At 36.6% G+C, this 71291-nt stretch overlaps 6 protein-coding genes and 1 pseudogene across 10 annotated transcripts; 5 read left to right on the forward strand and 2 right to left on the reverse strand.

The window, feature by feature from the left end:
- Positions 1–6090: 6090 nt before the first annotated feature.
- On the reverse strand, positions 6091–9220 carry LOC117622326. The gene is made up of 6 exons (XM_034352975.1): positions 9053–9220; positions 8264–8374; positions 7948–8167; positions 7531–7645; positions 7269–7433; positions 6091–6441 (listed from the first exon to the last, which is right to left on the reverse strand). The coding sequence occupies exons 1-6, from the start codon at positions 9143–9145 to the stop codon at positions 6405–6407; spliced, it is 741 nt and encodes a 246-aa protein (XP_034208866.1). The 5' UTR covers positions 9146–9220; the 3' UTR covers positions 6091–6404.
- A 3280-nt stretch (positions 9221–12500) lies between these two features.
- Positions 12501–16522, forward strand: LOC117621505 (heat stress transcription factor A-4c-like). Of its 2 annotated transcripts, none has more exons than XM_034352030.1 (2): positions 12501–13516; positions 15169–16522. In XM_034352030.1, exons 1-2 carry the CDS (start codon positions 13301–13303, stop codon positions 16264–16266), a joined length of 1314 nt encoding a protein of 437 aa, XP_034207921.1. In that variant the 5' UTR covers positions 12501–13300; the 3' UTR covers positions 16267–16522. The 2 variants fall into 2 exon arrangements, with proteins under 2 accessions (XP_034207921.1, XP_034207922.1); XM_034352031.1 differs by lacking the exon at positions 12501–13516 and adding an exon at positions 13553–14500.
- Positions 16523–24641: 8119 nt separating this feature from the next.
- LOC117621674 lies at positions 24642–25195 on the forward strand (annotated as a pseudogene).
- A 2104-nt stretch (positions 25196–27299) lies between these two features.
- On the forward strand, positions 27300–36699 carry LOC117621413 (probable sugar phosphate/phosphate translocator At1g06470). 4 transcript variants are annotated; one of them, XM_034351867.1, is made up of 13 exons: positions 27300–27596; positions 28039–28838; positions 28955–29124; positions 30027–30112; positions 30200–30249; positions 30591–30658; positions 31404–31504; positions 31639–31651; positions 33253–33437; positions 33827–33913; positions 34972–35066; positions 35425–35553; positions 36149–36699. In XM_034351867.1, exons 2-12 carry the CDS (start codon positions 28318–28320, stop codon positions 35543–35545), a joined length of 1497 nt encoding a protein of 498 aa, XP_034207758.1. In that variant the 5' UTR covers positions 27300–27596; positions 28039–28317; the 3' UTR covers positions 35546–35553; positions 36149–36699. The 4 variants fall into 4 exon arrangements, with proteins under 4 accessions (XP_034207758.1, XP_034207757.1, XP_034207759.1 ...); XM_034351866.1 differs by having other exon boundaries at positions 27300–27572; XM_034351868.1 differs by having other exon boundaries at positions 27300–27534.
- Positions 36700–47721: 11022 nt separating this feature from the next.
- Positions 47722–49051, reverse strand: LOC117622657 (exopolygalacturonase-like). Its single transcript, XM_034353410.1, has one exon. The coding sequence runs from the start codon at positions 49008–49010 to the stop codon at positions 47796–47798; it is 1215 nt and encodes a 404-aa protein (XP_034209301.1). The 5' UTR covers positions 49011–49051; the 3' UTR covers positions 47722–47795.
- A 16247-nt stretch (positions 49052–65298) lies between these two features.
- LOC117621675 (probable leucine-rich repeat receptor-like protein kinase At1g35710) lies at positions 65299–66303 on the forward strand. Its single transcript, XM_034352235.1, has one exon. The coding sequence runs from the start codon at positions 65299–65301 to the stop codon at positions 66301–66303; it is 1005 nt and encodes a 334-aa protein (XP_034208126.1).
- A 203-nt stretch (positions 66304–66506) lies between these two features.
- Positions 66507–68712, forward strand: LOC117621676 (MDIS1-interacting receptor like kinase 2-like). Its single transcript, XM_034352236.1, has 3 exons — positions 66507–66682; positions 66768–67897; positions 68318–68712. Exons 1-3 carry the CDS (start codon positions 66507–66509, stop codon positions 68710–68712), a joined length of 1701 nt encoding a protein of 566 aa, XP_034208127.1.
- The last annotated feature ends 2579 nt before the right edge of the window (positions 68713–71291 follow it).

Here is a 71291-nt window from a genome sequence, read left to right on the forward strand (position 1 = left end):
CATCACTTTTTATTTCGAACCGTCGAAAAGTTTTACCCCGTTCCTTAATCTCTGAATGTTTTTTTTGGCCGATTTTTCCTGTCCAAGATCTCGAAATGAAAAAAAACAATTTTGATGGCTGGATGACTGAAACTAGTTTTGTAGACTGCGCGTGCTATCAAAATCATATATTCACCAAAAACTCAAAATTTTGTTCATACATTTGTCAAAATATAACTTAACGGTTATGTGGTATCCCCTAGTGTAAAAATCTTAAATTGAAGATCAAATTCAGTCATTGTATTCATATAGGGTCAACAAATGTTGCTGCAAAAAATGATCAAAATCGGAATTAAAATAACCGTTAAATCATGACTTTTCATTTATAACCGTCGAAATATTTTGTCCCGTTTTCTGATATATGAATGTTTGGTCGTTTTGATTTTTGGCGTATACGATCTCCAAGTATAAAAAAATAAGTTTGCCGGTTGGATCATTGAAACTATTTTAGGGTTTAGGGTTGAGGCCTTACGGCTTAGGGTTTAGGGTTTACATTTTAGGGTTTAGGTTATGCGCGACGAACAAAACTATATCGTCGCGCAAAGTGAAAGTCGTAATGATTGCGCGACGGATAAGGTTTCTTTCGTCGCGCAATCTAGGACACAAAGTCCACCCCTCCATCCCCTTTCAACACTTAGTGAAAATTTCAACCGAATGAAATTGTAAACTGGCGCGACGAATAGGACAACAACGTCGCGCAATCCCTCGAAAACCCAGACACCAAATTTTTGCAGCCAGAAGTGTTTTGCGCGACGAATTTAGAGCCTCCCGTCGCGCAAAAGGTAGAGACCCTTCAGTTTCAGTCTCCCCCTAAACCCTAAGTCCCAAATTTTTGGCGGCCAGAATGTGTTTTGCGTGACGAATGATTGATTTACCGTCGCCCAAGGGTCATCTGCGCGACGCTTTGGTTATTCGTCGCGCAAAAGGCACACGAATCCCAAAATTTTTGGCGGCCAGATTGTGTTTTGCGCGACAGACAAAATTGTGTTCGTCGCGCAATGTTATGAGTGCGCGACGCTTACTGTCTTCGTCGCGCAAAAGGCGCAGACCCTTCAGTTTCAGTCTCCCGCTAAACCCTAAATCCCAAATTTTTGGCGTCCGGAATGTGTTTTGCGCGACGAATAATTGACTCACCGTCGCTCAAGGGTAATCTGCGCGACGCTTTGGTTATTCGTCGCGCAAAAGTCGCACGAATCCCAAAATTTTTGGCCTTCAGAATGTGTTTTGCGCGACAGACAAATTGGTTTTCGTCGCGCAAGATTCAATAATGCCATTATGCGCGACGGAATTGTCGTCGCGCAAGATTCATTAGAACGATTTGGCGCGACGAATTATGTCCTGTGTCGCGCAAACTGTATTAAATCTGCAGAAACGGCCCGAGCCCTCCTTCTTCCCCATTTCTCTGGTTTTTCCTCCTTCCCTCAGCCCTCTCTCCCCGCCGTCACCTCAGCCACCTCCGGTGCCACCGTAGCCTCCTTGCCACCTTGCCACCTTGCCACCTTGCCACCGTAGCCTCCTTGCCACCTTGCCACCTTGCCACCGTAGCCTCCTNTATGTTTGTTATGATTGATTGGCTGGATGGATATGTTGCTGGTTAGCTGATGGTTGGTTAGGATTTTGTGAATTTTCGCTATAGGAAATAGGAATTAAAACCCTAGGTTTTGGCCGAATTAAAACCCTAGGTTTTGGCCGGTTTAAATTTGGTTGCCGTTTGAGTCTTGATTGGATTTCGCCTATTGTGCGATTTCCAGGTTTGATATGTTCGGACCGTTGGATCGAACTGAAACTTACGTAGTTGTACTTTTGTGTTTCTAGGATCGTTTAGGATTCGACCGATCGGTGATCGGAGTCCCGGATACTCCGAAATTCCAAACCCTAGGTCATGCTATGCTTTTAATTAATTAGTTTAAATTCGGAACGAAATTATATGTGCAGATGTTAGATTTGATTAGGCGTGGTAGGTCGATGACGACTGCACCGAGTTCGGATCCCCCTGCTCAGGCGGCATCTTCTGCCACTGCTCCAGCTTTGCTGGACCACGTGGTGGTTGGTCACGAGGCGTCCCAGGCGCCTGCGTCATCTGCGTCATCCGTGGCGCAGCCACCTAGTGCTAGGCGGCGGCACCGGACCACCGACACCATGGACACGACGACATCGACCGACTGTACTGGTGCCTCGGGATCACAGCCAGGTATAACTACACTTTTGTATTGTTAATTTTATTTTGAAATTTGACAATAAATATTATTTAACATTAATACCTTTTTTCTTTGCAGCGAAGAAGAACACTCGAGGACCGTGTCGTCAGCTGAAGCCGGCGAAGGTCACTCGGGTGACAAACAGTCGTATCAGCATCGGATACGACGAGCGCCATCGGGCTGCACCGACGGCGGAGTTGCATAGCTCCTTGGCCCCCGACATTGGCCACGTCGTGCGGACCCATTGCCCGATGCAATGGAAGTCTTGGAGGGTCATGCCTGACGAGATCAAGGCAGAGGTTCGCGGCCAGTTGTCGGTATGTACCTTACGTTTTCATTATTTGTCTTTAAAATTTTGTATATTTCTATTACTTAACGTATCTAATTAATTGATTGCAGACGAACTATAACTTGGAGGATCTCGACGAAGAGTCGTTGACGTACGTCAACAGACTCTTCGCTGAGAGGTACAAGCAGTGGAAAAGCGACTTGCACCACCATTTTCAGGCATATGATGATCCGCAAGTCGCTCTTCAGGAGGGTTGCACGAAGGAGCTTGAGGGGCGGGAGGATAGTTGGGAGTGGCTCTGCGCTCATTTTCAAGCGCCCGAATTTGCTGTATTTTTTCAACTATATTTGTGTAATTATTACTTATTACTTATTAATGTTTATTTTATTTTTGTATTTCATTATTATTTAATTTTTTATATTTTAACTAATTCGTTTCATTTTTGTATAACAGAATAAAGCCCAAGTGAATAAGGGTAATAGGAAGAAGAAGACCCTTCTCCACCATTACGGCTCCAGACCCTTTTCGTACAGGATGGATGCACGTCGTCGGGTAATAATCACAAAATTTTTATTTCATTTTTAATATCATTTTTATGAATTTATTTTTTTCATACTAATATTTTTTTCTTTTGTTCAATTTAGGAGGGGTCCAAGTTCCCAGAGATCGACGTCTTTGGTGACGTTTATGTTCGACCCGGGAATGAGTTGGCCGAGTCCCTTCATATTTAATTTTAATTCGTATGTTACGCATTCAATTTGTATGCATGTTTTAATTTATATTTTATGTTATGTTCAACGGACGACGATGGTGGAGAGGAGCCAGTTGGTTCTTCAGGAGTCCGCCTCCCAGCTTCCTCCCGAGACTCCGATCGAGTCTGTGGCTCCTCCACAGGATTCTGGATTTCAGATCTTGACGGAGACGTTGGATTAGACTCTCGGGAGGAGGCCGGGGACATATTGTCGAGGGATGGGGATGCCCGGCGGAGGGAACCTAGACCTCGTTCATCGGCGCAGTGAAACAGTCAGGTGACTGCTTTGACAGCACAGGTGGCCACTCTTCGGAGCCAGATGTCGGTCATTCTGCAGTCCCTCGCACAGTCCGGCATTCCAGTCCCGTATTTTGATGCGCCGACCTCCCAGCCCGTCCACCCCGAGCATGCCCACCAGACCACTGCCCCTGTGAACGCCCAGACCTCCGAGCCGCATACTGGCGACGACTCGGTTGATTTTGATTCATTATTTGATTAGTGTATTTATTTTCATCATAAACATTTATTTTATTTGTAATACATTTATCTTATTTTATAACAAAATTTTATTCTAATTTATTTTTATTGCAATTTCATTGTTTAATCAATAAAAAAATAACCAATTTTATTTAAAATAAAAAATAAAAAAATTACCCAAAAAAAAAAAAAATGTCAAATTATTTTTGCGCGACGGCAAATTTTTCGTCGCGCAAACCCAAAAGTAACAAAATTAAAAATTAAAAATTCAACTTTTTTTACTTTTAATTCTTCCGCGACGAATACATGCGTCTCGCAAACACGTTTTACGCGACGAAACGTATCCGTCGCTCAAACATGTTTTGCGCGACGAAGGCTATTCGTCGCGCAAATAGGTTTTGCGCGATGAGAAAGTTTTCGTCGCGCAAACAAATGAGCGACGAAAACCTTTCTCATCGCGCTAATTTTTCTGCGGCGAACAGACGTCTCCGCAACAAGTTTTGCGGGACGAATTTTTTTTTGTCGCGCAAATATAAGTGCGCCGAATAAGTATTCGTCGCGCAAATTTTATTCGACGAACAGTTGTTTCGTCTCCATATCTTTGGTGCAACGAAGGTTTACACGTCGCACATTGTTGCGCGACGAAGTGGTTTTCTTGGTCGCGCAAAGGCTTTCTTCACGATCTTTGCGCGACGGACTATGCGCGACGAATTTTTTGTCGCGGTGAAGTTAGTGCGACTAAATGAGACTTTGCGCGACGTTTTTTTATTCGTCGCGCAAAGGTTAAAATGTAGTAGTGTATACAATTCCTATAATATTAATATATATAATATAAAGAAATTTTTTTCGGGGGGCCCTTAAGAATTGGGGGCCCTGTGCGGTGGCACCACTTGCGCCACCCCAAGGCCGCCCCTGCCTAAAACCCAACCCCGTCTGTAGTATGTTACATCAGTGAACGGAATTGGACTTGATTCCTGCTCAAGGATTGATTCATAGACATTAGTAAGCATCGTGTGACATTTACTCAGCTGTCCATATGCCCTCCTGCTTTTGTAAACTGGGATAACAAGTTCCAGAATGCCTGCACAAAAATGAAACAGCTCACCTTGACACGGCTGAGTCAACAGTAAGTTTTGATGCACCATATCCTTCTACCTCAGCTGCAGAAGTCTCAGAGCAGATCTCATTGCTGACCATTGGAGAAATTTTACGTAGAGCAGTTATGTGATCTTTAGAGAAAAAGTAAACTAGTGGCAACTGTTTTACATCAGCTATACAGATCTCAAGTACTGCAGATAGAGAAAAGATTGGTATAATTATGCATCAAGCTATACACGGAAAGTAATTTCAATTTTACATCAGCTCTTCTCATAACTCAGAATAGCCAAAATCTAGCAATTATTGCTTTAAAGTTTTCAACATAACTGCTGCCACATTGGCAGTTAGCGGGGTTTTGACTACAATTAACCCGGTACACGCCCACCATTTTCAACTTTTTGACTTTTTGACTACAAATTATTGACTTTTTCAACTTTCACGTTCCAATTGACTAAAATCATAAATCTCAATTTAAAATTACCCAACAAAAATGGAAAAAAAAAAAGTCCAAAAATTTGTCCAAATTGCACTAGTGTCAGACCCTAAACACATTTAGTCCTTCACAATCTTTTGAACTACAACTAAGAACAAAGTATGGAGAAGAAGGTAACAACAACCAAGAAAATGAGAGGGGGGAGAGAAAATTAGATTGGTTAGTTACAACCAAGGTCTAAAATATCGATGACATCGGAAATATTGTTAGTCCAAAAATACGGAAATTTCAATGGACATATCGGGAAATTATCAATATCAATAATATGGGTGAGACCAGTTTATATTGAAAATATAATATTAATAAATATACATGTATTATATCATAGGTGAATTAGTAATACAACGTGATGGTGTTCCCGTCATCTGAAGACCTCAAAACAAGTTGCTTTCTTATCTCTTAAAGAAAAAAAATTTCTTTTAATTTCGATCCATCCATACACCTACGTCACCCGAGCTGCTCCAAGAAATTGGGTCTTCATGTTGTTTGGCCCTAGACTGCTACATCGATAAGTTTTTTCTTATTCTACAGTTAGGAATATTTTGTTTAAAAAAAAGTTATGATTCAATGAGAATTGAGAACCAATATGAAATATATTGACTTTTTATTATTATTATCTATAGGTTTGTTAAAGGATTACATGAGTATGTGTAGAATCAAATGATTGTCCAAAAAGTACAGAAACATTCATTATCTGGATTCTTGTTTTGTCATAACGGTATAAAAGTAATGCAGGAAACACCAAAACAAACCCAAAAGTTTTAGAACCCATCATTTATAGACCCACGTGGTATTAGGGAGATCCACTTTATATATACCACAGTAATTACATCAGTGAAATTTTAACTGCCACAGGCACAACTGAGGAACTTGATTGAAACCAAGAAGAATAACTGTAATTCAATCAATCCCTTTTTTATTTTTCTTTCTGTAGGAATGATTACTTAATCACTGTTGATTTTGTATACATAAGTACATGTTCGAGATGATGAACATCGTTTATAGGTATAATGTTATTTGCTGATCTGATAATGAGAATGCCTTGGCCACCAATGCTTCTCAAAGTTTAGGAACAATAATTTGTAGGAAACCATCCCTGCACCAGTAAAACCTATCATAATCAGTTTCTTGTGCATAAAGCTAAAAAAAAAAAAAACATTAGAATAACTACTATATGAATTTACCATTAGTTGAAGACTCCATGATCTGCATGCTAAAATCATGCCAATATACAAGGAAAGCTTCTCGAGGCCATTGATTTGGAAAACATAAAATGCAACAAAAATGTATTGCAGATCCTCAAATGTATTGAACATTTGAAATCATATAAATCTGCACATTGTTTTATTGACTGGAGGGGGGAGTTTTAGATGCATGAGCGGGGCAGTGTTTGATTGTCATATGTAATATCCGAATCTAAAGGTCGTTTTGAGAGCCGTTAAAATGCCTGTGTATTTCAAACTCCATTGCTAGTGTATGAAGTACTAATCCCTTAAAGCCAGAAAAAACATACATAGCAATTCAGATGAATGTGGTCACAACATGGAAATATAAGCATAATATTTCAACATTTGATATCTATCGACAGAAGAAAGACTGAAAGTAAGTTCTTAAAGGCTCCCCAAGGCAGAGAGTTCAATTAGAACTTTCCATATTGAACTACTGGTTGACATATCACTAGCATGTAAGAGGAGGTGCCTCTTGGAGTATGAAATATCGCTGATGCAATACAAAAGTCTACTTGTCTCGAACAGCATTTTATGATTTTTCAAGTAAGCCTAAACTTGTTGTTACAAATCTAATTTAATAGACCAGACTAAAGAAAAAGTGTTCCACTGAGGGATAACCAGTGCAGCACATCGAGAAGCAGAAGCATGAAATAAAGGAAATCAAGGAATACGGTTGAATGAAATTCTGACTTACAAAAAATCAGCAGAGACACTGTCCTTGTTCACATTAGGAGGAAGGGGCCACGCAACCTCATAAGGCCCTTGTGAAATCTCTCTTTTATGGTATGTAGGAACAGAATCATTTGAACAACCTGCCACTTTCCAGAACCAGGTGGAGCGTTTACCTTTTACAGTCAACCTGTCACAAATTGGCACCGAGATCAGGTACAATATTCAATTCAAACTTCTAGTGATATTGTTCATGGAGGATATTAACAATTAAAGGCATATCTTACTTTTGATCATCGATCTCCACTCTAATATCTTTGATATTGACACCTGGAATTTCAACTGTTATAACATAGTTGCATTCTGATTCTGCAATATCCATTCTCGGGGACCACTCAATTCCTGCTCCAAAATCAAGAACAAAAAGTTCAAAAAGACTTCTCTAATTCTTGCTTCTTTTTAAGATATAACTCTCCCCCGTCCCCTAAAATTCACACCAAAGATATTGCAAGACTGGTTCTCTAGAAGCCTCCATACACTGATAAGTGCAAAAATATCTAAAGCTTTAAAAAGATTCTTCCTAGTCTTAGAATCATATTCAATGTCAAGACTTGTTCTTTGATATTTGCATGTTGCTACAGGGTTGTATTAGTGAATTGATCAGTACATCACGAGTTCATTTATTCGGACATCAAACTACTAACCATTTGGTTCGGAAGAGTGTACTTTCTTCTTGGCATATAGATGTTTCTCTCCACTTACTGTTCTGCTTGATCTGGCAAACTTAGGCTCGGGAGCAGTTAATATGCTACCTTGCGCCAGGTTTTGGATCATTTCTGCAGTTGGTAAGTTTGGTCCTATCCTCGAAGGTTGAGAGAACAATGGAGCTTCAGAAGTATTGTAAAAGCTTTCATTTGCAGTAACCTGCCAAAATGTTTTAAAATCAAAGACTGCAACACTGAATCATTGCCTAGGGACCTTTATAGATATATGTAATCGAGTGTAGCAAAATACAAGCACCTCTTTAATCGAAGCCTGCCTCATGAACCTAGCTTGAGAAGCAGATGCTCGCCGAGCAAAATGCATTTTATTGTCCCGCCTAGCCACAGAGTTTAAACTACTGCTGCAGTTCTGAGACAAAGAAGACAAGTGGACTGATCATTCAAGCCAACTGAAATTTGCGGGAGAAAACCAAAGGAAATGAATTTTTCAGGAAAACAAACATGTTCTAGAAAGGGAAAGCGAAAAGGAACATGACACACATAATAAAATGTTACCAAATGGTGGCTAAATACATACTTGAGCATTTGAAAATCCAGATTGATTCTAAACTCTAGGTCTTCCTTCCAAACACAATTCCCTTACACCCTCCTTTTGTCTAGTTGTCCACTAAGTACTGTGTGTACTTATGAAAATCAGCTTTGTTATAAAACCACACATTTTTATATATGATGTTTGATTTCAAATGGTGAATAGAATTTTTGTAATGTTTCTCTTGCTTAATTATGAAATTCATGCTCATTTGAATTTACCCATTGATTTGCTTTACTTTTGATTGCGAATATATAAAATACTATACATGAAAAATAATACTATTCAAACAGTAAGTGTCATAATTAATTTATAAATTTCCCACCAAAAAGGGAACTAACTTCTAAATTTATATACGGACAACGGTACAAGAAACGAAGAAATGCCCATCAACCCAAATCATGAAAAGCCAATTGGTGGAATTCGTTCCTGCCGTTTTCTTATTAGATTTTCCCAGGAACCAAACAGAGGGTTAGCAAAGAAAAGTGGAAAACTTACCATGGGGAGTACGTGAGTAGCAGATACATCATCAATGGGTGCAAAGTGAGCAGCAATCGTGTTGATTCTGCGCCTTGCAGTTTGAGCCTCCATTTTTATGGCCTGAACTCCTGAACTTTGCTAAACTTGTGGCGAATAAATTTGGCCGAGGAGATGAATGAAAATCAAGTGACTGAGTAAGTCGAAGTAAGATATCGTTGGAGGAAGGGATAATAGGTGGGGTCCTTTAACAAGGATTCATTAGATGCCACGTTGCAGAAGATGGAAAAAATATCATATTCTCAGATTTTTTTTATGCATGGTCAGAAACAAACAAGAAGATTTTTCATTTTGTAGGACAAAGGAAGAATTTGATACGACTCAAAAATATATTTCACCCTTTGTAATTTCGATTACTCAAAATTTTTTTTTTTTTTCTAAGGATTTTAGGTACTGAAAAGTTTTTTAAAAAGATGTATATGAAAATTTGGTCTAGTTATGTGCAACGCAGTGAGGCTCCCCTTCGGCACTTGGGTCAGGGGCTGAGGCAATGATTGCTGAATGATCTAAGGTAATGATCTGAATTGTACATTTTTGTAGATGCCAAGTCAAATATTGTTCCTGCAAAAATTCACCCAAATATCAGTAATCTTATAGTCATTTGGTTATTATCCTCAATATTTCTATGGTTTATCAAAAATTATTTTATTCATGTATTTATTCGATAAAATGTAGATACCTAAATGATTTCAGATTTGGGTGAATTTTGGTAGGAAGATATGAGAGCCTAAAAATCAAATAGTTCGATCATGAAGTACATTATATATATTTAGAACATTTTTTATTGAGAAAGGTGATAGCATACTAAACTCACACACACTATAAGGATGTTAGGACTCGAATTCAGAACTTTTCCTTGGGAGAGAATTTGGAAAATAAAAATATATATATATATATATATATATATATCTTGATTGCAAGCAATACAGCTTTATTTTTAAAAGCATATTATATATATCATGTCAAAAGACCCCAAAAAAAGAATTAGACGCATTAAAGTATCTTGTACAAATTGATGTTATGTAGTTGTAGTAGTCTAAGAAACTAGTTAAAGTATCTTGTACAAATTGATCACGATTTACGAACAATGCCTCATCCACTTCCAATCTAGTTGATAACATGAATCATATCAAAAAAGGAAAAAAAAACCCAGCGTTCCTCAATATCTTCCATCTTCCAACTTATGTCTGTCTCTGGCCCAATCTTGGTTCTTGTGTAATTTGACCCACCATCCCTTCACCATATTCTTTTCAGCCTTACTGGTACTGCATACATCACCCAATGATTTCTTCTGTTTGCAAAACATATACATTCATGGGCGGAGAATCCTTTCATTAGATACTCTAATGTTCAACCTAAATTTACTATATTTAAAAGCCTTGGATAGCCAAAATCTCCAATGAATTTTGAGCACATGTTGAGATCCAATGATTGCAAACGTATACTGGATATTATCTTTATCCTTTATGGCTTGCTCTTGTTCTAAACTTAATTTGGTTGATTTCTAGGCCTATTTCTTTGCTTCTTCTCTTTTCACTCCTATGGACCAATGCTGGATATCCTCTATATGTTATCTGATGTTTGGATTATTCAGTTTCTAACAAGACCTACTGGTCATTTTGATTGAATTGGTTTGTTTGCCGGTTTTACTTCCCAACTCACGAGTCTTACAATCCACCCCTTTTGGGGCCAGCGTCCTCACTTACACACTTATGATTGAGGTACAGTTCTGATACCATTCTGTCATGACCAACTCCACTAGCAAGATATTGTCCCCCTCACGGTTTTGTTTTTCGGCTCAAACTAATGCTATCTTGCCCAAAAGGCCTCTCTTTGGTGCCAGCAGTGGTGCATTTTCGTCCGACTTACCATTTTTGCTATTTGTTATCGGTGTGCTGTCTTTAATGTGCTTCGGCTTTTCTCCCATATTGTGTGTAAAGTAGCATGGTTCTTCAAATTTGACTAGCTCCTTAGCCGTTTCAACCGTTTTTGAAACTCCGTACTCCTTCATAAAGTAACGTCCTAAGGCCAACGATCAGTTTATTCTTGTCATGCCTTTCAAGAATGGCAAAATCCTCTTGGTGAATTTTGATGTCAAGCACTCCTCGTTGTTGTTTTTCCAAAGGGATCATATTTTCTTTCATTTTCGTGCCTATGAGGTTAACCAATCACCTATCACCAACAGCTAGATTTCCTTTCATCTTTCTTGGGGCCCAGCGTCCTCACTCGCACATTCATGATCAAGGTACAACTTTGATCCCATTTTATCACGACCCAACTCCACTAACAAGATATTGTCCGCTTTGGGTCTCCCTCTTACGGTTTTGTTTTTCGGCTCAAATTAGTGTTATCTTGCCCAAAATGCCTCTCTTTAGTGCCGGCAGTGGTGCATTTTCGTCTGACTTCCCATTTTTGCTCCTTGTTGTCGGTGGCCCTAACATTATCTTCATCTGTTTAATGTCTTCTTTAATGTGCTTCATCTTTTCTCCAATATTGTGTATAAAGCAGCATGGTTCTTCAAATTTGACTATCTCTTTAGTCGTTGCAACCGTTTTTGAAACTCTGTACTCCTTCATAGAGTAACCGATTCCCCCGACCATGATAGCCACCTCCCAGGCACTAAAAAAAATCCCCATAGTCCTAAGGCCATTGATCAGTTTATTCTTGTTTATGGGCCTTTCAAGAATGGCAAAATCCTTTGGGTAAATTTTGATGTCAAGCATTCCTCGTGGTTATGTTTCTGATTTGTTTTCATGTACATCTTATGTAGGGTTTTCTATTCTTGTATAAATTCCTCTCTTGTATTATTTTTACAATCAATCAAACATACAAAGTTTACATATAATTTCTCAGGACAACGAGCTCTTCCCCTTGTTTTTAAGTTCGAATCTCCTTCCCCGTAGATAAGATTAATTTAGAATAATTTAGATTATCGTTTATATCAAAATAACCAAAACAAATTCAAACAGTACAAAATGAAGAAAGAAAAAGAAAACTCAAACAAAGATCCTATCTTTAATAGGATTGGGTTGTGATGGATTGTAATTGGAGTGGATAAGATATGCTAAAAAAAAAGTGTTGGGTTGTGATGGAGGGACACCCACAGTCCTCATTGACTCATTTGCTCTTAATTTGTAGCAATAATTAAACCAGATAATGTAGTAATAAGTGAAAAGATAAAAAGAAAACAAAAAAGGTGTGGTGTGTGTGGAGAAGAAGTATAAAGAGTTAGACTAAAGACCATTTCTCCTCCACTTGTCTTCTCTAAAGTTGAAAGTTGAATGAAAGGCCATGGCAGTCAACGCTGGTTTGCTTTACAGGCATATACACTAGTTTTCCCTGTAATAATAAAATACCAATATTTTCTCCCATTTTTGTCTCCTTTGTTGTCTATACGACCATTCAAACTTCTAAGTCCGTGTCTTTGGAGACTTTCAAACCAAACAAAGAGAGACACTTTGCGTATATATATAAAAATGAAACAAATCCCACGCATCGACTCAATATATTTCAAACGCGATGCTTAAGACTGCTAGAAAATTCAAAGAAAGTGATCCTTTTCCAACTCTTCTCCTTCTTCTCTCTTGCTTTCTCTCCAAGTTGCGCTTCTAGATTGGGTTAGAAAGTCAAAACTTGTGCACAAACAGAGCCAAAAGTTCCTTCGTCCTCCTCACAATCTCTAGCTGCTTTCCTGTGTTTGCATAATCAATCATATAATTCACAACCCACTTGCTGGATTGGGCTAAATCTTTCATTTTCTTTGTTTCTTTGCTTTTTGGTTTCATTTGAGGCAATCCCAGTTTTGGGTTTAGCAGAGGAGAAGCTCTCTTTGATTGGCTTGGAGTTTTGTTGGGTTTTAAATTCCCCCAAAAGCAGATTTGGATGCCAGTTTTGTTTTAAATGAATTTGAGAGATTTCAAACTACATACTCATATTGATAAATTGTGAAAAATAAAATCCAGCTTTCAGATTCTTTGGAGTTGATGCTCTCAGGGTCTACTAGCTGTTAGTTGATTGAGTTTGAGGTAATTTCATAACTTTGTCAATCTTGGATTGTAGATACTGCCTTCCAAGGTTTCTGGGTTTTGAAATTCAGGTTCAAAGAGTTCAGCTTTTCACTAACTTCAGCCAGATTGAAGTTGAGGATATTTGATCCAATTGCCAATCCATATTGAATCTGTGGTTTAAAGTTTGTGGGACTTGTGAATTATGGAGGGGACTCAAGGTGGTTCTAATGCACCAGCGCCTTTTCTTACAAAAACATATGACTTGGTGGATGACCCCTCATCCAACCACGTTGTGTCTTGGAGTGAAACTGGTTGTAGTTTCGTGGTTTGGGATCCCACAGAGTTCGCCAAAGAAATGCTTCCCATGTATTTCAAACACAACAACTTTTCAAGCTTCGTGAGGCAGCTGAATACATATGTGAGTTCTTTAGTGTTTCTTTACTTTTGGAGCTTATTGATTTATTTTCAATTTTCTGTCTTCGTGTCTTGTTTTTGTTTTTATTTCCTTGGGAAATTATCCATTTAGATATAACATGTCATTTTCTTTTGTGCTTGATTTTTGGTGTCATGGGTTAAACTCAAACAAATGATAGAGTAGTCACATTACAAACTTCAGAAATGATTAGTATTTCTGCAGATTATATGTTTTGTTTGAACTTTCTCGTAAAGTTTTGTGCTTGTACACGCTTTATTGCCGTCCAAGTTCCAACTAGGAATGTTTATTTTGCTTCATAAATCTATCTGTTTATCTGGTCTGTTGGAGTATTTCTGACTTGCAAGCATGCTAGTGTTGTTTTGGTTTGTTTATAACCAAAATTTCTGGATGCTTGTAGTTGTTTGTCTGTCAGAACTAATCTTGATTAGCAGGTGGTCCTAAGAACTTGGTGGAGTTCATAGAATCAAAATGGAAAAGCGTTTAGTTTATGAGAAGACTGGAATATGACCGCTACCATTAGCCCTTCTAGCTCTGAGCCACGAAAACTTTTTCAACATATACCAAACAGGCAAATAATTCTTAGATTGAGAACAAGAGTAAATGGGGTCTGAACTGTGAAGCTGACAAATGGACAAACCTTGTCTTGGAGAAAGGCTCTCTGAAGATGATGGAGAATTCCATAAACACTTCATTTGATTGGCAATCGCAAAGCAGTGGTTTTTTATTCGGTACCTTTTGGATCAACTGTGATAGTTCATGGCTCTTATTATTGAGGATGCTGTTCAACCTGAAAAGGACATGATTTGAAACTTGATCAATGAGGTTATTTAAAAGGCTTGTATAGCAGTGTTTATTTAGCTTGTGCTGAGAGACATTGAGTAGGTTGGTTTGCAGTTGGCATACATGGTTGGGCCTCACTGGAAAGGTTTTCAAGACATGCTACCATGTTGGGGCCGGATTTCTGAGGTAGATTATAGATTAGGTATCTTTGTGGTTTGTAGGTCCTTGTGTTTCCTATGTTGTGTTACTATTAAAAATTCAGGGGTACTGTCTTATTTTAGAGTCGTATGGTCACCGCTGCTAAGAGGAGTTCAATAATTGGGGTTATTGCCCTGGTTTGCTGAGATTTGTTGGAGGGATTTTCAGGGTGATGGAGAAAGTATACTTAAGCTATAGAAAGATTATACGTTCTCTCCCATCCAAAAAGGGAGGTGGGCTGAAGTCAAAGAGTTTGTTGAAATTAGTTTTCCTATACTACCTGAATTTTTCCCTTCAATTCCCAAAACCTGAATTAGATTCTGTCTGAACTTACCTTTATTTTCTATTTAATTAAAGGAAAAAGGGTTTTAGTTGCAATTGATTAGGCTAATGCTACTGTATGGTTGAGAGATTAGAGAGCTTATCCAGGGAGAATTTAAACAATTACTCAAGCGATTTTCGAAGCTTAAAATAGTTTATAATGGTCTTAACCTGTGTGCTTGATTTTATGTAAAAGCCAGCCGTCTAGTATTGTCTAATCTACCACCATCGGTTCATTTTTTTTGTTTTTCTGTGTTTGCACCTGCATTTTGTTTTTCGGTTATTAATGTGTGTATGGTTCTTAATTGTTGAAAGTTTGTGTTCTGTATGAGCAGGGGTTTAGGAAGATTGATCCTGAACAATGGGAGTTTGCAAATGAGGAATTCTTAAGAGGAGGAAGACATCTGCTGAAGAAAATTCACCGCCGCAAGCCAATTCATAGTCATTCGATGCAGAATCATGAGTATTCTTCAGTTCCTTTAAGTGAGACAGAAAGAGAAGAATATGAGAAGAAAATCAATAGACTGAATCATGATAAAAGCTTGCTTGAGTTAGAGCTACAAAGGCATCAAAGAGAGAATCAAGAGTTTGACTATCAAATACAGATATTACAAGAACAACTGCAGAAAATGGAACATCAGCAGAAACAGTATACAACCTTCTTGGCTCAACTACTGCAGAAACCAGGATTAGCTTCTATACTTATGCAAAAATCAGAAATCCATAACAAAAAGAGAAGATTGTTGACATCTAGCCACTTTCCTGATGATTTCAAGATGGAAATTTTGAATTTGAATACTCTGAACGAAAACCTGGGTACAATTTCAACTCCCATAATAAAGTTGGACCAGCTTGAGAAGATGGAGTCTTCCTTCAACTTTTGGGAAGATTTTCTACATGGGATCGGGGAAGCAATGCCTGAAGAAGTAAATGATATTGGCTCGTTATCTCAGGCCTCTCCCATCATTGTTACAGAAATACAAGACCCTGGCATGAATAGCAGGCCTTGCTCACCTAGATCGCGTTTATCTTCGCCAAATTCAATGAATGTTTCATCCCCAGAGGTGGTTGGGTCTGCAAATTTTCTTGACATCCTTGCTATAACATCAACATGCCACAATGTTGATTTCAGGCCAAAATCTTCAGGGATTGATATGAACTCTAAGCCCGATAGTGCTCCTGCGGCTGAGGCCTTGAAAGAAATGGTACAGGAAATGAAAAATGCCGAGCCTGCAGCGGCGAATGATATGTTTTGGGAACAATGCCTGACAGAGACCCCTGGTTTAGATGATGCGCAGGAAGTACAGTCAGAAAGAGGGGATAGTGATGGCGGAGTGAGCGATACCAATCCAGCTATTCAGAAAAAGCTTTGGTGGAACACAGATGTAGATAACTTCACAAACCAAATAGGGCGCCTCACTCCAGCTAGTTGACCGGTGAACACTTGACGTTTCAATGTTCAGATTTATACTATATAAACTTTAAGTTGGAATTACTTAGTCCTGTATTTTCTAGATATTCCAATTTTTCTTTAGCTCATTCTTGTGGTGCATATTTATTCTTTCTGATATAGCTTGGACTTAGAGATACGATAAGCTAGAGACACAAACTTCTTCACTATTGTATGTAAATGATATCAGGTTTCCAGGAGTTTCTATTGCTGATATATATATACCTTTCCTTCTTTTATAATTTGAATGTAACTTCACTATAGTGCTACATTTAACTTATTTAGACCTTGCTAGCTTGGAATTGGTTTCCATTGACAATTTATGAGGAATCAAGAGGCTTTCCTTAAGCTATGGTTCCGATGAAAAAAGACGATAATTTTTCCATGTATATATGTCGTTCAATATGGTCACGTTTGATTTAGAATATTTTTCCTTGTATATATGGTTCAACATAATCGTGTTTAATTTAGAATTTTAGAAGGTTCTTCACTGCATAAGGTTGGTGAGGGTTCTGTGCAGTGCACCATCAGAAGGTAGATGCTCATGACATGCATGCTTACCATAATAAGAACAAAATGAGAGTAGAGTAGCTAGCTCTTCTAATGGAACATTTGTGGTCAATTACATATAGAATAATCACAACAGAATGAAAATTGTGTTGAAGCAATTGAAAAAAACAAAGTTATACATCGTGATACTTGTAATGCAGAGACAGACATGGATCCATACAAACACAAGAACAAAGCATCAGTTCCTGTACTCTCAATCTCATCCCATTGCCATTGGGATCCTCCATCATGCCCAGAAGCACACACCACATCTTATGATCCAGCTCAAAAGATTCTGAAGATCTCCCCGTGACGATTCGACAAACAAGGTAAGGAAAAGTGAGTGCACATGGTCTTGTAGCTTCTGTACAAATAATAGTCGCAGGGTCACTGTTAACATAAATTGATATAAGCTTAACAACATTCTCAGTAACAGCAAGAAACTGGCCTTTATGATAAATTACATCCATTAATAACGTGATCGTCCTCTTATCTATGTGAGTCGAAGTGTTAACCCCTGCCTTAAAATCAATAGAAAACAAACAAGGGTCAGCCGACAGTACAACCTTTTTAATTTGGAAAGCCCATGAATGACCACCACCCACCCGTTCTTCTTTGACTGCAGCTGGCAGAGGAATGGGACGCCTGGTGAAAGGGTTAAATAAGGTAAGGACCAAGTCCTCAGTATCCTTACAAGTCAACCAACCCCCACTAGTAGTGTTTTTACTTTTAATTGGTGCCCGTGAAGATTCAAATAAGTGGTTGGAAAAAAAAAAACTAAAAAAAGAAAAAAAAAAATATCCATGCAGAGACGCCTATTTTATCATTCATCCAAAAAAGTCAAAAAAGTTTAGAACTTTCACATTATTAAATATGAGCATCGTCACATGCTTTAACTTATTCATGTTTTTATATTTATTTATCATAAATTAGTATATTGATATTAAAAAGCTTGTAAGAATTTCATGTCCAGAAAGTACTATTGTGTGTGGCCTGCCCTCTAGTAGAAAGCCTTGGATCCCTAGATTGTGTTACTCATATATTATTCCCTGAAATCCCTTCAACTGCAATGACTTCAAATTATTTCTAAGACTGCAGTCTGCAGTGATAAGAAATTGTTTGTAGGAAATGGCCTGGAGGTAATATCATATGTAACAGATTAGAATCTCCAAATCTTATAACAAGTAAAGAATTCTGAGCCTCTGCATTAATTTGCAATATTGATTAAAATGTGAAATTCTTTGGTAATTCTCCTATTATTTTTATTTTTTTTGGACCCACAACATAACAATACAATAGCTTGAAGCTTAGTAGAACCTACCACTTTTATGTTGAAGAATATGAGTCCCACATCGGAAACTTCATTAAATAAAATACAAAATATAATGAATGGTTCCACTCTAAGGCTTTAAAACCTCACACCTACTGGCAGGGATAGGCCCATGATTTCAAACTTGACTGGGCTAAATTTACCTTACATATAAACATACTAAGTAGATAGAAAACTTGACCAGTACGATGTAATTTCATGGCTATAATTTCTTTTTGGGTTGGAAAAAAACCGCCACCTGGGATGTAGCTGAGGCTAGCCATGCTTATGGTCTGTCTCTGCCTACTGGGCTTTGTAGGTGGTTAAATTGGGGACAATACCGGTGTTGCTAGTAGTGGGCCGATAGCTCGTCTCTCTGAAATTTAACATGGTATCAAAATGGGGTTATTGTTTGGGCTTGAATTACTAGGTTTTTACCCTTACCCAACATGTGGTGTTCACATGTTGGGCTTGAATATTTACCTTTACCCCTTACCCAATACATAGTATTCACTTGTTGGGCTTGAATGTCTGACTTCGATGTGGTGGTCCCACATTAGGGGGCGTGTTGAAGAATATGAGTCCCACAACAGAAACTTTACTGAATAAAATACAAAATATAATGAATGGTTCCACTATTAATATCCTCAAGGCCTTTTTGTGATAAAACCCCACATTTATTGAGCTTTATAGGTGGTTAAGTTGGGGATAATATCGATGTTGCTATTAGTGGGTCATTAGGCCATCTCTCTGCAGGCTTTTGTGCACTTTTTTTAAGTATCTTCAGTAGCAATATGAATATCAACGCCACCAAACCCAATCCAACTCTACGCTTCAACATTGCCCATCTCCCCTGAAGAGCAGAGTTGGATACAGGTTCATGAAAATACAGTTCCATCTTCACAAAATTCACATCCATAGTAACCAAAAACTGTTTAGTGGGAGGATGATAGCAACAATACCCTTTTGATGAGGAGAGTAGCCATTGAAAATGCACCGCAAAGCAATCGGGTCAAGTTTATCCTTTTTATTTTTATGGAGATGCATAAACGCCACACAACCAAAGACACGTGGCGGCAAGGTTTAGATGGAAGACAGTGAAGTATGCTTCTCCAACTCATCTAATGTGGCCTGAAACGCAAGGACAAGAGAATGCATATGGTTCAAGAGATAAACAATTGCAGAAATTGCATTATCCCAATAACTACAAGAAACACATCCACCATTGTCAGATCTCAGAATCTTAATTTTAGTAAAAAACTGATTCTACACCATCTTAAGAAAGTTATGGAACATGACAGAAACTTCACCCTTTGTTCTCATTAATATAGCCAGGTCATGCGAGTACAGTCATTGGTAAAGGTAACAAACCATTTGAGGCCAGTAAAAGTTGTAATGAGAGAAGGGCCCCATACATCGAAATGGATTAATTCAACAGGAAAACCACATTTATTGAAACTCAAAGGAAAAATAACTCTATGACTCTTGACCAGAATGTAAGTATTACACTGAAAATCCTTATCACTAAAACCATAAAATAAATACAACATCAAACGCCGCAAATACCCAAAAGAGGGATGACCCAATCTAGAATGCCATAACCAAATATGCCTTTTTTGTCGTCAACAAAGCCCTTGGTAAAATTCTTTCGGCCTTGGCTGATGTTGCCATCTCTCCTCCTTTGTGAGGATATCTTAAAGAATGAAGAAACATGGATACATTAGCACCAAATAGTTAAGTTGTTCCATTACTTGCTCGACGTGCAATAAATTATTAGAGAGAGACAGCACAAGCAATGGTGTAAGGAGAGAGACAGAGTGAGTTCTTTTGTGCCAACCCCTATGACTGGACTAGAAACACCATTTTCATTGGCCACACTGCTTAAATGTGGTATGATAGTTAAAATCTTCTTGATCAAATGTCATATGATCTATGGCCCCTGAATCAATGATCCATTCATAATCGGTATGTAAACTAGAAGATTGAAATGTTGACCCGCATTACCTTAGGAACTCAAACTAGAAGGCATACTTTCCTAAGTAGGATTAGACGGTAGGAGGGAATGATATGGCTGAACAGTTGTAGCAAAACCAGGCGGTGCATAAGGGGTCCAGCTAGCGGAGGTGGAGCTACTACTAGAAGCAGTAGGTGCGGCACCTACATGAGGGCCACCAGCCGTCGGAACATTGTCGGTGAGTGCAACATCTCAAACTCTGTCTTGATGCTTCTTCTGATATTTCAAAGCGTTCCACTAATCAGGATACCCGTTGAGTTTGAAGCACTTATCTTTGTTATGTTTGGTACTATTGTAGTGAGTGCAATGGAAAGGACCGGGGTTTGAGGTCTGGGAAGATTTCCAAGGCTTAGGGTTTTGATACCATGTAGTAAAATTGGTGTTTGGGCCTAAATTTTGCACACCCAACCCAAAACTATTGGCCCACAATGATAAACAATTTCAGGCTCCATGTTTGAAGAAATTAATTATCAGCCTAAAATTGAAGAGGCCCATGCCATTTTTAAATAGCCACCAAAGTTTACCTTGTGTTTGGGCCAAAACTCTGCACGCCAGCCCATTTTTGTTAAGAGACCCATGAACAAAACATTTGGGCTTTTCTACAGGGATCATGAGTCAAAAACCAAAATGCTGAAATAAGCCCAGACCCTTTTAGTAGATTGTGAATTTAGCCCAATTCTAAATAAACACCATTAAACCATTTTGTTAGAAAACTCACTCTACCCAAGGAGGAAGAAAGTCAGCAAAAAACTTTCTAAAAAGGTTTCTCTCAAGAAATCCCCACGTGACTTTCTGACCTTGGAAAAAGTCAAAACTTTCAACTAACACAGGGGAGGTGATGGGAGTGAATGAAGATAGGTATTACAGGAAGACTTCTCCATTTTTCGTAGCCAAAAGAAGATTAAAATCCCTTTCTATATACAGAAATTTTTTGCACCAAAGCAGGTGTTATTTCCAAGAGATAAGCAGACTACATTTTCTGAGAGATAAGTAGAGAGCAAGGGAGTTGTTCATCAGGAAAAGCAAATTGACCATCATGGTAGATTGCATTCTTACAAAGGGCGGTTAGAGGATAAGAAGGGATTAGTTTTTCTTTCAAGGAAAAGCAGGAAAAAGACTACTATAGGAACTGACTGTTGATGGCTTTTCTTTGCTAGAATAGATAACTTCCCTTTTTTTTTTTGTGGCATTCAAAAAGAAAGATCTTTTGAAAAGATTTGCCTCCCATTATTCAAAGATTAAAAACCCCACTCCAGCATTTCCTATAAAATAAGAGAGAGGGTGAACAGATAAAGGATAGCCAAAAAATCAATTAACACAAAAACTCTCAAAGTCATAACTGACAAACTCGAAATGATCAATTGATCTCAAAAGCCTTCAAACACTAGAGAAACCAAAGCTCATTGAGCCACAAGAAACAAGTCAGCTAGAATTCGAAACTCTGATTTCAGTTCAGTTCAGAGAAATAGTTTTACAAAGCGAGATTTCTTTCGTTACAAATTTGGTTCAGCACAAGCCAAGTGAACCAGAGTTTGGGTTCTCGCAACATGAAGACCTCAACAAATTTATAGAAAGCCCTGATAAAGCAGAACATGTACTATAGTGCAGCTCCAACTCAATGATCGTCAAATCCAGCCACTTCTGCCCCTTTCAGACTGAAGAGGCTCCAATTTTGTCCGTTCAAAAAGCCTTTCAGGACTTAAAATAGATTAAAGCTCTGCCAAACTCAAATGTTGGTATCAATTTACAGCTAAAACTTGTCAGTTGAAGGTGTTGATAATCCAATCCAGCACAAACACACTCAGTCCAGTCCGAATCAGAAGCAGCTACCCATGCAGAAAGTGAAGTCCAACGTTCTGTTGTCTTTTATAGAGTTGGCTTTTTTTCTTTCTGAGCTTTGTAATAAGTAGTTCTGCCTAAAGAGTTTACTTTCTTTTCATTTATTCTAGCCAGAATTGCTAGTTTTGTACTATGAAAAATTGTGAAAGTCCTCACCAGTTTCCTCACCAGTTTAAGGCAGGAAAAGAACTTACTTGGGAGATATTCATTACCCAAATTCACAGTCGCTTGTTCAGAATCAGTAACTTGGGACACAAGTTATCTATTTTTAAGAAGTCTGCTAGGATTTTTATTGCTAACAGTGAAACGCTCATACACAAAAAAGAGTTGGCTGATTGACCAATCAATGGTTTTCAAGTCAATAGGCAACTTCACCCTACCTTCACAGGATCAGGTCAAAAATGGGAAAACAATTGGCAAGAATCAATTTGATACCAATCGGTGCAACGAAAGCTTCACGGTGAACAATAACAACTGGTACTACAGTTGTATCTAGATTGATAGCGAAGTCACCCATATGGTATGGAGTCAAGGTCACAAGATGAACAACGTTCGAGTAGATGACGGCACGACAACCCTGTAGCACAGGTTGTAGGTAGGAAATGGTAGATGAAGGCATGACAACCTTGTAGCATGGGTTGTAGGTTGACATGGGTAGGTATGCGACACACGCACAAAACATTTTCCATAGGGAAACCCTAGGATTTCCGCTCCGATATCATGTAGAAAATAATATTGGAGTAATTTCTAAAAATATATATTACACTCTAAAAGGAGGTATTTATAGTACAATGGTGTAAACCCTAATAGAGTAAAACAAGGAATGTAAATAGTCATAATCACAAGAGATATTCCTAATTATAAGATATCTGGACAAAAAGGATAGAAATAAAATAGGAAAATAATGTATGGGATCATGAAGCCAAGTTTTTGCCCATTCTGTCTTGAGAAAAGATCTCTAGAAATGTGAGGGCAAAGTTTCTTTCAATTTTGTCAAGAGACCAAATTTCCAGATATCTCGCCAACATAAAATACACGCTAACACAACCTTATATCTTTCACCACACCCAAAGTCCTAAAATGGTTCAAAAGCATATGGATTGCGTCCATATATTTATCTTTAAAGATGAACCTATATATCATCTTTGTGAAACCAAATTAAAATTGATCAATACATCACGAAAGCTCCAAGTATTTTCCTGTGGGCTGAGAACCTATTCTTAGGTATACTGATCAAAGTAAATTCCAGTATGTATATATAGCAAGTTGTTAAGTTTGGTAAATTAAATGAGATTTTTTTTTTCCTTATTAAGAAGTAAGAAGAAACCAATATTGTACATCATTATTCAATGTAAGGATCAATGTGAATATGAGCTATATGAGAAGTCTTCGGGCTTAGGGTTTAGGGTTCTGCTCTCAATCTTAATATGAGCTAGACACAACCACTCTCAACCACCCATATAATTAATGTAAATTCATATGAACTACATTATCATCAATTCTAAACGTGGTTACAAATATGGTACTGAAATTGTGTACGTTTAGCATTTCTCATATCATAAATTAGCTACACTAAATGATGCATGCATGTATGCAAAGAGTTTGTCAGATAATCATGAGAACTTTACTCCTCTCTTACAAAAACCTAGGTTCCAAGTTCCAAGTTTCTTTTTTCCTCTTCATTTTCTCCTTTCTTGTTTCAGACGGATATAAGTTCAATGTAAAGGTGTCAAATAGGCCATGTTGGGCTGGTTAGGCCCGTTTAGAGTCAACCCATTTAATCAATAGGATATACCGAGCCCGTACATTTATGAAAATCCTCAATCCCAGCCCGAGCCCATGTGGGCCTAATTACCTCATCCCAGTCTACCCAATGATACGGGTCGTGCCATTTGGGCCTTATTTAAGCTGGTCGTACTCGTGCTGTGCTCGGGCCTGCCAAATCCGTTTAACACCTCTAGTCCACTGTGAACTTTACAATAGGTGTGGCAAGTTCAGGAACTTTACAGTTTAGTCTCTCGAAGTTCAACTGAAGCTGAGTATCATGCATTAGCCAATACCGCAGCTGAAATAGTTTGAATTTGTCAAGTTCTTGCTGATTTGCCTGTTTATCTACCATAATTTCCTCTCTTATACTGTGTGTTGGCCTTAAGATCTAACCCTGTCTATCACTCTCGCATCAAACATATAGACATTGACTTCCATTTTGTCGGGGAATGAGTCCAACGTAAATTTTTTCTTGTTCAATATCTTCCTACTGAAGATCAAATTGCTAATATCTTAATTAAAGTTGTTCATGGTCCAGTCTTCAATAAACATTACAACAATCTCATATTAGGATCCTACTCTGCAATTGAGGGGAATGTTTACCTGTTGATTAGAATGATGGAATACCACGTGTCAATGGTTAATTGAATAGATGTGTTTACACATGAGATTGTTAGAATTGTTAAAACAATCATATGTATTATAGTTAGCCAGCTGTTAGTAGATGTAGTTGGTTAGCATAGTTACTTAGTAAGCTACCACTGCTATTGTGTTGTAATAGTTGGAAAGTTAACCAGAAAATCCTCTTATTCATTCTCTACAATTTCTCTAAATTCTTCTTTGTTCTCTTTTCTTCTTCTTCATCTTCCTCTTTATAATCATGTCCTCATATATTGTTAACAATAATAATCAATCTCTGATGCCATGCTTAACAAAATAGTGGGGAGACTTGCCCTTCAAAGTTGATGACTTAGAGGACATGATTGTCTACAACTCCCTCACCGACGCTCTTAGTTTCGGTTGGTTACCCGATCACAGCTTGTATGAATATGTCAAGCCCAAGCCCCTCCTCTACGATCCCTTTGATCACCATCATGAGCTCCCAAACTTTTTCACCCAATTCCATCAACACCATCATCCTAACAATGTTCCCATCAAAATGCCCTTTGATCACGATGATCTGAAGCACATGCAAGTTCAAGTACAAGATGTCGATGTAGTTGATCAAAATAAGGCACCAAAGTTTGGTGGCGCGAGGGAGGCATTATAGAAGGGTGAGGCAGAGGCCGTGGGGGGAGTTCATGGTTGAGAAACGGGCTCGGCTAAGAATAGAGCCAAAGTTTTGGCTCGAGACCTACTAGACCTCTGAAATCGGCCCTCGCTTATGACCGAGTTGCCTACCTCATGCTTGGCTCCCACACCATATTCGCTTGAATAAGCTGCCGCCTATTCGATTGGCTTGATCATTGGAGGATAGCTTCTCCCCTTCTCCTTTTAGCTAGGTAGAGCTTCTCCTAAGGTAATAAAATACTATAAAAATTGGTTTTTTTATTTTTTATAAAGCTTCTTAGATATAGGTCCATTTTAATCAAGATGTAAAAGGTGTCAAATGGGCTGTGCAGGGCCTGCTCAGCCCATTTAATAAACCGATCTTGCCGGGCTCGTCCATTTGTGAAAATCATCAATTCTGGCTCGAGTCCACAACCTTAGCCCATATGGGCTCTGGCCGTGCTCATGTCGTGCCGGTGACTGGACTAGCAACACCATTTACATTAGCCACGCTCCTTATGGGTTGTGTTATGATATTTTAAATTTCCTTTATCGAAGTTCATTTGATTTGTGGCCTTTGAATCAATAATCCATCCATAATCGGTATGTAAGCTAGAAGAGTTAAATGTTTGACATGTATTAACTTGAGAACTCAAACCAAAAGGCATACTTTCCTTAGTCGGATTAGACGACATGAGGGAATGATGGGTCTCAACAGTTGCAACAAAACCACGTGGTGCATAAAGGGTCCGGCTGGTGGCTGTGGCGCTGCTACCTAGAGCAGTACGTGCGGCTCCTGCAAAAGTGCCACTGGCCAGCAGAACAGTTTTGGTTAGTGCAGCATGTCCAACTCTGTCTTGCTGCTTCTTCCGTTGTTTCAATGTGTCCCACCAATCGGGATACCTATTGAATTTGAAGCACTTATCTCTGTTATGTTTGGTACTGTTGCAGTGAGTGCAATGGAAAGGAACGAGGTCTGAGGTCTGGGAAGATTCTAGGCTTAAGTTATTGATACCATGTAGTAAATTTGGCACCATTCAATTTGATACCAATCGGTGTACCAGAAGTTTCCCGATGAACTGTAACAACTAGTGCTATAGTGATCTCTGGATTAATGGCCAAGTCACCCATGGTATGGAGACAAGGTCACAATGAACGACATATGGGTATAGGTAGGCTTGGCAACCTGATAGCACGGATTGTAGGTAGGCAAGGGTAGATGAAGGCACGACAACCCTATAGCACGGGTTGTAGGTTGGCATAGGTATGTTTGTGGCATAGGCACTACAAAATTTCCAGAGGGAAACCCTATGATCTCTGCTCTAATACCTTGTAGAAAAAAATTTTGGGTTAATTTTTGAATATATATTCAATTATCCAAAAGGAGGTATTTATAGTATATATTCAATTCTCCAAAATAATATCCGGGATTGTGGAGCCAAGTTTCTGTCCATTCTGTCTCGAGACAAGATCTTCAAAAATGCGAGGGCAAAATTTCTGTTTGTTTTGTCATGAGACCATTTTCAGATATCTCGCCAACATAAGATACGTGCCAACATTTTATGCATATTTTGATACTTATTTTAGAAGGGTAGAACTCGTGGCAATGACAAGATGATTGAATAAACTCTCTGTGTTTATAGGAAAATGTAAGTTAATATCATTAGATAATGTTTGAATTAACTTGAATTATACTCTTTATTTGCGTACCAAACTTTGGTTGCTAAACATTTTCACATCACTTTTGTTTTATAAGTTTGCTTTGCATCCAATATCATCATACATACATGTTGATTGATGAGCGGGATCATGCTACTATAGTTATATGGATATGAACTCCAATATTTGATAATAAAAAAACCCTCCATATTTGATTTTAAAATAAACCCGATATTTCAAATTTTCTATTCTTAACATGCTTATCGAAGTTTTGGTGTGATTGTAATAGTCGGTATTATAAATTTGCTCATATTATAACACATGTTTTGTGATTGCACCAAAAAATTATTTTTTCCCCAAAGTTGGGTCAAAGTCACGTCGGCAAATTGCACCAAACTTAATATAATGTTCAATGTTATCTTGTAATAAAAGCAAGCCTCAAGTCTTTGACCTACCATATTCAATTCAATTCAATTGGTGAAGGACGAAAGGCCACCCGATAAAGCAAAATCGTACAAAAAATATAAAAAACAGGCTGATAATTACATAATTAACTAATAATTAACGCTTTTGACAAATTAAGGCAAGCACCACCAGCTACACTAGAAGCTGGGCAACAACAACAACAGACAAAAACACCCAAAACGAAAACACAAAGCATTTTCAGAAGCCCTACGAAAACCAAATACAAATCGCAAATAAAATAAATTAAAATCACCAAACAAATCCCAGATTGGATCTCTCTCCTCATTCTCAGCTATAGATCTCTCTCTCTCTCTCTCTCTGACCCTATTGTCTCTTTGTGCCCAATTTGAGGTCCGCTTAATGCTCTTTAGCAATCTCTCGTAATCAGTTTCTAACTTTGACATTTCATATCGAATCTGTATGTGCACATATATCTATATACGTACGTATTTCTGTGTATCTGATAGAATGAAACCAAATATTTTGGCTTTTGAGTGTCTGGGTTTTTCTTGTGATCTGGGCTGCCTTGTGTGCGTGTGTGTGTTTGTATATGTATCTATTTATCATTCGTGTTTTATTTGATCTGAACGTTTAAAAGGAACAGACACCAACATTGGTTTTTGGGTTTGGATTCTGTAATGCTGTACGGCAATTCTTTCATTGGGTTTAACTCTCTGTTTGGTTGCCTAGAAATTGTTTAAGCAATTAACAATTTTCTTGGAAAGACTTAGAAGACCTCAGCTTAACTAAATCATTTATATGCAGTGTAGTTGATTGTTTTCCTTCAAAATTTTCTTTCCCAATAAGTTGGGTCTTGTTGATTCCAGTTTAGCTTACATTGGACATTTTAAGGTTTTCTTGATGGAAATTTTGGATCTGAATAGGAACTGTTGGAGTCTCCAATCAATGCCAGTATAGTGGAGCGCCTGTTTTTGAGTTCTGAAGCCGTTTCTTTGTATTATTGCTGAAAATTGTGGAAGGGCTACTTAGGAGTGAGTTTAGGCCAAGATCGGAATTTTTTCTGTGTGCTAGATCATGTAGTTCATCCAAGTTGAACAATGCTATTGTCTGATTTTACTAGAACCAAACATATTCAGAGGCCATTGGGTAGATTGGATTGTGTTTTAGGGTATAGATGGCTCTAATTTAGAGTTCAATAGGAGATGGTAGAGAGTGATTTGGACACAGAAAAGGTTGAGTACACGGAAGCCAACTACGCTCAGAGTGGAAGCCAAGAATCAGGTCTTCACAGGGAGCCCTCATTCTCTCGCTGGTGCGATGAAGATGGGACAGTGCATTTTGATCGTCAATTAGAAAACACGGATGCTAGTGTAGAAGAAGACTCTGACTTTGAATTGCCCATGCTTCAAAGGGGTGAGCTAGAAAACAACATTTTGGATAGGGACAGAAACCATAATACTAAATCTCAGAAGAGAAATATGCGGTTGAACGGTGGTGATACCTTGGATGATGATTCTACTCACGTAGGTGGGACTGGAAATGAGGAGTATTTGCCCTTTGATATCGAGAATAGCTCTGAAGGGGACGTACATGCTATAGATAGTTCTATGCAAAACCATAAAGCATTACCACCCAATTCGAAGAACCCTATTTCTGTTTCCAATGTGCTGAAAATGTTGTTCTTCGTACTAATGTGGTACACTTTCAGCCTGTTTTTGACTTTGTAAGTTCTCTCTACTCGATCAATCATCATATGTATATATTTTGTGAAATATTCAAGTTACTTAATGATGCTAAATTATTTTCTTCTCCGTTTTTTATTGTTTCTGGTTTGTTTAGGTATAACAAAAGTCTGTTAGGAGATGATTTGGGGAAGTTCCCTGCTCCATTATTGATGAATACTGTTCATTTCTCAATGCAAGCTGTCTTTTCGAAGGGAATCACATGGTATTGGTCTAATAGATTCCAAACTGGTGGTTCTATGTCATGGAGAGATTACTTTGTGAAAGGTAAACTCATCATCCTTTTGCTTTGTTATATGAATTTGGTAATTGTGAAGTGAGTTGAGTTCTTTAAACATTTTTCCAAATAATCTAGTGCTTACAGCTTAAATTTCAAATGCCGGTTGTTTTACAGTTTTTATTTTCTTTTTGTTTGTTAGGATATATGTTTTTTATATTTTGATATTAAGGTTTAAATAGGAACAATTATTGTGAATAAGATTTCGTCTTCTCGCTCTTCTTTCCAAGATTCAAGTGATAATTTGTTATGAAAAATATATAATCTATTCCATACCATCTTCAACCATCATAGTTGTGGCCTGTGTAAAGATTGAGATGCTGTTGGAGTTTATACCTATGTTTCTGAATGGGTAGGAGCATTGTGTTTAAGCTAGTTTTTAAAGCAATTTTGATTGAACTTGCGCCAATCCACACTGTGCACTAAGTTTTATTCATATATGAAAGAGCAAAAGATTTAGATTTGTAGACTTTTTAGGGAAACTATATTGGTCGACCTAGGTCATGAAGCATGGAGCTTCTCTCATAATCTGTGAAGCAACGTCATGAAGACAAGAATGACACAAATAGGTCAGCACGTTGAAAAGAGTTGAGCAGAAGACAGTACGTACACATGATCCAGGACACAGGAATTTGATAACTAATTATATTTCTTACTTATTATTGTTTGTATAGGTTCCTATCTTTGATGCCTGATATTAATGTTAAATCAGAATACATTCTGTGGCATTTGATTTATCGTATAGCCTCTCTTGGATGCCTGATGTTAATGTTCTTTACAAAATATGCTTCCCTTCTTATAATTTTGTTGTCATATACTTAATACTTCTCTGTTACTTAGTAAATTAACTTTGCTATCAACTAATGCTACAGATGGACTTTGCCTTTCACAGTTGTACCAACGGCTCTTGGAACAGCAATGGATGTTAATCTAAGCAACGCATCCCTTGTTTTTATATCTGTCACATTTGCCACAATGGTTGGTTACTTTCTCCACATATTCACATCCTAACATTTTTCATTCATTATCAGTCAACTACTTATTGACTTCCTTTTACTTTTGCAGTGTAAATCCGCGGCTCCTATATTTCTTCTTCTATTTGCTTTTGCTTTCAGGTGAATTTCTTGCCAGTAGAGTTCTGTGACCTGTTTCCCTAATCATGATGCATAGATATCTTTACCGAATGCTATCCAATCTTTGCTATAACTGCTATATCTGTAATCCAGTCTTCTTGTAACTCTATTTGCGTCCAAATGTTTTTTCTCCCTCGTTTCTTATAGTTCTAAAATGACTTCTGGGTTAAAATTAGCGTACAAATTAACTATAAATTTATCATACATTTCAGTGTCTAGTCACCCTGTATCATTGTGCTTACCTTTGGTTAACGTCATTTTCATTTTCTCTCTGATTGTGCCCTTTTTGTTCTTCCGTGCAATGCAAATCTTCTGCTTGGAAGATTGGAGGCACCAAGTGTTAGACTTTCGGGGATCATATTAATTATCTCCATCGGAATACTATTAACAGGTATTAAGCTTTGGCTTATAATCATTTATTTCATTATGCTCTGATTTTTTTTTTTTTTTCATGTGTATATTTTTTCGATTCTTGTATTGAAAGATTCTTTCCCTTCCTTCCCCTTTCTTTCCTTCCTCTCTCTTGTTTTTCTTTTCATAGTTTAGTAATTGTACATATGTCTGTTTCATTCTCTCTCGTCAATCTTTTAATGTATTTTTTCTTTTACATATCATGGGAATGCAGTAATGCTCCCAAAATATGTGCCTAAGACTTAGGATATCTTGCCTGCTCGAAAGGAACTTGAACTGGACATTTTGTACTTCTAATCTTCTTGAACTTATCTTTAGGCTTTTCTGCCATCTCTTTGTTGAAGTAACTCTATCCTATAATCTGGTTTTTCCCTTCTTCATTATAATGTCTGCCATTATTGATGGAAATACCAAAGGGCCTTGACAAGTTCCATATCCTAAGACCACTTTACGTTCACATACAGTGAACTTATGTGCATTTTTTAAAATTCATTGTTTTTTTAGTTTAGCAGATTGTTTGCTAATGCTTAAACATATAGTTTTTGTGATTAAAAGATCGCAACTGAAACCTCAATTCAAGTCCTTACCATTGTTGTTGCCTGTTATGCTTCTAGCCCTTGTGGTTATTGCTTTTCTAAGAAGTTTTTTTGGAGTGGAACTTTTAAGCGTTTATGATATTTCCGATGTTAATGTTTCCATATTTTCCCATTCTGGATTTTCTGCAGTTGCAAAGGAGACTGAATTTGACTTTTGGGGATTCATTTTTGTCATGCTTGCTGCTGTTATGTCCGGCTTCCGCTGGTGCATGACTCAAATTCTTTTGCAGGTGTGCTTTCTGTGTACTTCTGGTTTTTCTTTCTTTCAATTTTTGGTTTTTATAACTACATAATCTTACGTATCTTTATTGGTTACTTTGTTATGCATTACGCTCATGAATGGTTTCCCCAAATCGAAATAAAGAAAGAAGATTATGGTAAGTGCTATGCTGTAATTGCAATCTCACTTTTGGAATGTTTGAATAGTAAATTTTACATATTTGTCTTCGAAAGAGTTCTTGCACTATGTATATCAGTTGCTACTATGATAACATCATTATGTGTTATGTAAACATGTCAATGTGGTCAGTCCCTGCTAGAGTTACAGCTTCTTATTCAAGTAATTTGTCTTTTTGGCAAGTGCATGAGTTTTTCATTTTTTTAAATAACTTAAACAAATAGTTTAACTTGTAAATTCTATACTATGAGATTTCATTAGATTTTTCATATTCTATACTATGATATTTTATGAGATTTTTTGTATTTAGTTTTTTTCCGAAACAAGTGCAATTGGTGAATACTTATAAGTCCTGAAGTATTTCAGTGGTATCATTATTATGTCCTAAAAATATGTGATATATGGTTTCATGTTTATTTTCTTACGTGAAGATAAGTAATTATATTCACTATCTGTACTTTATTGTATTTGTGGGATTATTACTGGTATCATAATCCAAGAAGTACTGGTTGAGTTTTTCGTCTATAATGTAATTATCGGACATGTTGCTTTTTAGCGTTAGTCATCTTAGACTCCAGTAAGATGGCTCAGGTGAAGCCAGCGTACAAACTCAAACAGTTATAGTCTATTTAAATTTTGGGAGGCAAGGCAACTCAAATAGATAAATCATGGATATTTTTTAAACTACATTAAAGCACATAAAAGTTATGACTTATACTTCGTGTGAACAAATTCCACCTTAGCTTCCAATGAAGTCACCCAACTGAACTAAACCAAATTTAGAGATTGGCATTGGTGACTGGTATTTAGACAAGGGTTTGGCACTGGGACTATGATTGTCAGCAAATTTGTGACCTCTGCAACTTTTTTTAGAAGAATCATATTTTATTAAAAAAATCATAATAAAGTACAATAAAAGTGACCAAGGAGTACATATTAGAAAAGGAATTATCCAATGTGTACTCCTTTTTCTAATGTGAAGAACAAGGAGTACTTATGAGAAAAGGAGTACACATTGGACACAGCTACAAAAGGTTCAACAAAGAAATTATCATATCACTACCTTTTGCAACTTAGAGATGCAATTCATTACCTGCCTTGAAACAGTATCCCATATCTGGATACGTGTGATTTCGTGGAACCATCAGAGGCCTTGGTACATTTTTGACTTGATTAGTAAATATGAATCATGAAATTGATGCTGAAATCTGCATGGGATTAAGGGTAATGGACATATGGTAACATTCTCTTGTCCTTTCGTTTTCCAGACGCTAAAAGATTAGGTGGTAATCAACTCGTTTCCATCATTTGGGTTGTCTGAAGTATGTTACTGGTGAAGTTATGGCTATGCATCCAGTCCAGTTACATGCAGTTTACACCTGGCTAATTTCTTTTTGTCAATTCATGATGACTAAAATATGAAATTTGATGCTGTAGAAAAGTTATGGTATAGATGTATATATGAACAATTTTTTCTGAATCAGGACAGTTTCTGACAATCTTATATTTTCAAATATTAGTATATAGATGCTGTAAGTTTGCATAACTTACTCTTACAATAATTCTGTTCAATTGTTCTAGGTTTAAAAAATCCGCTTACTTTGATGAGCTATGTGACCCCAGTGATGGCAGTAGTGACTGCCCTTCTCTCCCTTGTTTTTGATCCGTGGGATGAACTTAGGAGAAACAATTACTTCAATAATCCAGCGCATATCAGTCGAAGTTGCTTGCTGATGCTGTTTGGTGGAACCCTTGCCTTTTTTATGGTAGGAGAATAGGGAAACTTTTTCTTGTTGTATATCGATTTCTTTCTTGCTATTGCATGTTTTATGATTGCTATTGACTTTAAATTAGAGTATTTGGTGAGGGCTGTTGACTTTAAACTACAAGACTAGTTTACTGCAACTTTTGCTTTTGTTTTAAATACCTTAAGTCTGTGTGTGCGTGTGTGTATATTTGTTCTCTCAGCTATGTATAGGGGGTGAGATACATTCAATTTATCTCAGCTATTCATATATGATCGAATGGTTGAAAAACAGGTCCTCATTTAAGGATCTTATGAGATAATAGTTATATACGTGCATACATACACATATGTATGCATTTATAAGGAATAATCTTGATTTAAACTGACTAAGATGCCCTTTTGCTCCAGGTATTAACAGAATTCATTCTTGTCTCAGTAACCAGTGCTGTCACAGTAACAATAGCAGGTGTTGTTAAGGAGGCTCTCACTATATTGGTATGTTCGGTTCTTTATGGTTGACCGTTCTTTTAAATTTTGGGTTGTCTTACCTTCTAGACCTACTTGTTCTCAGCTGTACAATCTCATAGCTATTTACTGTTTTTTTCTTTAAGAATTACATGATAATAAATAATGACTCACGAGTGCTATTAAATAGAATCATTTAACTATTGTCCCCTGATTTCAGTCATGTGAATGCTAGTGCTAGAAGTAGGAATTGATCATGAAGTAGCATCTTGTTTCAATATGTGGCATGCTATGTGCCTATTTATGTTAAAAGTTTTGTCGGTTACCTTATTTGTCAAACAAGATAGTTACATTAGAAATCCACTTTCCTGCAGCTACTGGTCTATCTGCTGCCTGCAAAAATTGGCTTGTAAAACAATATTGAAATGTCTACTTATGAGTGTATGTACTGTGGTAATGTCCAAAAAGGTTACATTGGCAGTAGTACACCCGTATTCACTTAGAGAAAGAAATCCTTTTCTGTTTATTTTATTTTTATTTTTCTCTTCTTTTCTGTTCAAAATGTGTCCACGGAACATATAGTTAATACAATACATGATGAGAGGAATGGCTAATATGGATTTGCTGATCTTTGGTGCATTAATACAATATCTTAATGTTTATACCTCCATATCTTAGATTTCATAAATTATTTAAGGAATTGCATAAACAAGTTGCAGACTTGCGTCACTGCCTGAATTAATTCCCACTTAAGCAGATAAGCTTTGCTATCTATGCCCAAACTCTAGTTCATGATTTGCTAGCTCTAAGCTCTTGTGAGAATTTACACCAAAACAATTTGGTTACTCACATGTCAGATTTTGCTTCTATGCTATGTAAATGTTCTAGTTTGAGCCTCTGTTTCTATTTTGAACTCTGATTTTAGCTTTCTATGGATTTTAATGTATAAACATTGAAAATTTATGTTAATCGTGTGACATTCTTGTCTTTTTGATGCTCATCAGGTTTCTGTACTCGTCAATATATATCTATCGCTGAGGCTGTCGAATTATGTATTGATTTCTAATCCTATGATTTTGCATACTCAGGTTGCAGTTATTTACTTCCATGATGAATTTACCCGGTTGAAAGGAGCTGGGCTCTTCATAATTATGCTTGGTGTCAGTTTATTCAACTGGTACAAGTAAGTTCTCATTTGGTTGGGGGGAATCATTTGTTTTTTGCTTGTGCTGTAGTATGTTTAATAGTGAAACATTCCTTTGAAAATTGTTATAATCCATTAATTTACACTTTATTTAAATACAAATGAGAGTGAGTAAGAAAATAGGCAGGAGGGCCAGAAAATTATGATGGAGGAATTTTTGTTCTCCAGTTTTTTAGTTGGAGAGAAAAGGATAAGATGGGAAGAGTGTTGGGAAGTAGTTTTCTGTGGAAGTAGTAGGACGAAACTGTACAGAACTTGCAAATACGCAAGCCTTGCTCTTGAATATTTACTATACCACATGTGTCTCTATTTTAATCAGTTGTATTTTATTTTACAGATACGAAAAGATAAAGAAGGGTCAAACAAGTGAAGATGACATGGAGGAATCAGTCACGACAAATATTGCTGCAAAATATGTTATTCTTGAGGAGACGGATGAGCAAGATGATGGCAGATGAAAGCTTTAGTAAGTCCATGCATCTCAATTTGAAGGAACCCAATAGTTGTAAATTCTCGATATTGAGCTAATACACAATTCAGTTATCAACTTCATTAAATACACAAAATATGGTTTTGGTTTAAAAATTTACACCAAATGTATGTTAATTACACTAAATTTTACACGTAATATTGTCACTCCTTTTATCTGTATGAATCTACCTCATCCCTGCTCATGCATTTTTCTTTTTATTATTTATCTTTATATATTTGTTTTAGATGCGGCCATTTGTATTGCTTGTCATAAATTTTCTTAAATGATAGGGCTAAAGTTCTACTAAGAGCAAAGTGGGATTGCTACGTGGAACTGGACCTTAGTTTTTTTTAATATATACCAATTTATATTAAAAAACTGTAAAGTTTCCTCTTGTGACGGTTGGTATGAGTCATATTCTTATTTGTGGCTGATTCTCAATGTCAGTGATTCAGTCAATTGCTTGGTAAAATGTTTAGTGATTCTGGATCAAAATACTGGTCTCTATTAACTGCTAAGCTTTGTTGAATTTTCATGCAGTCATTTGTATATTAGGCTATTTTGCTAATTTAACTTGACATTACATCAGGTAAATTTTCGCTGGAAAAGTTCATTGTCATGCATCTCGGTGAAGCTTTTAGCAAGAAGCACATTTGCTTGTCTCAATTTTCAGCATCTGTTCGTGTTCCTACTTCTTCAAGCTTTGCCCTTTGCAGAGTTCACTCTAAATCAATACGAGTCGAGATTTTGCAGCTACGCACCAAGAATCAGAAGAGAAGCTAAATCTTAGCTCTTAGTATATACTGAGTGGTATTTGTTAGGATGTGTGCGCGTGGATGTCAAAGTCAATAATGCTTCAGTTTTTACTTATTATTTTTTAAAATACTTTGTTAAGATAGGGGGGGTGGTGTTTGCACCTGCAAGCTACCCAGAGTTTTGTAATTTCCATCATGCTTGATGGATTGTTTTATTGCCCTTGATGTATATTATAAATTGGGCTTTTTTTTTTCTTTTTTTTTTTCCTCCATTTTTTCTTGGTATCAGAATAAAAATGATTTCTCACAAGAATATGAAATTATGATTTATCACCTATTTGGTGATTGTATTTATGCGCAGAAGCTGAGACTGCATTTGGTTTTATGAGGGCAGTTTTCTTCATGGGTTACAACGGCGTTGGTTTGGGTGTGCGCATATTAGATTTAGCGTGGATTTCTATCTGACACCCTTAATCTGTTTTTGGACACCCACTTCTGCTGGACGCACCCATCTTCAAATTTTGAACTTCTACAAATTTCTGAGTAAATAAATTGTAAGTATATCTGAATCTGTTTGCACCATGGTTGAACAATCTTCAACTGAAAATCGATCAAGTGGCATCTGGCAAAGCTCTCAACATGTATGAGTTCTTTCTGAAATCTGTTATCTCTACAGAAATTTGAGATGAAAATCTATGAAGAAATTTGTAATCTTTGGAAAGGGTTGTGTCCTTGATAATGACTTTGAGGTGTCTTTAAATTGACTAGAAATCAAACTCTCAGTCACTTGCATTGCTTGAAATCTAACCCTGACTAAATTCTCAAGTGAACCCATTCAATTTATTTTGACAATTTATTTTTTGATACAAGTAAGAACATGAACACTATAAACTACTCGCATACCATAATGAAGTTTCCTTCGTTCAATGAACCCTAAATTGGATCATGCCCATTACTCCACATGTACATTCACTACTATTGTCGCAGACATGGGTTGGGCTAGTTACTAGGGCAATAAGCTCGCCCATTTGCATCTAAATTTGAATTCCCTCTTTATTATATTATCGTCATTCTCAATAAGAAATATCCTAATATATATATACACATTATTGCTACTCTCAACCTTCGAGCAACAGCTACTTCATATGGTTAAGAAATAGAGAATCCTTAAAGAAGACATGCAGCATGAATCAAATTATAAAAAACTATAACTTTGTTTTTCAACTCTCTTTTTGGTTGTTTGGTCTTGCTTTCAGGTTGAGGTGCTCAGGAATGAAATGAAGGTCTCTGTCTGACAAGACTTGAACAATGTTGACTGACAGGCGTTGTTTTGAAGTACTCAATCTCTCCTCTCGTGAGAATTCAGAACTAACCACTTCCACTGTCCAAATTCCACAAACTGAAATTTGGGATGAGGACTTTTGATTACCTGTAAGTTTACAAGAAAGGAAAATGTGCAGATTTGATTCTCCACTTTTATTTTCTATCCAAAACTGCAAAGATTGTATCAAACCAGCTTGTCAATTTTTTTTTTTTTGGGGTCAAAGCAGCTTGTCATACCTGTAGATTTTTGAAGGACCTCTTCTACTTCATTTGCAGTACATGAAGGGAACTTCATGACGTTCTTCTGTAGTCGTAATGTACGTCTTCCCTGGCATGTCCTCTGTTTCATTAAACTTAAACCAACATTAGTAGATATTGGTCGTGGTTTTAACATGTATACAAATATCTGTGTACGTGTGTGCACTGGGACCTAGGAATTTTTTAGCGAAGATGCAATTTTGAAAGGCTAAAAACTCTTTGTGGATTGAACATCTAAGGTTTTTTTTTTACCTAGATTGACCTTAGGTCCATTCATGCATTCATATAATACATTAAAAATTGTTTTATATAAAAATATTGAATAAGTATGAAAAATAGTTTTTTGGAATAATCATTTTCTCAAGATAATTTTTGGCGGCTTTTATTCCTTACACATCAAATAAGAAAACTTAATTTTATGGGATTTTAATATGAAGTATATATTGACTTAATGAGCCATCATTTTTATCATAAATCGTATTTTGCATTAAAACTGATTTTTTCATATTTTGAGTTGGTGGGATTTTGATTTTCTAGTATTTTTATTTGAATCCAAATGGGAGGTAGTTCCTTATTTACATTGTAAATTTAAGTAAATGGAGTAATATAAAAATAAATGAAAGTAAAAGAACAAAGACATTTACTTAAATGTTGAAAATGGAAATAAGGTAATCTGTACATCAGCTGAGCAAATGGGCAATTTGAAGCCTTAATAGGTCCGTCACTGCGTGTGTGTAGAAGATTACCATAACCTTATACGGGAACACGAAAGAAAAATAGAAGACATTATTTTTAAAATATAATAAAATGGAATGTCATACCATAGTTATTTGGTAAATCATCGATTCGATTGAATATAGATGCCATCCTTCTTGGTGGACCAATTAATAAAGTCCAAGTAACGTTTTTTCATGATTCTTTTGAACAAAAATCTTCTAAGATTACTGCAATCAAATCAGAAGTAGATACATTTATTTTCTTTGGCGAGAGAATCCACAATACGACTCTCATGCTTGCATAACATCTATTTAAAAATATAAATATCCAAATTGTTATAACAAACTGCGTACTTATACGATGAAGAAAGTATTAAGAGTGTTGTTATTTCAACCCACCTGTCCTATTTTTCCACTCACCTTATCTTCCCACCCACCATATTAATTTTAAAAAACACAATCCTATTTTTCCACCCACCAATATTTCTAAAATACTCTTTTAATTAGAGATATTTAGTCAAATACCCATTCTTAGCACTAAAACTATAAATAAACCCTACACTATTTAATTTCTATAAACATACCCCAAAAAAACCCAAAAAATAATAGTTGGCCCTATTGAATTTAATTTTAATTATTAAATTACTTTGATACCCCATTGAGTGTTTTGAGCTGTTTTATGAGGTTTTTGGGTTGGGTTTGTTTTAAGAAATCAATGGCAGTTTTGTAATTTAAAAGAAGTTAAAAGCCTTATTGTTATGTTGTAAATGGGTTTTGGGTGTGTTTCTAAAGTCCATTTCATATAGGGTTTTTTTATAATTTAGGCTCCAATATTGGGTATTATAGTGAATCTCCCTTTTAATTATTACCTCATTTCCTCTCTCCTTTATTCTCTCTGCTCATGTCTTCTCTCTCTCCGACGCCCACACATCTCTCTCTCATTTTTGTTGTATCTTATTTTCCACGAAATTTGAAATTTGAAAGCAAACAATAGTAAGTAATACAGTAGTAAAACGATAAAAGAAGCAACTTCATATCACGAAATTTGATGATAATGGCTAGTCAGCATGCAAAAAATGACCAGCCCTTGAAACCAAAACCTGGCTCAGGCTCCCCAATTTCTAAACATACCCAGAAACCTCTTTACCCACCTTACAAACTTTCTGGTCCGCTGACAGAAACTTGTTCATCCTCAGGTTTTCATATTTTTACTTTGTTTAAGAAAAAATATCAGGGTCCAAGAAATACTGATCTCCCAATGCTTTAAGTAATTGTAAAGATCTTAGAAATTCTGTTCAAATAGGATTTCCTTACCTTTTCGCCAAAATTGTTCTCTTCAACATCCATTCTCCTGTTGTTTTTTTCTTCATAAACAATTTGATTGAATGAATAGAAAAGAGAAGAAAATTATTTGAGAATTGAGTTCAGAGCACTGAAAAGTCATAAGAGGAATCATGAGCTAGGAGTCTTAGCTTTCTTGTGTTTTTTTACGTGAGAACATAGTCTGCGTTTTTTTTTTTCTTTTCCTCTTTCTTTTTCCTTAAGTTCTTTTAAGTCATTTTATAATGAGGTTAAATTTGTCTTTAAAAGTTTAAAGATAAGGTGGGTAGAAAAATAAGACAGGTGGGTGAAAATAGCAGCACTCAATATTAATATAGGATAACTTGGCTATCATATAAGGTAATGAAATAGAGAATTAATATTTCCAAAAAGATAGAAAGAATAATTCTTTTAGGAAAACCAAAGGTTACACACAAAAGAGGTAATTCCAAAACCCTTGCTTGAAAACCCTAAAGGCTCACATGCCTCCTCTCTCTCTCTGGCTCTCACACCACCCCCATTTTCTCCCTAAGAAAATACTCCTATTCCTTTTAAAAATACCCACATCTCCTTGAGACTATTTTTTGACTTGGGCATCGGAGGGCCCAAGACCACCACCACACTGGTGTTTATCCGATTTATTATTCTTGTTTTGTAGGAAATCTTGGAAGAACATTTAAAGTGGAGTGAAGATCTTCCATAAATCTACCTGGGAGGAAATTTGCTACCACAATAATTTCTACTAACATGAGAAGAACTTCCCAAGTGTAAAAATGAAAGTAATTGCATAGTAAAGGCATCATAAATTAGAAAACTAACAAGAAAAAGAATAGAAAACTACCATTGTAGACCATTCCTTCTAAGAATTCATCATAAATAGGTTAAGAATTCTATGCCTGGTATAATAACAATTTGCTATTAAAAAAGAATAGGTTAGTTAGGCCATTAATACACATGTTAAATGATGACGTGGCAAACATGAGCTTTAATTTTTTGCTGATGTGTAATAAAATATTAATAAAAAATTATTTATCTTTTAAAATAATTAAAAATAAGTAAAACAAAATAAAATAAGTAAAATAATGACATAACATTAAATTGAAAAAAGTCAAAAACACAACCCATCCCCACTTCCAGCAATATCTATGGTGGTGTTGGGTGGGGATGGTTGATATCGCTACCACTGTCTCCTCTCAGTCCCACCCCAACTTGACTACCTCCTCCCCCGCCCCCACCAACCGAGCGAGTACAACCTAGCACTCTCTCTCTCTCTCTCTCTCTCTCTCTCTGTGAGGAGGCTTTTGCCTCTGTCAAAGGTGACGGTAAAATCGACAAGGGAGGGCTTTCAGACCCACCCCTTCTCTCCTGTTAGTATGGGTGGACATGGTCTAGTTCGGCCCGATTTTCACCTAAAACTGAAATATAAATCAATATTATTCATTTGATGTGGTATGGTCTAGCTATTGACTAAAATGACTAGGAGAACCGGACCAATCTGAACTTGTCAATCTTGGTTCTATCGCATTGCAATTAATATCGTATCCGATTATATTTAGATTTTTCCTCATTAATTTATAAAAAATTATAAAATTATTCGGATATTATTTATTTATTTATTTAGAGGAAGTAATAAATTTTCCTTAAATTGTCAAAAGTTACAGGCTTGAGCGAACAAACAGGTTATGGACTCAAACAAACAAACGTGTTCTTATTGATACCGTATCCACTATTCAATTAATACCGTATCAATTATTGAGTTTTTTCCACATCAGTTTATAAAGTTTATAGAAGTATTTGGATACGCTTTCATCCTATTTAAAAGTTGTACATATTAAAAAAAGTAAATTGTCGTAGACCTCCCCAAATTAGGACCCCAATTGAACTTAACTTTATGAATTAAAAATCAGCTAGCCCCCTTTCTCCCAAAAAAATTCTTAGAGCCTTTTCCACATGGAGGGGGGAGGAAGCCATTGTTCTTCCCCCCTCTCCCCTCTTCTCTTCCTCCTTTCACCTCTTCCTCCATTTTCAGAGACAAAGGGTTTTCTTTATTTGTCTTAGTTTTGTTATGATTTTCATCCAACCATTATAGGCAGCTGCGGCTCAGCGTCGGATCTTCACCTGCATTTCAGCGTCAGATCTCCACCACCATCTTTTTTGCAATTTCTTTATGTTTGGAATAAGTTGCAGAGACTCTCTGGGTTCTCTGTGTAGTTTTCACCTCTCCTTTTGTGAGAGTTTTTCATCTCTTTTTTGTGAGAGCTTTTCATCTCTCCTTTGTGAGAGTTTTATTTGTATTGTTATTGCTTGGTTTTTTCAAGCTTTATCTATTTTTTATTATTCTAAGTTTGCAATCTTAGTTGGGATGCCTATGCCAGAGTTTCTTCGATCCTACTTGATCATTAGTGGAGACACACTAGATTGTCTTAATTTTGATATTAGACCACTTCGTTATTGTAATGGCCCTCACTACTACATTTTACACTTTGCGCGACGAAGAGAATTTCGTCGCGCAAAATACATTGTAGTCGCACAAATTTTAACGCGACAAAAACTTCGTCGCTCAGAATCCGTCGCGCAAAGATCGTGAAGAAAGACTTTGCGCGACCAAGTTTTTTCATTGGTCGCGCAAAGTGGCTTTGCGCGACGAAAAAATATTGGTCGCGCAAAGTGACTTTGCGCGACGAAAAAATATTGGTCGCGCAAATAACTTTGCGCGACGAAAAAATATTGGTCCCTCAAAACTTTGCGCGACGAAAATATTCGTCGCGCAAAGTTTTGCGCGACAAAAAACATTGGTCGTGCAAAGTCTCAAAAAAATTTAAAAAATAAAAAATTCCCGCGTTCCATTTTTGGTACCCGCCCACATTTTTAGAGTTTTGCGCGACGAATACTAACGTCACGCAAATATTTGCGCGACGAAATATTTTTTGTGTTTTAAATTTTTTTTAATTAAAATAAACTAATTTAATAGTTTGCACTACAAAATATTTTGTCGCGCAAGGTTTTTGACTTTTTGTTTTATTATTTCTTTAATATTAATTTATTCAAATTTTTTACTTTTTAAATGTAATTTAATTGTATGATTTTTTTTAAATCACTTTAATTTCAATTGATATTAATTTAATTATATTAATTTATTCAAATTTTTACTTTTTAAATTTAATTTAATTGTAAGATTTTTCTTAATTACTTTAATTTAAATTGACATATTCAAAATAAAATTACATATGAAAAATAGTGATCAAATTATCCAATAAATATTTATATATATATATATATAATATTCAAAATATACACATGAATTAACAAAGTACAATAATAAAATCCTAATACAAGCATATTGTGGTGGTAGTGGTGGATAATATGTTTTGATAGCTTCCTAATCCTCAACTTTAGCCATCAAAGTCTTGATGATTACCTACAAAAAAACAAATATGGTCAAATAACAACAACAACAAAAAAAAAGAATGCATAATCTCCCCTAAAATTGTTATACCACAAATCCAACCCAAACTCCAATCTCTCCCTTTATTCAACCCCAAACCCCACACAAACTCAAAACTAACTCCAAAAACACATATTAATGAAAAAAATTTAAAATTTGGAGAGAATATACCTTTTGGCAAGATTGAGAGTGAGTGAGAATGAGAGGGAGAAGTGAGAGAATTAGATAAGATAGTGATAGAGAGATGAGAGAGAGAGAGATAGTGAAAAGATAGATGAGAGAGTGAGTGAGAGTGAGAGATAGTGAAGAGAGAGATGAGAGATTAAGTGAGAGGAGTGAGTGTGAGAGAAAGGGTGGGATTTGGGGAGAGGGAAAGAGAGAGGAGAGGTAAGAGTAGAGAAAGAAATTGAGAAAATGGAGGAGGAGTTATTTCGGTTTTAAAAATCGTATCACTTTGCGCGACGAAAATATTGTTGGTCGCGCAAAGTTTTGCGCGACGAAACATATTGGTCTCGCAAAGTTTTGCGCGACGAATATAGAAATATTGGTCGCGCAAAGTCTAAAAAAAATTATTTTTTGAAAAAAAAAAATTCCCGCATCCCATTTTTGGTACCCGCCAAAATTTTTAAATTTTTGTGCGACGAAAAATACATATTGGTCGCGCAAAGTCTAAAACAATTATATAAAAAAAATTCCCGCGTCCCATTTTTGGTACCCGCCCAAATTATTGCGCGACGAAAAATATATATTGGTCGCGCAGAGTTTGGCGCGACGAAACATATTGGTCTCGCAAAGTTTTGCGCGACGAATATAGTAATATTGGTCGCGCAAAGTCTAAAAAAATTATTTTTTTAAAAAAAAAATTCCCGCATCACATTTTTGGTACCCGCCAAAATTTTTAAATTTTTGTGCGACGAAAAATACATATTGGTCGCACAAAGTCTAAAACAATTATATATAAAAATTCCCGCGTCCCATTTTTGGTACCCGCCCAAATTTTTGCGCAACGAAAAATATATATTGGTCGCGCAAAGGTTTACGCGACAAAACATATTGGTCTCGCAAAGTTTTGCGCGACGAATATAGGAATATTGGTCGCTCAAAGTCGAAAAAAAATTATTTTAAAAAAAAAATTTCCCGCATCCCATTTTTGGTACCCGCCAAAATCTTTAAATTTTTGCCCGAGGAAAAATACATATTGGTAGCGCAAAGTCTAAAACAATTATATAAAAAAATTCCCGTGTCCCATTTTTGCGCGACAAAAAATATTGGTCGCACAAAGTCTAAAGTTTTTTTTTTTTAATTTTAAAAACCCGCGTCCCATTTTTGGTACTCGCCCAAATTTTTTGAGTTTTGCACGACGAACTGTTGGTCGCGCAAACTTTTGAGAGACGAAAAATTGGTTCGTAGCATAATATTTATAAAAATAATTGTTATGAATAATAAAAAATAAAAACATTTTATTTTATGATTTAAAATATAATTAAGGCGAAAGCTACTTAATAAATGTATATACTATTCAATTTCTTAAGTGTTATATGTACAAAATAAATAAATTTAAAGCTACTTAATAAATAAATATATATATATACACACACACACACACACTTCAACGATCTAACCATAAGACTTGTTTGTATATACTTCAAGATCGTATACCCCAAAAAAAATCACAAAAAACAAACATTCAGAGATCTAGTAACGGGACAAAACTTTTCGATAGTTATAAATGAAAAATCACGATTTAACGGTTATTTTAACTCCGATTTTGATGATTTTTTTTTACAGCTACACTCCTTGACCCTATATGAATACAATGACTGAATTTGATCTTCAATTTAAAACATTTGCACTAGTGGATACCACAAAATGTTATGTTATATTTAACGAAAGTATAAATAAACTCTTAATTGTTAGTGAATATATTGTTTTGATGGCATATGCATTCTACGAAACTAGTTTCAACGATCCAACCGTCAAACTTGTTTTTTTAATCCAACCGTCAAACTTGTTTTTTTATACTTCGAGATCATATACGCCAAAAATCGGAAAAAATAAACATTCATAGATCAAGTAACGGGACAAAACTTTTCGACGGTTATAAATGAAAAATCATGATTTAACGGTTATTTTAACTCCGATTTTGATGATTTTTTTTACAGCTACACTCCTTGACCCTATATGAATACAATGACTGAATTTGATCTTCAATTTAAAATATTTACACTAGTGGATACCACAAAATCTTATGTTATATTTAACGAAAATATAAATAAACTCTTAATTGTTAGTGAATATATTGTTTTGATGGCATACACATTCTACTAAACTAGTTTCAACGATCCAACCGTCAAACTTGTTTGTTTATACTTCGAGATCATATACGCCAAAAATCGAAAAAAAATAAACATTCATTGATCAAGTAACGGGACAAAACTTTTCGATGGTTATAAATGAAAAATCAAGATTTAATGGTTATTTTAACTCCGATTTTGATGATTTTTTTACAGCTACGCTCCTTGACCCTATATGAATACAATGACTGAATTTGATCTTCAATTTAAAATATTTACACTAGTGGATACCACAAAATCTTATGTTATATTTAACGAAAGTATAAATAAACTCTTAATTGTTAGTGAATATATTGTTTTGATGGCATATGCATTCAAAAAAACTAGTTTCAACGATCCAACCATCAAACTTGTTTGTTTATACTTCGAGATCATATAGCCAAAAATCGGAAAAAATAAACATTCAGAGATCAAGTAAGGGGATAAAACTTTTCGACGGTTATAATGAAAAATCAAGATTTAACGGTTATTTTAACTCCGATTTTGATGATTTTTTTACTGCTACACTCCTTGACCCGATATGAATACAATGAAATAATTCGATCGTCAATTTAAAATATATATTTCCTAACAAAAACCCAATCCGAACAACAAGAATATATTTTTCTAATAAAAATCCGATCCGATCTAAAATAATAAATTTAAAGTTACTTAATAAATATATATACCGCTTAATTTCTTAAGTGTTATGCATACAAAATAAAAAACAAAAATAAATTGGTTTAGGTGACAAAATGTTTGGATTACGTCATGGAAAAATTTTTTAAAAATATTTTTTTATTTTATTTATTTTTTATAAGGACTTTGCGCGACGAAGTTTACTTTTCGTCGCGCAAAGTCACTTTGAGCGACGAATTATTTTTCGTCGCCCAAAGTCACCTCGCGTGAGCGACGAATTATTCTTCGTCGCGCAAAATTGGTCGCGCAAGACTTTGAGCGACGATGTATTGTCGTCGCGCAAAAGTTTGTCGCGCGAAGTGACTTTGAGCGACGAATAGTTTTTCGTCGCGCAAAATTTGGTCGCGCAAGGGGTTTTTTTTACTAGTGCCTTTTGTGGCTAGTTTGTATTGGCCCTTTGTGGCTAATGACTTTTTTGGCTGAATTATGAATGCAATCATAGAATTTCTCAAAAAAAAAAAAAGAAGAACTAAAAAATCAGCAAATTTAACACCCAAATTAATTAAAATTGTGAATTTAATGCCTGCTGTTAGATTTTATCACATTTCATCTAAAATTCCTTCGTACGTGGCATGTGAGACACATGTGCAATATAATTGGAGAACAATATAGTTCTTCTAACCTGTTTTCCTCCCACTATTCAGCTTCCCTAATAGTTGAGGCCAAATTAAAAATAGAGGAGCCCTAATTTCACAAATTCCACCATTACAGACAATTGTTATGACAGATACCCACCCATTGCATACAGTTGAGAAGGAGGAGAAGAAGATGAAGTGGTTAGAAAATGCAAAGGAACATGCCTAGAGCAAATGGTTCAGCCGAGTCCAAGTTCAAATACCTGGAGCAAGAGGTTCTCCGTGTGTTCTAGAGATAAGGAGCCTTCAGTCGGATCTGACATCAACTATCCTCATCATTTGTTACCAAGTTAACCGAGCCTAAAAGTCTTGGTGCAAAACTTGCCTTTGTGGAGCATTTGCCTTTTCACAACCATTGACAGGGGGTATATTGACCCAGTTGTAAAGTCAGGAGGTAATTAAGCCCCTATTATAATTAAGAGTCTCTCTATTGATCTACACTTTCTTCCTTTAGACCCGTTTGGTTCATGGGAAATCAATTGCTTTCACATGTTTGGTAAGTTTAGGCATATAAGACATAAATATCATGCGGTGTTACTGCTAAATTCACAAGGGAAGTTTTCAGTGATGAAAATTGGGATCAAACAAGTCAACAATGGTATAAGAGGGATCTAGATCCTGTTGGCATTGATGAAAATTGTGTTGTGTATTCATTTATCTTGGACAAAGGAGAGAACATGTAGCACAAAAGCAAAGTAGAACATAGCAATTTATGTATAGAGAACATTAATCAGTACTTTCTACTTCTTGGATCAAGGAAGAGGAGCCAAGGACGATGTAGCACAACCAAGAGCCTTTGTCACGCCAGTAATTGTGGGCTTGACATTAGAACACATAGAGGTAAGAGGGCCCTTGTTTCCACCGTAGGTGAGATCAATGTCAGTCAACTCCACATTCTCACACGGTATGCCCGTGGTACATACAAGCTTGACTGCAAGTGGAGTGAAAGATGAGCCCTTAATGTTCTTGAAGCTAACATTGTTGATCTTAACTTTTGACGGAGGCTTTTGTTCACACTGAGTATATGGGCAGTACAATTGGTCTATGAGGATAGGGTTACTGACATTAACCATGATAATATCCTCATAGTGTATACCCGAGGCAATGCTAGGCGAAGGAGAATCTGGAAATGTTTTGATTCTCACACCGTTCTCCGTATTAGCCAGGGTGCAGTTCTTAACTATGATCCCGGTCACATCCTTTTCTTCCTTATATTTTCCAAGGCTTCCAATGCTTATTCCATGGCCTGGCCCACAAGTAACATCAGTCACTGTGATTTCATGGGAGTCATCACCAATAGAAATACAGTCATCCCCAGTTCCAATCTTTGAATGAGTAATGTTGATAGCAGTCGAAGCCCCGATATGGATTCCATCTGTGTTTCTGCTCTCGTCAGGTGCTGTGATGGTAAGCTGTTGAAATGTAGTATGGTTGCACCGAAAAACATGCATGTGGAAAAATTTGCTGTTAAGTGAAGTTATGTCCTGAACTTTGGAATTTGTGAGGAATTCGAACCGCAGATTAACGGGAAGAGGTTTGCAATTTTTGTTTTTGTGGCAGTCATTTTGATTCCAAGAAAGTGCTCCTTGGCCATCAAAAGTCCCACCACCTGATAAGGTGAGCATGTCAATGTACTGAAAACCAACCCAAGTATCCGGTCTTGTGAGTTGGCCAGCGTCTACTGGAGCCTGCAATGTGCCTTGAACTTGCATCTCAATGGGAGCCTTACAGGGGCCTCTGAAAGTTGCTTCTTTTAACTTGTATGTCCCGCTCGGAACAACAACTTTACTCGCGGATGGCGATGCACATGCATCACTCCAAGCCTTGGCCAAGGCCGTACTGACATCAGAGCCAGGCTTTGCACCGTATGTTGCACTCGTCACGTCAAACACACTAGCATGAGCTTTAGGTGTAGATGCTAACAATAAGCACAAAAGCATTGCCAAGAAACTTAATTTCATAGCCATCTTGATTTTCCTTCCACTTTGTTATTTTATTCTCTGTTTTTTTTTTTAACTCTGGAAGGATGATGCAACTCCATTTTGAGTTGAGGCCAATTTATAGTCCGATTGGGAAGGCTCAACACCATCAAACTATCCAACCAATCACTAACTATTTTTATACACAGTTGCATGTTGTTTTTATAATTAGTAAGCTGTTTAGCCTTGAGAATATTCATCACCAAATCTCTATCTAGAACGTGCTAAGCTGTTTGTAGTATTGCTGTCCTCCTCCACACCCCCCCAATATATGTATATTCCAAACAAGGAGGACCAAAACCATGCATGCACACCTGGATATAGTTAACAAGATCAACAGGAAAAGACCATGCCTACACTATTGGCGCATCTATGTATATACTTTTTCTAATATACTCCAACTAGAAAGTGCCTCATCTTAACAACTTTAATTCATCTACTTAGCTTAAATAATCCATTTGCACCATTGTGGTGGTTAGTTCATCTATTTTTTACCATACTCTTTTTATTTTTCTTATAATCCATAGGTTTTGCTTGCTATTCACCGGTGACATTGATCTCACCTACAATGGAAACAAAGGCCCTTTTACCTCTCAATGTTAATGTCAAGCCCACCATTACTTGTGTGACAAAAGCCCTTGCCTGTGCTACCTATGCTGGGTTAAAGAAATGGAATGTACTAAAGAGAAATTGTTGTGTTCTTTGATTTTTTTTATTTTATTTTGTGGTGCTTGTAAAAGTCTTTTTTCTTCGCTCAGATACCTTCACATGTTCTGAGCTATAAAATTCTAATATATTTAATATTTGCAAATAAATTGCTTGTGTTAAAACATACATTCAATAATTCATCATTGTCTAGATAATGCATCAGTTTCTACTCTATATACTTTTCTTGGCCTACAACCAGTTCGATGCCAACAAGAGGGCATTCTTTCTTCCCATGCTTGGCCAATTGAAGCTGGGATTAGTATGCTAGCTTGATTTTGATCCTTCCACTATATTAATTGAAGATTATCAGACAAACTAATTTATTCTCTCATTCGGACGGTTTGCACGTTATTATCCTGCGGGCGCTATTGTAAATAAGGAGTACATTTTTAAAATAAATTAATATTTAAAGAGTGGCTATACTTGTTATTTATACGAATATTTTTAAAGTATAGCCGTCCGGCTATACTATTTAAATATTCGAATGTATGTCAAGCGTATAGCCGACCGGCTATACTGCATAAAAGTGCGTTCTTTTTTGTAATTAAGTAATATCTTACCATTTTAAAATTACTTTAATTTTTAGGTATTTAGTGAATAATTAGTATTGAAATATTTTACTAATTTCAATATTTACTTCATAAATTGTAATTAATTATTTTAAATTATTTTGTGGACTTTGTTTTTTATTTAATTTTCTACAAAATTAGTTTATTTTGTTTAATATGATCTAAATATTTTAATAGTATAGCCGTGCGACTGTACTATTAAAATACATTAATATTTAAAGAGTATAGCCATGCGGCTATACCTGTTAAATATATTTTGGTTTTAAGAGTATAGCCGCATGACGATACTATTAAAATATCCAAACATATTGAATGTTCGAACATATAAACTAAATAAACTAATTTTGTACACAAAAAAAAAACAAAAAAACAAAGTCCACAAAATAATTTAAAATAATTAATTACAATTTATTAAGTAAATTTTGAAATTAGTAAAAAATTTAAATACTAATAGTTCACTAAATTTATAATAATTAAAGCGATTAAAAAGGCTAAGATATTTCATATTTACAAAAAAGAAGGCGCTGGTATTGTGCCTTTTTGGTTGGCAACCGGCCCATGTCTTCTCACAACTTGTGATTTATCTCAATAGGTGTGTCAGCATGCTTACATCCAAGCATTCTTGTTTTAGTGTGTAGATCCATCAGATACTTCCTTTGAGACAAAAATGTACCAGTTTTTGACCTTGCTAGTTCAATTCCGTGGAAGTCTTTAAGAGTACCTAAATCCTTCATCTCAAATTACTAAGACAAATACTTTTGTAGCTTATGTTGCTCTCTTGTGTCGTTCCCAATTACAACAATATCATCCACATAAACAATTAATGCAGTGATATTTCCTTCATCACACTTCAAGAACAGGGTGTCATCTGAATTATTTTGAGTGTATCCAAAATTCTTCATGGACTTAGTAAATCTTCCAAACCATGCATTCGGAGATTGTTTTAACCCATATAATGACTTTATGAGTTTGCAAACTTGATTTTTCTTTTCAGGAGCTAAATTACATCCTAGTTGTAAATCCATGTATATCTCTTCTACCAAGTCTCTGTGTAAGAAGGCATTCTTAATATCGAACTGATGTAGTGGCCAATATAGATTTGTTGCTAGAGACAGTAGGACTCTGATAGTGTCGATCTTGGCTATTAGGGCAAAGGTCTCTTGGTAGCCCAGCCCATATCTCTTTCTGTACCCCTTCGCCATCGATCTAACTTTATATCTTTCAATGAATCCATCTGCTTTGAGTTTCACAGTATAGATAAAACCGCATCCCACAGTCTTCTTTCCATAAGGTTAAGGCACGAGCTCTCATGTGGAAATCTTCTAGAGAGCTCGTATGTAACACCCCGTCCCAAAAATACTGTTCAATTGATTATTTAATTGTGGATTTACAATTTTACCCTTGGGGGTAGGGTTACTTTAGTCACTTTTCGATCTGGACAGATTTTGAGGATTTTAGTGACACCATTTCGTAAAGCTCACTCTCATGAGTTTGTAGACACGTAGTGGGCTCAAATCGGAGTTATAACGAAGAAGTTGTGGTCAACGGAAGTGCAGTGGCACAAACGTAAATTTTTCAAAGTTGGGTTTTAAAATACCGAATCAGCCTCTCTCTCTCTCTCTCTCTCTCTACACGCGACTTTCTCTCTTTACAAGAGCAACAGCAAATTTTTTACGACAATTTTGTCGTCGTCCAATGTCCAATTCGAGCAAAATTGGTTGCAAAAGTTTCGTATCGATGTCCTCTATCTTACCCACATTTTCCCAGCTCAAAAATTCAAGGAAATTAAACTAAACGACAGGAAGTTCGGGTGATTTTTGAAGTTTCCGAGGCTGTTTTCAGTGATCTCGGTGGCAGTTTTCGTCAATCCAGGTATGAATCTTCATCCCATCCACGTGCTCTAGTTGTCTATGCTAGTATCTTAGATCAATTTTGAGGTTTTACATGTCATTCAAAATACCCATTTTAGCCAACGATTTCGGCTTCAATTCGACTAGTTCCGACTAGATTTTGGCCTTGGTCCAAGAACAAAACTTGATCCCCTAGTAAGTCTGAATTTGTTGGCATAAGTATTCACTGGTGGTTTGGAGATTTTCCGTCGCTGGAAAATCTTTTAAGACACCCACGCGCTGTCGGCGGTGGATGGCAGCCCATGGAGTTCTAAATTGTTGCCCTTGTCGTCCTACGCATGATGGTATGCTCAGATTTGGATTTGATTATCGTTTGACTGTCGAACGGATATTGCACCTGTTATGCGATATCCGGGTTCAATAGGTTTAGACCGTTCAATCGGTCCCATTTTCTAATGCGTTATTCCTCGTACTTCTAGGATTTGTGTTGGAACTGGTGGATCGAGAATGGGAGTCCCGGATACTCCTAATCAATGATTCTAGAGTTAAGTAAACCGGTTACCGTCCGATCGTACGATCGAGAGCGATCCGATCGCTCGATCGAGACCAAACTCTGGAAACTTGTTAAGCAGACCTTGTTGGACTTATAGTAAAGTTTGGATCGAAAATCGGAGTTGTGGACCCCTAGGGCCCAATTGGTCAAATTCAGTGATCGGGGTCAAATCCACCGTTAGATCGTGACGAGACTTCTAGAATGGCCTGAACTTTTGGTTATGGACCAATAGGAATTGTCATATAGCAATTGGGGTCGTGGGCCCTTCGAGCCCAGTTGACTTAGATTGTGGGCTTTGTTGGCTCGGTTGAGGCCTTTTAGTAGTTGTAATTGTAATTGGAGGTTTGTTTTAAAATGGTATTGTGTTTTGAGTGTTTTATTAAATTTTTATGAATTATTATGTAATCGCTTTTACTTTCCATGAATAAAGAATGGCTTGGATAACTGGATTTTGGCACGAATAAGGAATTAATTAAATGCCTGATTGTATGTCTATATTTAAATATATGCTCGGTGGCTTGAAATCGATGAATGATGGATACTAGTTTTCTCAATAGTATGTTGTACACATTTGAATGTAGTTTGAGAACAGTTTTGATAGATTATGCATGGTCAAGTTCAAGTTAAGGAATGTTGGGATTGATCTCATTTTAAAAAGGGATTTTTGGTTATCTATTTAAGAATTGATTTTTGGAAAGTTGAGAAAGAATTTGGAAACTTGATTAGTGGAAAAAGAGGAATTTTATGATAAGTTTCGGAAAATGGTTTTCAAAACCCACCACCGGAGTACAGCCCCCCCAGTTGCCTTTGGAACAGTCTAGTCATTTATGACAATGCCCACGAGTCTCGGGGACCCCTGAACCATGTGGTGCGAGGATTTGCGTTATCGGGTTGATTATATATTCCTGAGTCCTGTGAGGGGATTTGACGGATATGGGTTTCGGGCTGATCACCCGATTTTGCGAGGATATTCGTTCTCGAGCTGACCACGTGTTCCCCGAGTTACATAGGAAAGTAGTGGGGAAAGTGAAGCCCTCCTCCCCCCTTGGGTTTTGTTTTCCCTTCTCACGGGAAAGTTTGGGAAAATGAGCCAATATTAAATGCACATTTTTCATGATCATTTTGTCCCCATTAAAAATTTAGAATTACAATATATCATTAAATGCATTCTTTTTTTTAAATTTGATTTAATATGGGTATAATTGGAAAATTATACAAATTTTGTTTTCCATTCCTACTCAAAACGAACATGGGAAAGGAAATAAAGTGATATCTCCTGGTTACTTTCATTTCCCATCTCTTGGAAAATGATATGGGAAGTGATTTCCCCTCAAATCCATTCCGTGAACCAAATGGGGCCTTAAGGTAAGAGCTTTTCACCCATAACGAGTTTTCTTTAGGGTTTTCCATCCCTGGTTTGTCTGGGGTTTTCTTTATTTTTTTACCAAACTGGTGATATACGTTTCCCTTCTATATCCAGGTAGTTGGAATGGAAGAGGTGATAAATTCGTTGGAGAAAGTACTCATCCTAACTGAAGACGAGAATGATTTGATTCAGTACGACAAAATGATGTCGATGACGTGGGGGAGCCACTCAAGACGAGCCTGGTTGGAAAAGTCTTTACAACTAATGTTTTCAACCGGGACATTCAAGCAAACGGTGTTGAAGATTTAGAACATGGCTCGTGAGGTGGGGGTGAAAGATTTAGGTGAAAATATCTTTTTGTTCATCTTTGTGACGGAAGGGGATCGACTGAAGGTGTTGTGCAGTGGGCCTTGGAATTTTGAAAAGCTCTAGTATAACTTGAGATTCCTGGTGGTAGTATTGCTCCATAAAAAATGCATCTAAAATATGCAAAATTCTGAATTCAAGTCAATAATGTACCACTGAGTTGTAATAAGGCGACAAATATGGGGAGACAAATTGGGAATATCTTGGACAGTGTTTGGATGTAACATAGGGCATGTATGGGGAGTGTTTGTAGATTTATGAGGATGCGTGTTTGTTTGGATGTCTCCAAGTCGTTACGGTGAGGAAAAAGGTGATTCTACCTTCTGGAAACATAGAGTTAGTAGATTTCCGATATGAACGATTGCCAGAATTCTGTTTTGTGTGCGACAGAGTGGGTCATGTGTTCAAGGAGTGTTCTTTTGTCGACCAGGCAGCCAAGCAAGCAAGCAAAAAGCCTAATGGGACATGGTTAGAGGCCACCAATGATTTTATCACTACAAGGGCAAGTAGTCCTAAGCGATCCAACTGTGGTGGTATGAGTAGACGTGACGACGATGAAGGTAATGGAACTCGGGACCACAATATTCAAAGGATAGTTTGTACCAATGATATGCATGGGTCAAAGGAGAATGGAGGTCCTAAAGTCAATGGAGAGAGGTCGTTTATGCAAGAATGGAGGTCCTAATGCCAAAAATTCACAAAGAAAAGACGAGGAAGGGGAAAAAGGTGGAGGAAGGGGGACAAAAGGAAAAATCTAAAGGGCAGAGGGTGGCTGAATCTTTTGTAGGACTGATGCATTAACAAAAAGAGGAGGAGGAGAGGCGGAGAGCATAAAGGGAGGTGGCGTGGGAGGCAATAGTAGGAGGAGGAGATGCCAGTAGTGGGTGTGCGAGGAACTCCCCGAATAGGCCTGAGGTAGCAACGATTCTAGAACTTAGATCATGACATGATTGATATGGAAATGCCGTTACAAAACTCCATTATGATTGAAGAGGTGGGTAATGCAATTAAGGAGAAAACAATTAAGGGTACTCACAAAATGAAAGCTGCGGAGACAAAGGCATTTAAGTAGGATGTGAATATCAAAACCGTAGCAGCTAGAGTTAAGGTTTCCCTTGGTGAGGATGTGCGTGAATCATTGTAAAATATTCCTATGCACAATCCAACCAATAATATTGCAAGTGGGTTGGGTACCTCTGGGCTCGCAAACATTATTATTGGGTCCCAAAAGAATGTTGGATCAAGGTCTGAATCTGAAACAAAAAAAATTGGAGGACTATATGCAGTATGAAGTACATGTACGAAAAAATAATAAAATCAATGCCAACTCAAAGAGGGGTAAAGGGTCATGGAAACGTAAGGCAAGGACAAGATGTGAATCAACCAATTCGCATATGGGGGAACTCAGCGAATTTAGAGCTTTAATTGGAAAAAGGGGGAGTATTGGAGATAATGGATGAAGGGAGGCCTGTGTCAAAGTGGGTCAAAGAGGGAGAAGATATGAATGATTTTACAGACAGATTGGTGGGATTAGTAGGGCTGACCCACCACGAGCCATGAGGATCTTAAGCTGGAATATCCAAGGTCTGGGGGCTCCTCGGACATTCCACTCTCTCAAAAACATTTTGCGAGAGAAAAAACCCGATTTGGTCTTCCCTGCGGAAACCAAAATGACTTCAAATCAAATGGAAAAAAAACGAATACAACTTGGAAGGGAAGGGGCAGTTAAGGTTGCGAGAGTGGGTTTGGGGGAGGTTTGGTTTTGTTCTGAAGCAGTGGGTGGAATGTGCGGTTATTTTCTTACTCAACTGGTCACATTCATGCTCTGATAACTGATTCGAATGACTCATAATTTTATTTTACTGGGTTTTATGGGCATCCTGATACTCAACAACGAAACCATTCTTGGGAGTTATTACGCAGATTATCTCACAGGATTCAAGGTGCTTGGGTGGTAGTTTGAGATTTTAATGAGATTTTGCTTCCTAAAGAAAAGCAAGGTGGACGAGAACGACCTCAATTTCAGATGAACAATTTTAGGAAGGCTTTGCATGATTGTAGGCTTAGCTTCACAAGATTTATAGGGTACCCGTTTACTTGGGTACGCAGCTTTCCATATGGTAGTGTGGTGGAAGAACGGTTAGACAAATGTGTAGCAAATGGGGCTTTCTTTGGCCTTTATTCATATTTGATGACTAACCACTTAGTAGCAGTGGGTTTTGATCACTACTCGATTTTCGTGGAGGCTTGTGTTGATGATCCAGAATTTTTTTCCCATAAAAAACGGAGTAGATGGTTTCATTTTGAAGAAATTTGGACCAATGAGCAAGAATTTGAAAGGTGAATAGAAAGGCATGAAATTTTATTGATGGAGCTGATGGAGTAAGTAATAGTTTATCATTGTGTGCAAAGGAGCTCAAAATTTGGAACCAAGTCATCTTTGGTAACGTTCGTAATCAACTCAAATTAGCTTATCAGGAGTTAGCAGGCCTTCAAGGAAGACTGACAACATACCAACATGTGGTAAAGTCAAAAGTTGAGAAAACTATTTCAGACCTTTTAGAAAAGGAAGAAATTATGTGGAGGCAACTATCTTGAGTAGCGTGGCTCAAGGAGAGCGACAAAAATACCCATTTTTTCCATGAACGGGCAAGCTCTCGATCAAAACGCAATAGGGTTCGCGGACTTTTTGATGAAAATTAGGTCTGGTAGACAGATGAGCATAAGAATGGAGCCCTTTTCTATGACTATTTCAAGTCCTTATTCTCTTCCTCTGGCAGCCAGCAAATGGAGTGGATTCTTAATTATGTAAGTCCTGTAGTAACAAGTGATATGAATGATCCCTTTCTGCAAGTTTTTACAAGGGATGAGTTGAAGTTCGCATTATTTCAAATGTTCCTAACGAAAGCACCTGAGTATGATGGTATGTCGGCCTTATTTTTCCAAATGTATTGGCACATTGTCAGAGATATGGTGTCTACTAAGTGCTTGCAGATTTTAAATGGAAAAGGGAGTGTTCAGGAATTTAACTACACTCTTATAGCTCTCATCCCAAAAGTAAAGACGCCAACAACTGTTTCAGAATTTCATCCAATCAGTTTGTGTACGATAATTTACAAAATGAGCGAAAACAATTGCCAATCGGTTGAAAAGTGTTCTTCCTTATGTGATTACAGAAAATTAAAGTGCCTTTGTAACTAATCGAATGATTTCAGATAATGTGATGGCAGCTTTTGAAACAATGTGGCAGGACCCGACCTAAATTTCACTTTGGAATCTGTGTCAAACACTATGCGTGTCCAACACCAGGCAAGTGTTGGCACGAATGACCAAAATACCATTCTTGCCCTAAACCAGAAACTGCTTTAGGGTTTGACTTCTACCGATACCGGCAAACCGGCATAGTCTCCCCTGAAAAAGTCTCAAAACCCAGAAATCTACCTGCACTGCAAATTCAAATAATTCCCCAAGAGTTCAGCAAATTTAACTTTACAAAACTGAACATAACATAACAAACCAAACAAAAACTTACGGCTACATTTAGGTTAGCCTAGGTTGTCTACGTACCCTTACTGAGGGATCAAGCCACACGTAGTTCTTTCTACCTGAATCACAATTAAGATAGTAAAGAAATATTCAAAATGAAACCAAGGAAATTTTTTTGGAATCATTCTTTATCTTGGTCTTCACAAGCTATATAATTGAATATCATGCCATTAAATCATGTACTTTAATTGTTCAAATAGTTTATCATTGTAAATTTAAATAAAACCAAACCTTTTACCTAAAAACCATACCTGCAATCATCTGCATTGTGTAATCACCCGCCAATGGGTATATAGGAACACCATCAAATCTTAAGGCAACAAGGGAAGGGGAAACTAGCTAACTACATGTGTAGATAAGTCGGGTAGGTGGTAGGGATTCTGGCCAACCCTGTGCAGATAATATGAGCAGGGTGGTGAATAATATCCTGTTAACTGTACTACACATTGGTACTGCACTAATCTCCACATAGATGTACCTCAAACATAATCCATCCATTTCAATAATATATCGTCAATTCCGAGTACCACACATGTGGCCACATGTGTGATACATCCTCGCAAAACTCGGGGGACAAGAGGTCAGCCCAAGATGCATTCTTTGCAAAGCCCAGGGAAATACACTTAACCTGAGAATGCAAATCCTCGCACCATAGGGTTCGGGTATCCCCGATACTCGTGGGGCAATGTCATACGCGCGTAAACAAATCTGTCAATTCCCCTCGCAGGACTCAAGGAGATATACTCAACCTGAGAATGCAAAATAATCTGAAGGCAACTATATGTCCGAAGACATTCTGAAGGCAACTGTGTGTTTGAAGACATCAATATTTCCGAAGACAACCAGGATGTCCTAGACATCAATATTTCCGAAGGAAACCAGGATGTCCGTATATATCAATATTTCCAAAGGCAACCAATCTAATTATTAATCTATTTAACACATATATATAAATAAACACATATATATCATGCTTGGAAGGTAAAAGCGATAGTCCAAATTGATTATTAAAATTTCAAAGGTTATAAAGTACTTCTAACTTTTATTATTAAAATCTAAACAAAATAAGAGAATTGTTGAATTTCTTATATTTCTTACGATTTGTGGTATCTTAACTCAAAATGTCCAATTCTCAAGTACAGATGCAATAGTAACAATTGACGGAAAAAAGGAAGATGTGACAAACAAGCACTCTCTTCCTTGGTTTCATTAAAATTTCCATGTTTTTATTATAATTTATCTAATTTGTACCAATATCGATATTTCGTCGATATTTTCATTCGATATTTCATCGATATTTTCATTCGATATTTCATCGATATTTTCATTCGATATTTCATCGATATTTCCTAAACTCTTAATATTTCGTCGATATTTCCTAAACTCTTCATATTTAAGACCTTGATCACCACTAAAGCAAAATACACAGCTTTTCTATCACTCCACTTGACTAGAAAACCCAAAAGACAACAATCAAACCTCAAGACTAGAAAAGAGCTGAAGTGTACAAAAGATAAATAGAAATTTCTAGAATTTTAAACATGTGGTGGATAAGACAGTAAACCTAACAGTTGGGTGAGATTGGGTTTTTTCTTTCTCTGAGTGGGTGAGATTGGTTTAATTTCCAACAACATGCATGTTCAATACATTATACCCACTGTTCATCCAACTAGACTTGGCCAATTGGTTCACTAACACGATTCCGGCCGTCAATATGACATCAATCACTTTCCCAAAATTTGAATTTTATAAACATAAACACCTTTCCTTTGCAAAAACCCCTACAATCCAATGTACTATAATATTATTTTTTTAATTCCTAACGAAGATATTTAGTGGAGGTGAGCCCTTAGTTTTTGTATTTTGTCCGGCTGCTGATCAGCTTCATTCAATGAATATTTTGGCATTGCATTAGCCATTTTTACTTTTGTACGTCGGCAATGTGATTCAAGCTTCCACTTTGGCTTATAGCAATTAGCACTAAATATCTTCGTTAGGAATTAAAAAAAATAATATTCTAGTACATTGGATTGTAGGGGTTTTTTGTGCGGTGTTGACCTCAAAATAATATTCCAGGACATTGGATTGTATGGATTTTAAGTTTTAAAATTGAATATTGAATATTTAATTTAATATTTTATGAAAAATGGGGTAAAGTGAGACAAAATAAGTTTAAGGGGGAAAAATGAGACTCAAATACACTTTCAGGGGGTATATCAATAAATAACCCTTAGTTTAATGTTAATGCGCAACACCTGCTTGGTTTCAGGTGAAATTCCAACTTCTTTTATGGTAGCAGAGTTGACTATTCACGTGTCGGATCAAACAACCATACATGCTCCCACGCAAGGACGGAATTAGAAATTTTTTAACGGGTGGGCTAGCTAAAGTTATTAATTAGCTTAAAATTTAAATCATATAAACCACGCTAGTTCGCCAACGGGGTCTAGCCAAGTGGACAAGGGTCTTGACTTGCAAATCAGTGGTCTCTGGTTCCAACCCTCCACCTTCTTGTAGTTTAGACTATTATTATTTTTTTTTTCAAAAATTTAGAAACACGCTAGTTCATAATTCCATTGACTAATTTCCAATAAGTTTTTTTCTTTTTTTATAAGCGATATTTGGTGAAGGGGAAATCGAACTTGGAGACCTTGAGTGCATGGGTAAATGTTAATTTCCAATAAGCTTTAACTTAAACAAATACGTATTAAATGCAATCAAAAAACACATGTTATCAAAATGAAAATGAAAATGAAAATAAGACTTTTTTGGACTTTAATAGGTTAGTACTACTAGGTTATTTATAAAACATGTTGTTGATGCCCAAAATCGGAGATCAACTTAGGTGTAAAAGTGTTACTTCTTCAGCAGGACAAGAGAGTTGTGGACCTTCAGCAAGGAGAGATCCTGCAGAAGAAATAGGGAAGAAGCAATTATCAAGCTTCAGATACTGGTGTGGTAGTTGTCGAAGGCTCTCCGATGCTTAAGTCAGCAAGTATGGGATGCGTTATAATTTTGGCAGAGTAACAGTAAAGGTAAAAAGTAGTTACCTTTTTTTACAAAGTTTCAATGTGGGACTTTGTGCAAATTGTTGTGGTGGTGACATGTGTCTGCAGTTCTAGGTTCTGTAGTTTGAGAGCATTGGCAGTCGTTTCTGTAGGCGACTATTGCTCCGAAGCGAGGTATCCCTTCGGCAGGTTAAGAAGATAATGACGTCATTAGTATTTTAAGGATCACCCAAGTGTCTTTTCTTGGGCAATTGGCGCATGTGCCTGTTTACTTGGTGCCGAATGTGCTTGGTCGATTATGGTGTAAACACATGTTAGATATATATGTTTGATTTTTGTTTTTATCCCCAAAACCTCCCTTGACTACAACACATTGTAGCCCTTGGAGTAGTTCTGCTCTTGCTCCCACTTCACCAAATATATGTTGTCCATATATTACACTTGAGTTATACTGCAGGTGAGGATGCTTGTTGAGAGTAAATTGTCATTATAATAGAATGCTTTGAAAATTTGGTTGTTTTCCACTTGACTTTTTCGTTAGCGGCTGACTGTAATTTCTCGTTGAGCATCAGTTGTATCCCCATCCAATTATACAAGAGCATTATTTAATTTCAAAGATAAATTCGGGTGCTAATGTTTTTTACTAGGTTCCCACTTTAAAACATCAGCAATTTCAACTAGGCCATACATGACCAGTACTTTTACAAACTTCCTAAATGTGTATTTATAGAGTGTGTTCTGGACAGGAGCATAAATAAAACTACTTATCCCTTGGAAACTCCCTTCTCGCTACTTATCTCTTTAGACAATATAGCCTGCTTATCCCTTAGAAATGACACCTGCTTTGGAGCAGAATTTTTCTGAATATAGGAGTTGTTCATCTGGGACATCAAATTGAAGACATCACGGCAGATTGAACTCTTACAAAGAGCAGTTAAAAGTAAAAAAAAGGAGAGTAGGTGCTCTTTCAAAGAAAAACAGGAGAGTAATTACCATAAGAACTGACTATTGATAGTTCTTTGACAGAGTAGATAAAAATCCCTTTTTTCTTTGACATTTAAAATAAAAGATCTTGGTTTTAGAAAATATGCCGCCCATTATTAAAAGATTAGAAATCCCACTCTAGCATTTCCTATAAAAATGAGAGGAGGTGAACTAATCAAAGGACAGCCAAAAATCAGTCAAAAACAAAAACTCAAAATGATCACTTGATCTCAAAAGCCTTCAAAACATTGAAGTAACCAAAAGCTCATTGAGCCACAAGAAACAAGTCAGCTATAATCCAGAATCTCTAAACTTCAATTCAGTTTTAGAGAAATAGTCATTCAAAGCGAGATTTCTCTCGTTACAAATTTGGTTTAGCATAAGCCAAATTTAGCAAAGTTCGAGTTTTACAAATATGAAAACCTCAACAAATTTATGGAGAACCCTGATCAAGCAGAACATGTACTACAGTGCAGTTCCAGCTCAATAGTCATCAAGTCCAGTCACTTCTACCCCTTCCAGACTGAAGAGGTTCCAATTCTGCCCATTCAAAAAGCCTTCCAGGGCTTGAAATAGATTAAAGCTCTGCCACACTCGAACGTTGGTATCGATTTATAGCTGAAACTTGACAGTTGAAGGTGTTGATAGTCCAATCCAGCACAGACATACCCAGTTTAGCCTGGATCAGAAGTATTTGTCTAGGCATAAATTGAAGTCCGGTGCTCTTTTTGTCTTTTTAGAGTTGGTCTCCCTTTTTTGAGCTTTGTAAAAGGCAAAGCCTAAAACAGTTCACTTTCTTATCATTTATTCTGGGCAGAACTACCAGTTTTATACTGTGAAAAATTGTGAAGTCCTCACCAGTCTGAGGTAAGAAAAGAACTTACTTGGGAGATAATTCTCACCCAAATTCACAATCGCTTGTTTAGAAATCAGTAATTTAGGGCGCAAGTTATCTATTTTTAAGAAGTCTGCTAGGATTTTCATTGCTAGCAGTGGCACGCTCGCACACAAAAGAAAGTTGACTTGTTGACCAGTCAATGGTTTTCGAGACAATGGGGAACTTTACCCTACCATCACAGGAACAAATATAAAACGGGTGAACATACGCAATTACCAAGAACACTCCAACTCAACATGTAATTCTCTATAACAAATAATGTGTGTAGTAACATAATTTATTAGTACTCGAGAGGCAAACATTCCCATACAAAAAGAAGAAGAAAAAAATTGAACTCTCAAATTGATTTTCTATAAAATTTCTGTCTCAATATCTGCTTTGAAGATATCGAAACTAGCAAATTAATATCTACAAAGTATAACTAATGCCCAACTAGAAGGGTATTTTCTTTTAATTTTTTTAAATAAATAGTATAGTCGTACGGTTACACTCCTTTCAAATATAATATACTTAAAGGGCTGTTTGTTAGAAGGGATTGGCTTTGACCTTTACTCAAAAGAAAACTGATTATAGATGAGATCCGAAAGACTTTTCAATGCCCATTTTACTGTCCTGTTGGAAAATAAAAGGGATAAACGGGGGGCATTTTCGTCATTACACTGTGCTTAGAAACAATGTCTAGTTGGATTGAGCTTTAGTATATATAAATTTCATGCCCACTTCTGTCTTTTGGCTCACGCTTTAATAAGGGTTATTGGTATTTATAAATGTTTTTCGTATTGTATGCATGTTTTGCCACCTAAAACAATATGAATATGTTGCTATTAGCTCAACCCTGTCAAGCATTCAGTTAAACTTCACTGGCAGTGCTCTGTTTTAATGTAAAGAAAAGTAAAAAAAATAAAATAAAATATTGAACGTACACTTAAAATACAACAAAATCATAACTTAGAGGACAATTAATCAACATTTGCGATAGGTTGTGATTTTCAGTTGAAGGCTCGTGATCAGCTTTGGATTTGAAGATGACCAGCCAAACAAATGGAATAGGGAGTTGGAATAAATTGTTCAGCGGGAACATATCAAGCAAGAACATTTGCTTTGGCATCAAGAAGCAGGGGAACATTTCTCACTTGTTGTGATGATAATATGTTGGCATGAATGTCAATCCACAATCTTGTCAAACAATGAAACAAGTTTCTCACCACCGGTTGTATTACTGGTACGCTGTTTTAAAAGTTCACATTTTAGTCCTCGAACGTTCAAATTAATCAATAGGTCCTTTATATTTTGGTGTCACATCAATTTGGTCTTTGTTGTTGCATTCCAACAAAACTTTGTTAAAACTGGTCACATATCATCACTTGACCAACTTATTCCACCAAAATATAGCTCAATTAGTCCTAGAACTCAAATTTTGCTCAACAAAATCATCTGCTTTTCATTTAAGGTTTCACATTTAGGTTTCGTCAAGGAGAGTACACAGCCTTGTTGAGCAACATATGTAATATTTTTTTCCTTTGTTTTTTAGGGTTTCAATTTCTTCATCCAAATATAGGGTTAAGGATCACATTAATTGATTGAAAAGTTTGAGAATTCAAATGAGGACTTTTGAAAAATTCAAGGACCATTCATGATAAAAACCCTTCTCAGTACCTTTCTATCTGGAGGCTGCATTTGTTGAAGCTGTTACATACAATACCATGTGACATAGTGCAGTGGCAAATATACAGGTGGGACACTTCTGAACTCTTATGTCACACAAATAGTAACCTCTCACTTTCAATCAATTTCATTTCAGTAATTCCAATATATTTTTCTCCCAAAAAAATCAAAGTCAAGGAACCTTGATTAGAGAAAAGTCTATGAAAAAGTTGTGCATATTGAAAAATAGACAAAATCGAATTAGTTTTCCAAGTCATGTGCATTGAGTTGAATGGCTCCTTTAATAAGTTATCTTTTCAATTCTTACCTAAAACCGATAAACACTCTCATTTTAAAGACTCTCAAACTTTCAGTAGCTGCCAAGTCAAGTGATAAAGACAACAAATATATAAGTTTCATGGACCACATTATTTGAACGTTTGGTGAGAGATTAAAGAGGGAAAAAAGAAGAAGTTGAAAATGGACCATTAATGCTACTAAAGGGGTAAAGCTACGTGAAAGGCACGTGAGTTTGATTTCTGAGTCGCCTAAGGCAACTGAGAATAGCCATGCACCAAGAATAAATAATAAATATTAATAATAATGTTCCAAGCCTTAGTCAAGATATAGCTAGTGATGAGTTCTTGACTCAAAAGAAAACTGATTATAGATGAGATCTGAAAGACTTTTCAATGCTCAACTAAACCTCAAAGACTAACCCACACTATATATAACTAGTAAGGCACAACCCTTACAATATTTGTATACCGCACAAACAATAACCATGACATCTTTAACTTCCGCTAAACTATCCTTCTTGCCTTATTGCCTTGTCATCTTCTTGTTTGTTTCATCACCAAATTGGGTTGCTTTTCCTTCTGTTACTTCAACTTCTCATACTGAAGCAAAGGCTCTTCTCAAATGGAAAGCCAGCTTATTTCCAAATAAAGCCCTCAATTCTCTCACCTGGTATGACCCTCCCACTCATAATGCTACCAATTCTTCCAGTAGCAATCCAAAACAAAAAACAGGCCCATGCACTTGGACTGGTGTTTCATGCAACGCAGCTGGAAGTGTCAATGGGATAGACCTTTCCAATAGGGGTATTCAAGGTATGCGACATGAATTTTCATTCTTGTCCTTCCCTAATCTTGAATATCTTAACCTTAGCTTGAACGAACTCTTTGATGCCATCCCACCTCAAATCAGTAACCTCTCCAAACTCCACTATGTCGATCTCTCTGTAAATGAGTTGTCTGGGAGAATCCCACCAGAAATCAATCTCTTGAGAAATCTTACATATCTTGGTCTCTTTGTAAATCATTTGTTGGGGGAAATTCCTCCAAATATTGGTAACTTAATAAAGTTAAACATTTTGTGCTTGGATGACAATAACCTTTCTGGTTTGATTCCCAAGGAGATAGGGAACTTGAAATCTCTTGTAGAACTGTGGTTATCCAACAACAATTTGAGAGGTCTCATCCCTCCAAATATTGGTAACTTAATAAAGCTAAATGGTTTGTATATGTACAACAATAAATTTTCTGGTTTGATTCCCAAGGAGATGTGGAACTTGAAATCTCTTGTAAATCTAGACTTGGGCAAGAATCAACTCAATGGTTCAATTCCTGCTTCAATCGGTGATTTGCGCAACTTGGAATCCTTCTACCTAGCTGATAACCACCTTTCCGGACCCATCCCCCAAGAGATGGAGAATCTCAAGATGTTGACTAATTTGCAGTTGAGAAACAACCAATTTTCTGGTCATCTGCCCCAAAATATTTGCTAAGGTGGAAAACTCACAAACTTTTCTGTATTCAGAAACTATTTGACTGGTTTAATCCCCAGAAGCTTAAAAAACTGCACGAGCTTATTCAGAGTCCGTCTTGACCATAACCAATTTACAGGCAATATATCTGAAGCGTTTGGTGTTTATCCGAATCTTGATTTTATGGATGTGTTGTATGGAGAAATCTCACACAATTGGCAAAAATGCCCAAAGTTGACAACCCTACGGCTTGCGGAAACAACCTTACTGGGAGCATCCCACCTGAGATAGGCAATGCAACCCAAATTCATGAGCTAGATCTCTCTTTGAATCATTTAGTTGGGTTGATTCCAAGAGGACTCGGGAGACTGACTTTTTTTGGAGAGGTTGATGTTGAATGGTAATCAACTTTCAGGTCGTATACCCTCTGAATTCGGATCATTGACTGATCTTGATTAACTTGACTTGTCAACAAATAAATTCAGTGACTCAATTCCCAGCATTCTAGGTGACTTGCTCAAATTATACCGTCTGAATTTGAGCAACAACAAGTTATCTCAAGCAATTCCACTTCAGTTGGGGAAGTTAGTTCAATTGAATGAACTGGATTTAAGTTATAACTCTCTTGAAGGTAGCATACCATCAGCAATAAGCAATATGGAGAGTTTGATGACACTCAATCTTTCCCACAACAATCTTTCGGGTTCCATACCATCAAGTTTCGAAGAGATGCACGGCTTGTCGTACGTTGACATATCCTACAATCACTTGGAAGGTCCCCTTCCCAACATTAGTGCATTTCGAGAAGCTCCGTCAGAAAGATTGAAAGAGAACAAACGATTGTGTGGAAAAGTTGGAGCTTTGTTGCCACCTTGCAATGCACATGGCTCAAAAAAGGACCACAAGGTCATATTATCTGTTCTAGCAGTATTTGTACTTCTATCTGCACTCTTTACAATTGTTTTTGTAATAGTGCAAAGAAAGAAGAAGCATCAAGATACTAAACAAAACCACATGCATGGAGAAATTTCCTTTTCGGTTTTAAATTTTGATGGAAAATCAATGTATGAGGAAATCATAAGGGCAACAGAAGATTTTGATTCCACATATTGCATTGGGAAGGGAGGACATGGAAGCGTCTACAGAGTGAATTTGTCATCTGGAGACGTAGTGGCCGTGAAGAAACTCCATCTGCTATGGGATGGCGAGATAGAATTTCAGAAGGAGTTCTTGAATGAAGTAAGGGCACTTAGTGAGATAAGACATCGGAATATTGTGAAGCTCTATGGTTTCTGTGCACATAAACGACACTCATTTTTGGTGTATGAGTATCTTGAAAGATGTAGCTTGGCCGCAATATTGAGCAAAGAGGAAGAAGCTAAAGAGTTGGGGTGGAGTAAAAGGGTGAATATTGTTAAAGGCTTAGCTCATGCCTTGTCTTACATGCACCACGATTGCTTGCCACCGATTGTACATCGTGACATCTCAAGCAAGAACATTTTGTTGGATTCTGAATATGAGGCCTGTGTTTCAGACTTTGGCACTGCTAAGTTTTTAAATCCAGACTCAACTAATTGGACTACCGCTGCAGGCACATATGGTTACATGGCACCAGGTAATATTGTGATTCCCTGTTCTCTGTATTTAGCACTTTTAAGCTTTTGTTTTTATACCAATGCTTCATTTTTATCATTAGGAGCGGTAACATAAACACATTGGATTTCTTTGATTTAGAAAATAAAACTATTAGATATTTTTTATGTGAATGATGATGGAAAATTTTCTTATTTAATTCTTTTTTTTCTTCACCGTCCAGCTTCTATTAAGCTATCTTTTTTAGTTCTGAAAAAGAACCAAATTTCCTCGAATTTGTAGGTTGTGTTTCAATCAATTATTAATTTGATTGGGAAATTGTGACTTCCTCACTTCCTTTTTCTGCAAAGCAATGTTTTGAACACTTCAATCTGAGTCTCTTATTATACGTGTGCACAATTGATGCATGATACAATTTCTTCTATGTGCTTTTTCTGAGCAGAGCTTGCATATACAATGGAAGTGAACGAAAAGTCCGATGTTTATAGCTTTGGAGTTGTCACACTGGAAATAATTATGGGAAGCCATCCAGGAGATGTTTTATCATCTTTATCATCCGGGGCATCATCTTCGTCCTCATCTGCATCACCTGCCCCTGAAATGCCAATTTCGAAAGTTCTGGACCAGCGCATCTCCCCACCCACAAAACAAGAAGCAGGGGAGGTGGTCTCTCTGGTGAAGATCGCATTTGCATCCTTGAATCCCAGTTCGCAGTGTCGTCCAACAATGAAGAAAGTTTCTCAGCTCCTGTCATCAACGCAGAGGCTGCATTTGTCAAAGCCATTACATATGACAACATGTGGTGAATTGCTTGCTCTTGATGGTTTCACTGCCTGATCAGGACATGTGCTGCTTTTCATTGGAGTCTGCCTTATTCTAATTCTTCTTAGATGTTTGGATTATTGTAATCTATTAGTATTTAGAAATATTTTTCGTAATGTATGAATGTATCAATTTGCCAACTAAAAGATTATGAATATGTTGCTATTAGCCCAACCCTGAAGAAGCATTCCGTTAAAACTTCACTTGCAGTGCTCTTTTTTAATGTACAGAATAGTGATTCCTCAACAAAAATTTTAAATTTAAAAAAAAAATAGTGGACGTATACTCAAAATACAACTAAATCATAAATTAGAGGCCGGATAAAGTGATGATTCAACATTTTCTTTGGAGGCACACATATTGAGACACGACACAAAATTCAAGTGGCATCAGTTTGAGTTTCTTTTCTTCTTATTTTTTTAAAATACTTTTAAACTTGATTCAAGTTTAGTTTTTAAAAAAAAAAAAAAAAAAAAAACTTCTTTTAAACTTGATTACGTAAAATGAATGACGTAACTCCTTTTTCTTTCTTCTTTTGTTCTTGATAGTCCAAAATCAAAATGGCATGGAAAATGAAATTTGGCATTTGTTTCAGTCTCTGGAACCTGGACTCAACTAATTGGGAAGTCCTCTCTCTTGCTGTGATGATAATACGTTGGCATAAATAATGTCAATCCACAATCTCGTCAAACAATGAAACAAGTCTCTCAACACGGGTTTTTATTATAGGTAGTTTCTTTAAAATTCTTATTTTAGTCCTCAAACATTCTTATTTTAATATGATCTTTTATATTTTCGTCTACACATAAATTTGGTCTTTATTGTCGTATTCAAACAAAACTTTGTTAAAAATTGGTCACATATCATCACCTCAGTAACTTTAAAGGATATATCATCAAAATATAAATCAATTTAGTCCTAGAACTCAAATTTTTCCTCAATAAAATCATATGCTTTCCATTCGGGGTTTCACATTCAGGCTTCGTTAAGGAGAGTACACAGCCTTGTTGGGCAAAATATGTAATTTTTTACTCTTTTTTTCAGGGTTTCAATTCATTCATCCAAACAAAGTGTTAAGGATCATATTGATTGATTTGAAACTTTGAGAACTCAAATGAAATTTTTTGAAAAATTCAAGGACCATTCATGACAAAAACCCTTTTCAGTATCTTTCTATTCGAAGAGGTTGCATTTGTTGCAGGGACAGTCACTAGAAGGGACTAATCTGGGCTATAGCCTATATGGGTTGTCATTTTATCAGCCTAAAATTTAATTTAGCTCACCCATGCCTACTAATAACAATCATGCCACGCTCACATCCAAAGACTTGAAGGTTTGCAATCTTAGTTGGGATGCCTATGTTAGAGTTTCTTCGATCCTGCATGATTGTTAGTGGAGGCGCACCAGATTGTCTTAATTTTAATGTCAGACCGCTCCGTTATTGTTATGGCCTTTTGTGGCTAGTTTGTACTCTTTATAGCTAGTGGCTTTTTTAGCTGAATTATGAATGCAACTCAAATTGCAATTCTATAATTTCTATAAAATAAAAATAAAAACTGTATGTCTCATGTTGCCACCTAATGTCATATGAATATTAGTGAATGCCACCCAAATTGCAACAAAATAATAACTTAGAGGACAATTAATGTGATGAATCAATATTTTCTTTGGAGGGACACATTGAGACACGACACAACATTGAAGTTACATTGTGCGAGTTTCCCTTTGATTCAAATTTAGTTTCGAAACAAAAACTTCGGTTAAAATTTGGATGGCTAATTGAAATATAAAATAGCGTATTTCATTTTTCCCTTTTTTCTCCCCCTTATGGTCCAAACTCAAAATAACATAGAAAAATGAAATTTGGATTTACGATAGGTTCTTCTTTTTTCGTGGAAGGCTCATGATTTGCTTTTGACTTGGAGATGAGCAGCCAAAGAAATGGAATAGGAAGTTGGACCAAAATGTATTCCGGGACATATCAATCAAGAACATGACCCACTATTAGCAGCATTGATATTGTCCCCAGCTTAACCACATGTTTAGCAGGTGTGAGGTTCTATGCAAAAGGCCTCGATGTTATTAGAAGTTGAGAAATTTATTATATGAGACTTTCTATTTTGTTTAGTATCCCACTTGTGTCTTGGCTCACACTTTAACAAAGGTGCTTTGTTACTTAGAAATGTTTTTCTTTGTGAGGGGGAAATAAAAATTGAAACAACAAATACATGGTTTAACCAAAGTGCAGGAAGTAGTCGGTGGGAGTTTTCTTTGGCTTTGTGAGAGTTTGGGTTCTTGAACCAAAACTCTTCATTGTTAAGGTTTTTTTTTTTTTCCCGCCAAAAGACTCTTCTTTACTCATTACTCTCGAAAGTTTTTTAGAATGTAGAAAGTTGTAAAATCACTTAAATATCCAAATCCATTTTCTATAAAACTTATTCTCTGTTTTGAAATATGTACAAAGACTCAGGTGAAGTGATAGCCACTCCCAGGTCTCTTTGGCTTTCTGTCAAGCATACAATGATCCACCAATAACATCCAATCAAGCTCTTACTTCTAGCAATTTCATTTCATTCAGTTCCAACACAAAAATG

The sequence above is a fragment of the Prunus dulcis genome, chromosome 3 (genome assembly GCF_902201215.1).
Source record: "Prunus dulcis chromosome 3, ALMONDv2, whole genome shotgun sequence".
Taxonomy (NCBI): domain Eukaryota; kingdom Viridiplantae; phylum Streptophyta; class Magnoliopsida; order Rosales; family Rosaceae; genus Prunus; species Prunus dulcis.

Excerpts from the sequence above, each read along its gene's own strand:
- LOC117622326 (XM_034352975.1), bottom strand. The coding sequence starts at position 9,145 with ATGGAGGCTCAAACTGCAAGGCGCAGAATCAACACGATTGCTGCTCAC. Across the intron at positions 8,375-9,052 it reads CTACTCACGTACTCCCCATG|AACTGCAGCAGTAGTTTAAA; the intron begins GTAAGTTTTCCA and ends TCTTTGTCTCAG. Across the intron at positions 7,434-7,530 it reads GTGGAGATCGATGATCAAAA|GTTGACTGTAAAAGGTAAAC; the intron begins GTAAGATATGCC and ends AATTTGTGACAG.
- LOC117621505 (XM_034352030.1), top strand. The coding sequence starts at position 13,301 with ATGGAGGGGACTCAAGGTGGTTCTAATGCACCAGCGCCTTTTCTTACA. Across the intron at positions 13,517-15,168 it reads TGAGGCAGCTGAATACATAT|GGGTTTAGGAAGATTGATCC; the intron begins GTGAGTTCTTTA and ends CTGTATGAGCAG.
- LOC117621413 (XM_034351867.1), top strand. The coding sequence starts at position 28,318 with ATGGTAGAGAGTGATTTGGACACAGAAAAGGTTGAGTACACGGAAGCC. Across the intron at positions 29,125-30,026 it reads GAGAGATTACTTTGTGAAAG|TTGTACCAACGGCTCTTGGA; the intron begins GTAAACTCATCA and ends TGCCTTTCACAG. Across the intron at positions 30,113-30,199 it reads CTGTCACATTTGCCACAATG|TGTAAATCCGCGGCTCCTAT; the intron begins GTTGGTTACTTT and ends TTACTTTTGCAG.
- LOC117622657 (XM_034353410.1), bottom strand. The coding sequence starts at position 49,010 with ATGGCTATGAAATTAAGTTTCTTGGCAATGCTTTTGTGCTTATTGTTA.
- LOC117621675 (XM_034352235.1), top strand. The coding sequence starts at position 65,299 with ATGACATCTTTAACTTCCGCTAAACTATCCTTCTTGCCTTATTGCCTT.
- LOC117621676 (XM_034352236.1), top strand. The coding sequence starts at position 66,507 with ATGCCCAAAGTTGACAACCCTACGGCTTGCGGAAACAACCTTACTGGG. Across the intron at positions 66,683-66,767 it reads GGAGAGGTTGATGTTGAATG|TGACTCAATTCCCAGCATTC; the intron begins GTAATCAACTTT and ends AAATAAATTCAG. Across the intron at positions 67,898-68,317 it reads ATATGGTTACATGGCACCAG|AGCTTGCATATACAATGGAA; the intron begins GTAATATTGTGA and ends TTTTCTGAGCAG.